Here is a 69,137-nt window from a genome sequence, read left to right as displayed (position 1 = left end):
GAAATCAAATTGCGTTACCAAACGGATTTATGTTCCAAACCTATTCCAGGGAACAGAGAAACAGAGAAATCGAAAAACAAAAATTTTGTCATGCGCGCCCTAAGTATCTCACAAAGTATCTCCTTGTGAAGGATTGGTTATGGACCTACATGAATTTATTTGTGGATTGTTGCGAATGATATAAAGCATTAATTCCTGGACTGACTTGGGGGAAAATTTAGCTATAAATTGACCAAGTCGTCAATATGGATTGGGGCGGATTAGAATACAAGTTATTATGAAACACATGAGTTATTATTGACAACCATAAATAAATATATATATATATATATATATATCAATATTGATGCATCAATGATCATTAATCAATTATCGATATACATCGATGTATGGTTGGTGATTGTCAACAAAGATATCAATTAAAAGGGACAATGGATTACTGATTGAAACACTAGGAGAAGGTTGGATACTTAGAAGGCGCCGGGATGCAATTATGAAATTTGGAATTTAAAATCATTGGTGAGCAAAGCTACAAAGGCTAGTAAATCGTGAAGCAAGAATGGACGAGGCAACATATATGGACACAAAGGATCAAAATGCAACTTTAAAAGGGCAACTGCTAGAAAATATGATCATGGCATCATGAGAGCATGGACACAAGATTCTCGGAGATGTGATGATATGGTTATAATTTTGTAGGAGAATTTTTCCTAGATGATTATGGTGTGAACACTATAAATACTAACATTTCTATATCGGGGACCTTCTACACACCAACAAACATACATATTAGCTTTCAATGATCTTTACATTCTTGCACGGTGGTTATAGTTTTCAAACTCGCATCTTTGATTAAATTCTAGCATGTTTCTTAATTGTAGTTTTCAAATTCGTGTCATCGCTTAAATTCTGGCATGTTTCTTTTAACATGGGAGCCTCATTGTCGATTATATTTCAGCGTTGCATCTTCATGTTCTCAAGTTTTGTCATTGATTTAATTTCAACAGAGTTAATGTATATTTTGGTTCCGTTTGGAGCACTTATGTTCTCAAACTTTGTCATCAATTAAATTCCAACATAATTTGTGTATGTTTGGTTCTATTTGAAGTAAAGTTATAATTTCTCTCGTCTACCAATGATATTTCCTATCCGGAGTTGCCATAGAACCTATCTCCTCTAGTAAAATTGAAGAGCACCTTTTGATGAAAGATATTTTGTCATAGAGTCAAATTCCAAAGAAATAATCGTCATGATAATTTGCATAAAATTAATGAAGATAAAGTATTGAAGCAATCAGATTTCTTTGAACTGTATAATATTTATTGATCTCTGGGGACAGACTTAACTGCCTTTTCCAACTTATCCCAATATTTCATTTGGTACTTCTATGATGTATAAGGAGTAACATGTTGTCTAGGGCCACTTTTAACTCTCGGTGCACATCAACATCATTTATCATCCACAGGCTGTTTGTGATGGTGTTATTGGCTGAAATATATATGGAGGCGTTGAGAAGGTTAATGCCACTCAATTGATACTGCTTGGTGGCAAATCTATCTATAGTGTGTTGGCACCAAGGAATATCCATCATTGGCCGATCTCGTGCATGTGAGCTGAGTTCATGTATGCTCTAAGATTAGCCATTTCAAAGAAATGCATTACCGCAATAGGTGTGTGATCATCCACATCATTCCAATCGTACCAGTATGCTTGAATCAACTTGTGTATGGAGTATCACAACAATCGTTACGATGAGTCCATGCCCTCTTCACTTTGTTCAGGTTGTATGTGAAACTTGACTTAACTATCGAGGATGACAAAAGAGCACGGTGGATTTGAATAACTTAGTTTCTCCTAGATTGAGAGAAGGGTAGTTTCTCCTAGATTGAGAGAAGGGATGTAAAATGTCTCATAAATAGAGAGAGTTTTCTTTCGAACCTTTGTGCTTTCACATTGATTGTAAATTGCATTCATCACAAGTTCAAATCAGTGTAGTGAGGTTGTTCTATCTAGTCGTTTTCTTAAATTTGCCCGTAACATGACTAGGAATTATAATAGTGAATCAAGGACGTATCAAGTAAACGTCCACCTCTGTACTCTTATTTTATCGCAAAATCATTGATTGGTCGTGCTCGCCAACTTTGTTGAATCGTGCGATACATACGAAGAAGAAAAAGTCAATAGTTTCTGCACATGGATGGTGATCACCACCAACTTCCCTTGGAACAAATCCTAACCTCTCCGGTCAAAGCACAGAACACCGCAACGCCGCGTCCTCGGTCATCAAGCTCGATCCAAACGCCAACTACATCGCTCAAGAGAGGGGTGCTGTCTGTCCGAACCGAGTCGTTGTTACATGAAGATCGTGAGTAGTTCGATGATCGCTCCTTCGCATTGTGACAACTTCAATGAATGGGTATTGCCACAAGGGGGATAACATGGAATGCAAGCCAAGTCAACGAAGGGAGAAAAACAAAAGATTAACGAGTCGATTAGATCTCCAAATCTGGTGAACAACCTGTCACGAGCCAAGAAGCTCTTAAGATGTCAAAACCAACCCCGATTAACAACTCATGAAAAATAATATTACTTACTCTCTGTATCCACTTGCTCTGCTTCCCCCTATCTCTATATATACAAGCGCCCTCGCGAAGACAGAGCTGCCAATTCAAGACCTCCCATTGAGCCTCTCTTCTGCAATCCTGTGACAAAAATCAGAAATGGCAACTCTCAGATCGTTGACTTGCTTCGTCATAGCAGCGTTGCTGATCGAACTAGCCGCGGCAGCTAGCTACACGGTTGGAGGCCCGAACGGCGGGTGGGACATGGCTACCAATGTCCAGACCTGGGCATCATCTCAGAAGTTCTTAGCAGGAGATACTCTGGGTAAGTAAATATCCCAATGCTCCAGTTGGGATGATCTGCATTCTTGATTGTATCTCAAGGGTTTTACTTGTGACTTGTCATTCAACTTGTGGTAGCATTTGCAGATACTTTATTCTTTCTAGAAGTGTGAAGTACTTGAAAAGCAATGACATTCAAAATTGGGATATTACGGACGTCCATGACTTGATTCTCTATAGAAAAAAACAAACATATATGATAACCCATCATGCTATTTTTAGGGGGAACCCAAAATATTTTGTATTCACTTCTACGAATAGACCTTTTATTTGAGTTTCAATGTCATCACGGGTAGATCATAAATCCTCAATCGGAATGAAAGCCTCCTAAATGAATCTAGTCATTGTGTGGTCCTAAATCACACGCTTTCTATACAAAGGGGTTCTTGCAAAAATTTCTGTCAAAATGGCTCTATTTACGCACTTGATGCTTCACTTCCATGCCAAAATCTTTGAGCAAGAGCAATACAATCGATACTAAGCGGTGCACTCTATTCTTTATAGTCTTTCAGTACGCGCCAAGCCATGATGTAACCGAAGTCAACAAGGCAGAGTACGACTCTTGCCAAGCAACCAGCCCAATCAAAACAAGCACTGGCGGATCCACCACTGTTTCCCTCACATCTCCGGGCAAGAGATACTTCATTTGCTCTACCCGGGACACTGCACCGCAGGAATGAAGCTCGAAGTAGACACCCTCGCAGCCACTTCATCCCCACCACCAGCCGTTCCTGCCACCCCCCAAGCACATCTCCTGCCACCCCCCACCCACATCTCCAGCCACCCCACCGCAGAGATCCCCAGCTGCTTCCCCGCCGTTGAGATCTCCAGCAGCCTCTCCTCCAGCAGAATCTCCGGCCAGTCCTCCACGTTCTGCTCTGGCTCCTAAAACACCCGAATCCTCACCAGCAGCGACCCCAGGATTGGCTCCACCAAGCGACACTTCCGTAGGATCAGTTGCCCCGAGCGGAACTGTTGCGGAATCACCCAAGTCATCGGCCAACGGAGGAAGTTCGACTTTTACTTGGGCAATAGGAGTATGCTTTGGAGTTGTGAGCCTTCTGGCTGTGTGAGGAGCTAAACATTCTTGTGCGATTCTTTTAGATGTCTGCATTTGATTAAAAAAAAAAAAAATTATCTTCCGTCACATTTTTTCTGGTGTGTTTGAGAAGTAATTTATACTTTTCAAAGCAGAGAGGTGATCATCATTCATGACCCTCTAGTAAAATAGTCAGGCAGCTTTTACATAAGCATGAGCGCTGTGGTATCTTATAACTAGATTACTTCGGCGACAATCCAACAAGGTAATCTAATTCTAATAAGAATTACGAAAAAGGGCAGTCTCGACAAGGACAGTCCAACCAGAGATAGAAATTTTGCGCACATTGGCCACTTCCTCAGGACTGAAGCATTGCCATTAGTTGAGTGAGTCATGCAATGACTTTCAGATGAGATGAGCCCCACACCCTAAATCGCCACCAAGGCCATCCATCTAGCTAGAGCTCTATCGCTGCCGTCGTGAAGTAAAATCCCATCATGAACTTTACAGCTGGAACATCTACAACGTGGGCACGGAGGCCTTTCCTAAGAATTGGTGGTAATTGCTAGCTGCCTGAAGTCAAACGATTCTGTCCCCCATCTACGCTCCTGGCCTTAATTTCTGACTGCCGAAATTAGGATGGCCTTCGGACTACATACCAAATCTCCGTATATTGAAAGTTGACTCTATCCAATTCTGAGTGGCAATGTCAAAGGAAAAGATGCAAGATGACCCTTACATACATTCCATTCGCCAATTCTACTTTGGGATAATTTTAGAGTCAACTATAGAGTATGCATCAGACCTTGGTTGCAATGATAATAACTCGTCCAGCATGAGGAGAGTATATCCACGGTATCACCTCATATATATCTCCATCCCATCTAAAATATCTGTCACATGGCAACGTATGGACATCACATGGATAACTGGCTCAGTTATGGAAGAAAGATCCAACTCAACTCCCATTTCTTCTTGGTAGGATGGGATAAAGAACGTGACTCCATCTGCCACTGGATGCTTGAGATCGCCTCACAATAACCAAGGGAGAAGCCCCATTCCAAGTCCAACCACCACATGCGGCTCCTCGAGTTACATTAATTTATGAAGGCCTCCTTTTCGGGTTGGTTCTTCATTGAGCCCAGAAGAGGGAAAGCCGAAAAGGAAAGATGCAGAGCATGTTCCAGCAGAAATTTTGTTCTGGCCAAAAGAAAGAGTTGATTCCAGCACGATTTGGTTTACTGTTGAGACGTGCGGAGGAAGAACGATACAGTGTAAAAGATGCCAAGAATCATCCCATCGAAAGAGATCAACGTAGTCAAGACGAAGTGACCCAATTGACAATCTTGGCATGGAAAAAGCAACGACATCGTGAATTCCACAGGAATGCTTTACTCGAGCACATAGTAATAAGACCTTCAACCAAATAATGAAGAGATTCGAAAGAGAATCCTATGTTGCAAAGGACAAAAGCGAAAAAGGAGTGATTTTTGGCTAATTTCCAGGAAAAAGAAACAGCGCCACCAACCATCCAAATTACACCTCCGTCATCTGTACACAGCCCATCCCAGATCAAGCTAAATCCCTCACTCTAAAAACCCACAAATCTGTCTTCGCCTCTTAAAATGAGAAAAAAGAAAATTCGATGCACTGTGTCTCGACTAATTCTTAAGATGAAGAAAGAACAGCTAAGCCAAGCTAAGCTAAGCATGCACAGGACCTGGAGTCACCACCACCGGGCTCGGCGGGCTTGTGTAGGGCGGCGCCGCACCTGTCGTAGCTGGCGGAGGCGGCGGCGGAGGCGGCAACTCCGCTGGCGGCGGAGGCGGCAATTCCGCTGGCGGCGCAGGCGGGGGAGAGAGTGGCAATGAGGGCGACGCCGGCGGGGGGGCGGCGGGGTTCGCGATGGGCGGGCTCAGGATCGGGACGGGCGGTGGCGGGTACGATGAGGTAGCGGTGGAGGCGGTCGGGCTGGGAGGAGGGTTGGAGCTAGCTGGGGCAGGCTGGGTGGACGAGGACCCGGAATCGGGGGAGAAGGGTAGACCGGGGTGGTGGTCGGGTCGGTGGGGGTGGCGGGGGTGACGATGGGGAGGAGAAGGTGCAGGAGGAGGAGTCGCCGGAGCACTGGTGGGCGTGGGAGTGGTGGTGGAGGGAGTGACGCAAGGGACCGAAGCCGATGACGAGGCCGAGGACGACGAGCGCCGTGACGATGAAGATGAAGATCTTGGTCGCTTTCCCGACATAACACATTCTGCCCCGGTCTGTCCTCGGATTCTGCTATGGGATAAAGCAGGAACCTTTGATCGGTTTCTCTGACGCGGAGACGGGTCAGGAGTCCTGGCGTAGCTCTTCTTCCGTTGCTTTCAAGAGAGGAGGAGACGGGATGGGGTCCGGATGCGCTGCGCTGGTCTCTTTGGAGGTGCTGGGGGGTCCTCTTTTCCTCTTGTTTTTTGCGTCTTTGGGTGTTGCTTTCGTCGTTTTCTCATGGCGATCCCGGAGAGGAGGAGGAGGAGGAGGAGGGGGAGGAGGGAGGAGATGGAGGGTGAGTTTGCATTTGGTGGTCTGGTCTGGTGTTCTGGTCTGGTCCGTGGGTATGTGTGCTGTGCTGTGCTTTTTGGAGGGTGGCACGTGAACCCCATTACGGGACAAACGCTCCCGTTAAAAAACCGACCTTTGTTTACCATGCGACGACCACCATCATGGGTTTCGTGGCATCAAGCGACTAAAACAAATGAGGAATCGCGACCCCTTTTCGATCCTTTTCATGTCCTTAAAAGTCGAGTTTTTTTTTCTGCTGACAAGCGGCGGGGAGAGGCGTCCCTGCTGCCGTTCTGATTCGGCGAGCTCGGGCGTGTCAGGAGGTTTTTGCTGCTCGAGATGCCCCCCCGATACGAAGAAGACGGGGCTCGGCGAGAGTCCAGTAGGTAGGCCGCTCGCTCGCTGGGAGTGCGAAACGGCCGACCAATGGAAGTACGCCGCGCGTTCAGACAAGAGGCGTCGGATCTTTAATTCGCGAGAATTTTCTTACACAATGAGCGGGTCCCGTGCCGTACCGGAGTGGTTGCCAAACTAGTACACCTTTGAAAAGTTGTTAATACTTCACCTCACCTTTGTCCAAAAAAAGAAAAATACTTCACCTCACCCGGACGAGTTGGCTTTCCGTAGCGTTCACCGACGCAAGTGATTCGTTTTGTCTGGATTTAGTGAGCTACTTCGTCGACGGCACGGTCGCACCTGACAGATTAGTTGTCGATCCTAGTGGTGCGAGCGCTCGCCATGAGCGGTCGGAGCGATTGGCCTCGCCCAGAGAGCAAGAAAACGTGCCAAATGACAGCTCTAGCCTCCCCGGACTGGAGCCTCATCGGCGGCACCGACAAAAAAGTAAAAATAAAAAGAAAGGTGAAAAATAAAATAAAAATGTTTAAAAATTAAAAGAAACAAAAAAATTTACAAACTGTTTCGTTCATTTTTTAACCAATGTTTGTTCAAGAATTGTTCCCAATGTTAAACACTTTTTTTGTTTCTCGTTCCTAGGAACAAAAAGAACAATGTAAACGTTACCATTCGCACCCTTAGTTGTCGATCCTAGTGGTGCGAAAATGAGTGGTCGAAGCAATCGGAGAGAGCAAGAAAACGTGCCAAATGACAGCTCTAGCCGCCCAGACTGGAGCCTCATTGCGACACCGATGGCTAGAGGTGTTAAAATGGGTAACAACTCATTTATGAACTCATGTTTACTTAAATGGGTCGTTATGATGGATTTTAAAATAAAAGGACTAAAATATATGAGTCTTAAATGGGTCTACTTTGTACCTATTTAAGACCCATTTACCAACCCATTAAATATGAACCCACAATCTAGTCTACCCTAACTCTTTTCACTTTCACGAATCTAATTCACCGCAACTTCTATCGCTCGTCGCAGCTTGCAACCAACGGTGTTGGCCGTGAGGGCTAGGAGGAGGAGGAGGGCCACCACGGGGAGGCGGCGAAGGAGGGCTTGTGGAGAAGAGGAGGAAGCCATTAAAGAGAGAGAGAAGGGGGAGGGGGAAGGGGTATGGTCTAGTATGGGTCGAAAAATTTATATTAAACATAAATTGGTTATAAATTGATTAATGAGTCAATTTGGATCGGACCATTAATGATTTGACCAAACCCAACCCGACCCACTCGTTTAATAGCTCTACCAATGGCCACTCTACTGTAGCTTATACCCATTCTCTTGCTGAAAGAACCTTTTTTGAGTTGCAGATGCATTTCTTAGCTAGGATGGTTGTTCTTGTGTTTTGCCAAAAATGGTCGTCGACTAAAGACCTTTCACCAAACGTTGGATCTTTGGTTTTTAAAGTGAATTGGGCTATATGATGATTTAAACAGGAAACAATAGGTGGGGAACATATTGCTAATGCTAACTAAATAGAAAGAATAAATAATTACGAATAAAGATTGATAAGTCGTAAACTAAATTGAATTATTGCAAAAATTTGATAAATGTCATTGATTGTGGATCATCTACAATCAATTATACTCTGCCTTATATAGCCTTGTACAAAGTGTAACCATCTAATAAGCGATTATCTTCTAAATCACAAACTACAATTGCCTCCAAAATTCTTGGCTCCCACTCACAATCTTTAATTGCATACTCTTATTCATAAGCAATTATAATATTGACTATTTCTCTCAATTTGATTTTCTTCATACATGATGGAACAATTGTACGTCGACAACCATTGACTACTCGATACCATTCTTACAGTGCATTGGTTTTTTTTGTCAATACGTTGCAATTATTAGAATTGGCATTTCTCATAAGCCTTTTTTATACATTATCCTAATTTAATATGCAAATTTTCATTTTTGCTTATGTGTTTTTTAAACACTAAATTTAGAATTCGGACAGCAATATCTCACTCTCGAAAAGTAATAAGAATATTTACTGAAGAAATAAATAAAAGCTATCCAATAATCTGAGGTAAATAGTTATTGAATATTGACTGAATATTCTAGAAGCTATCATGACCCTCTTGACATAGGCATGTCAGGAAAATAGCGGGACTAGAGCTATCGTCGAGTTGGAGACCAACGGTCCTCAATCAGGTGCGAGGTCTCCTGAAACCTTACTAATCAATGATCAACCTCTAGCATCCCTGCTTAACTTTTCTTCTTGGAGGGAAAAGGATAAAGCTGCTGATTTCCCCACGCACAAGTTAAGGACAATGGCTGGAAGAAAGAGCAAAAGCGTGGACAGTGACTGGAAAAGCCATTGCCGACGCACATATATAACCAGAAGATGAACATTCATGATTGAGAGATGTTCATGACATTGGCCTCTTCATACCATGAGAGAGTCTCGACCACCCGTTGCATTCCTTGCTGGAGGTGTCCTTCATATCATGGAAAAAAGCCTATATGCGACCACAAGCGTATGAGAAAAATCTCCACAAGAAACAAAATAGACTAGATTTTTCTTTGCGAATGAGGGTCTTCATTACATCCTTCGTATGGAAACATACAAGCCCGGATAGACACAAGGAGTTGCCATTCAAAAGCATTGACAGGCCGAAGGCAACGAAGGAGAGAAGTCGCGGCCAACATGATGAGCATCTTAAATTCTGCATCACCTGCCGAAATGGGGTTGAAATGTAAGTTCTTCCGCGGAGAACTCGGTTGGGATTTGACAGTGGTCAATCACAGGGTACAAGAAGCCAGGCAAGTGGAGAGGCTTAGTTATGGGAAAGCTCTCTCATTCAGCTCTGGCAGCGCATTCAAAAATCCCAAAGCAGTGGCGTCCGCGGTGCCCACGGAATCAGAGGCAAGTGATCCCTTTGCTCAGCCTTGATTCAATTAAATGTTATGTCTGGTTTCAAAAGTTGAAGCATCCCATTAAGATTAGCAATTTAGCGTGGACTTTCATGTAGCATTGTCAGAATGCGGAAATAACACTAGATAGTCCGTCTGTCCAAAACTCCAGACCCAAATGACTGCAGCCACGTTGTATCATTTGTACCTGTTTTCTCCAATTTCCAGGGGCGGTAATTGCACCATAATTGTTTCCGAAAAGTTTATCTTCCATTCCAACATCTCTCTATACGACTTCTTGTCGTGATTATTTCCTCCATATATCCCATCTCTCACATTCTGGATATTCCGAAAGCAATGCGGAGAGAAACTTTAATCAAAAGAGACGCTCTAAACCTAATTGTCATTACAATGTGCAGGCTAAAACATCTCCCCGTGCATATGATGAGAAGATGTTAGCAAACTATGTACCAATCTATGTAATGCTCCCTGTAAGTACCAATAAATCTTTTCCAATGAAAAACGCAAAATGCAACTAAAGATGGCAAATAATTAACTCTACTACCAATGCTTACTTTCAGCTGGATGTCGTCACAGTTGATAACACTCTCAAGGACGAAGATGGGATAGAGCAGCAGCTCAAGAAGCTGAGCGCAGCAGGCATTGATGGAATAATGGTTGATGTCTGGTGGGGAATCGTGGAATCCAAAGGTCCTAAACAGTATGACTGGACTGCATATAGGAGCCTGTTTCAGATTGTTCAACGATGCAATCTGAAGATACAAGCTATAATGTCGTTCCACCAATGTGGTGGGAATGTCGGAGATGCGGTAAACATCCCAATTCCTCAATGGGTACTTGGCATTGGAGAAAAAGACCCTGATATATTCTACACAAATAAAAATGGCAACAGGAACAGAGAATGTCTCACAATCGGTGTGAGTAACCAACCTCTCTTTTATGGAAGAACTGCTGTGCAGGTGATTATGAGCTTCATTTTTATCATATTTGAGTCTTGCATAGCTACAGCTAGCCACTGAAATAGTTGAGTTGGCTGTAAGATAAGAATCATGATATCATATACTAAGGAAAATCTCAAAATCCAACTTGAGTTTCCTCACCCATATCAATATGCATCCCCACTTTTCAAAACCTGCAATTTGCACCTCAAGACAAAATCTAAAGCTTAAAAGACTCATTTGCTCCTCTTTCAAACAGAAAACCACACAAAAACTACCCACCACCACCTAACCAATCCAAGGTCCACCATACCCAAGCACATTTGGCGCTGCACACCACCAACTGATGCCCTGCTCGACAATGCCGCACCAACCAACCACACACTGACCACCATGATCCTCCCCTTCCCTTTTTCACAGAGCTCTAAAAGAGCTCAGCCATGGAGCTTACACTTAAGCTTTGTCCAGAGCTTGGCTGCCATGGCTATGGAGCTCTGGCTCAAGCTCTGTTCAAAGCCCGCCATGGCTGTGATGCTGAGCTCCGTGCCTAGAGCGACTTCAGGCCCAACTGATCTGGACTGTCACAGAGATCAGAACATCCACAACCTCCAATTTGATGTTGACGTCGGTTTCAATGGCCTCAAAGCTAGGAAGCCAAGTGTGAGGAGGGATAGAGGGGTTGGAACATAGATTAATTCCCTAAACAAACCCCAACTTTAGATTCAATCCCAATTCTATCCCGAATCTTTTTTTCTTTTTCTTTTTCTTTTTTTAAAGTCAGGGCCAATCAGAGATTCATTATCAGAATCTGCATCTTTATCAACACCCTCACCTTCGTATAGAACAACATCTTCATGATGTTGATAATTTTGAAGAAACTAGGGAGATTTTTGGACAGGAGCAGATTTGGGATAAGAGTGAAATTTAATAATTATTTTTGGCAAAAAAGAGTTGGGGGCAGAGATTGAACCTAAAGTTGGGTGGTTTTTAGGGAATTAGCCGTTGGGACACGATGAACAACTGAGGAGGAGGAAAGAGGAATGGATTTAGGGTTAAGGTTTCTTTTGGAAGAAGGTTATAAAAGAGTGATAACGCCAACATGGAAAGAAAATGGCAGTTCGGTAAATAAGTGGACAAGGATCATGAGTGGGAGGTCCAATTTGAAGTATGGTAACAAAACACATGATGCAACATGTAGGTTTTCAAAAGTGAGATACAAATTGATATACAGGTATTAAAGCGAGGAAGATAATTGATACTCTCACCATATGTTTATCCGAGCAATAATGAATTTGTCCTAGAATGAACACAACAAACTCTAGACAAAAATACATAGGGTTTACCTCATATTAAGCACCATTAGAATGAAATAGAGGTTTGAAGCACACGCTACTAATAGAGGCAATAAATGTTTTGAGTGGAAAAGTCATCTTTAGAATATACATAGCATGCACACTCATGATCATGAATTTTTAACTCATGCTATCAAATTATTTAGACTTGATTATTACAGACAAATGATATCAGCTAGACTGCTGCAATTTTGCATAGTGATCATCTTTTGATACTAAGTCAGTTGTAAGTACATTAAAACCAAATTAGACAATTCTTTCAGTTGTTCTATCCATTTATGCGATAAATTTTCTGCTTCACATTTTAAATATGATGTCCTGTTGTGTATTCAGATGTATAGTGACTACATGAAGAGCTTCAGGGAAAGCATGTCAGATTTCCTGGAATCAGAACTGATAATAGACATTGAAGTAGGTTTAGGACCTGCAGGGGAGCTGAGGTACCCCTCTTATCCCGAAAGTCAAGGATGGGTTTTTCCTGGTATCGGGGAATTTCAGGTAACAGTCACCCTTAGACAATGTCTGCATAACTGCATGACATTCCCTTGGACGTTAACCAGGGTAATAACAGAAATGACAAACTTTAATTTCAGTGCTACGACAAGTATCTCAAAGCAGATTTCAAGGAGGCTGCAATAAATGTGGGTCATCCCGAATGGGAACTCCCAGATAATGCAGGAAGTTACAATGCCACACCTGAATCAACAGAATTCTTCGGTCCAAACAGGACATACCTCACCAACAGAGGAAAGTTCTTCTTGACTTGGTACTCTAACAAGTTAATAACCCATGGTGATCAGATAATGGATGAAGCCAACAAAGTATTCCTTGGCTGTAGAGTCAAGCTAGCGGCCAAGGTGACTCCCTATATTGCAAGCAACTAAAGCATGTATCTTGTTATGTGTTTTCAGAATCATAACTTTATCAATCAAATGTCATCACGAATCAGGTAGCTGGCATACATTGGTGGTATAAAGATGATAGTCACGCTACAGAGCTCACTTCAGGATACTACAATCTTAATGACAGAGATGGCTACAGACCTATTGCGAGGATGCTGTCAAGGCATCATGCAATTTTTAATTTCACATGTCTTGAGATGCGAGACTCTGAACAGACTGCTGCTGCCAAATGCGGGCCTGAGGAACTTGTACAGCAGGTACAACTTTCAATTCTTCAAAACAATAGAATCAAAATTAGTGAATGAATAGCAACAATCATGACTGAAAAAAATTGAAGGGAAAAATTTATCTCCAGTTGAAATATCTGGATAGAAGATCTGTGATCTCTACCAGAATTGAACTTTTACTATAAGAAAATCATGATTGCTAGGGCAAGATAATCAAATAGAATGACTCCACTTGGGGTTCATATTTTGCAGGTTCTGAGTGGAGGTTGGAGAGAGAAAATTGAGGTAGCAGGAGAGAATGCACTTTCAAGATATGATCGAGCCGGCTACAATCAGATACTTCTAAATGCTAGGCCCAATGGGGTCAATAGAGATGGCCCACCAAAGCTGAAAATGTATGGAATAACATACCTTCGTTTATCAGACAATTTACTCAACGGAAACAACTTCAAGATATTCAAGACATTTGTGAAAAAAATGCATGCCGATCAGGTAAAGAAAACCCTCACGAAATCTCTGTACAAATCTTTATTGAGATGTCCAAACACTCTTTTTTTGGTCCAGGACCACTGTGCGGACTCAAGAAAGTATGGCCAATGTTTAGATCCACTAGAGCGTTCAAATCCAAAGCTTTCAATTGAAGATTTGCTAGAAGCAACTGAACCAATGAAGCCATTCCCATGGGATAAAGAGACAGACATGAGCGTTGGTGGTGCACTTGCTGATTTCTTCGACAAATTCATAGAAAAAATCACCTCTATTTTGAAGTGAGGAGACCCGAGAATGACAGAGTGAATAGCAGTACAATAATGCCCACTGAGGCACAGAAATCTCCAAAGATCACAGAACGTCCTTTCATGGCAAATCAGATCCTGTAGGAGTAACGCTGCTGCTCTCCACTTTTTGCTCCTATACAAATAAATGCGTCTAAACTTATTTCTCACCATTAATTGCCACAAGAAAAATTTCCTTCTTTAAAATGGTGAACTACAAATATCCTACGTAATGATCTCATGAACTATGAGTTCTGAAATAAATTTTGATAGTGTGGCAATCCCCACAAACACGAAAATTCTTGGTTATCCTAATAATGGTCCCTGGATCTGTGTTTATAAGAGCAAAAGCAATGGCCAACTTTTCATTGTGATACCAGAACATTTTCTCCCTGACTTCTTCCTCCACATCATAAAACACTGAACCTGTATGAGGTTTATATTAAGCCTTCTTCAATTCACCATTCAATTCCTTCAACTTGGCATATATATGTTCTGACTGTTCATTTGACCTATCTCCAACCAAGAAGTGATGGACCATCTTATCCACTTCAGTAAAACTGTATCCTGTCCGTTTTCTCAAACCATGACCTCTCATCATGAGTTACTCTTTCAACATCATGCCATCTACTCTCAGTGGCATATATGTTTGAAAGACATATATCCACCCACATCACCAGGATCAATAGAAAACAATTTCTGAGCAGGAGATTTCAGCCAGCTCAATATTTCTATTCCACCTGCAGGCTTCCAATTCCAGAGTCTCGATCAGTTTGTATGCTTCCTCTAATTTCCCTACCCGGCCAAGAAGATCCACCAGACGTGTAAAGTGTGTAACTCTAGGCTTGACTTTGTATTGCTTTTCCATTTCCTAAAATATTTCTTTGCCATCATCAACTAAAACTGCATGGCTCCATGCAGACAAAACCAAAGAAAATAGACCCCCATCTGGAGTAATACCTTCTTCCATCATTGCAGAAATCATTGCAGAAAAGAAATTGTCCATCTTGGAAAACCAACAAAACCTCTTCCGCTTTGCCAGTCATTGCATAACCCAAAAATCACCGTACTCCAAGAAGTCAAGACTCTTTCACGCATTCTGTCAAACACCACCCTCGCAGCATCCTCAATATCCCCAAACCTTAGATGCATGGCGAGCAAAGAAATACCCACATAAATATCGGACTCCAACCAGCTAAGCACTATCTGGCCACGAACTCTTTTCCCGATTTCGACAAACGACAGATCACCGCACGCCCTCAGGACAAAAGGGTAAGCGAACTTACCCGCCTTTCGACCGAACCTCAAAGACATTTCACGGTACAAGCGTAGCCCCTGATCATGGAATTCCACAAGAACGGATTTTTCCAACTCCATGTGGTCAAGCATTACTCAAAGCTTTCCTGCAACTAATTTGCATGCAAGATCAGAGAGCTAAAGATCCAAAAATATAAAAACTGAAAAGCAGGAAAGATGAATATGGAGATGCGGGGTATCGATCCCCGTACCTCTCGCATGCTAAGCGAGCGCTCTACCATCTGAGCTACATCCCCTTCCTTGATGCGTTGGGTTTAATTTTATATAACAACGATTATTCTTGGCAATTCTTTTCATAATAAATGGGATTAATTAGCGCATCTTGCCCGTTAGGAAGGGGGAGCGGAATTAATTACTATTTATTAGTGTACCCAAAAGGGCCAACTTGTGATGTGTGTTGTGAAGGAGCAAATGTGTTGATAATTGGTAATTGTCAAAAAAAAAAAAAAAAAACAAAACAAAAGTATTAGGACTTAGAAAAAATCTCGAAATGGTAATTTCCGAGTTTGTACGAATACGGGTAAAAATGATCAGAATCTCTTCAAACTTCCTCCAAATGCGATCCTTCTATTTTTATTAACCCATTTAACACACGTGACCTTGGGATACTTATCTGGAGTTATCATGTTTGATCCGATGGGATTTAAATAACAATTTAGACCCTCAAAACGATGGATGCCTAGATTAGCTCGAGCTCACTTGTGTTTTGTTGAGATTATCTTGGCCAATGTGTTGAAATGGATCGAAACCAAAAGATATTTTTTTTTTTTTTTTTTGGGTTTTCGGTCAAAGGAATCAGAAGATGAGACGGGGTTAGGTTCATAAGACCGGACGTTCCGGAGAGATAAGAAAAGCCTTGAACAAATTTCTGGAGAATCCGAAATTCCATCTGGGCTTGGTCCAAGCGTAATTAAACGCCAAGGCGAGGGGCGGATGGCGAGTACGACCCCCAAAGATTATGGGCGTTCCCCAGCTTCGTTCTCGCCACGTCGTATCCCTCCTCGTGCGGGAGGCGTCGTTCCTTCTCTTTCCTCTTGCATTCGAGAGAGAGAAAAAACAAAAGAAGAAAGACATGCAAAAAACGGTGGAGGAAAAAGCTCGTCGTCGATAGAGAGAAGGCTCGAGATCGTCTTGCGAACGCGCTTCTGTGATCGGCACGCCAGCAACCCATCTTTCTTTCGCCCTCGAGTTTCTTGAATTTCCGGCAAAGGTCGAGTTTTGACACGTCCCCCCCGTCGGCGGATCCCTTCTTTTGTGAGGCTCGTTGGATCCACATTTCCCGTGTTCATCCAAGATTTCGTGTGTTCTTGGTTCTTTTTTGCGTCGTTGGGACGGTCCCAATCTTGATCCTGAGTGAATCGACGTAAAGGGGACGCGCCGCAACCCGTTGTGGGTCGATGAACGGCAGGAGGAGGAGAGGAGGAGGAGGAGGAAGGAGGAGGAGATAAGAGGCCAGTTGGGTTTTGCGTGGCTAGGGTGATTCTTTTTTTACCTCCCGCCTTCTTGAATGGCCATCGAGACAACGTTGTGGGAAAATTCAAATTGGATGAGATGAGAAAAGGAGCGAGAGAATGGAAACGTGAGAAGGAATAGATATGAGACTCAAAAGCGGGTCGGTCGTTTTGGTGATTTTGCTCTGTGCGCTGGCCACTGGGAGCTCGGAAGGCAAGAGAAAAGCTGCGCACGAACTTCTCGGAAATGGAGGAGTCTCGCCGCCGCTGCCGACGAGCTTCCCCGAGGTACGAGGATTTCTCACGTGTGTTCTTTTCTTTTCGAAATTTAACAAGTTCTTTTGCCTCCTCTGGAGCTTATGTATGTGTTTCCCGGTTGGAGTCCGTTTAGCTGGTTTCTCTTTCGTTGAAAAAGCTCCTGGAAAAAGAAAAGCTCTTTCTAAAGAATCTGTACTTGCCAAGATAGATGATCGGATGGCCTATCCATTGCGTAGTATTCTTTGATAATAAGACAAATTTGAGGGCCCCGCAAAAGAAAAACATGAAAACAAAGACATATAAGAGGAAAATAATTGATTCACCGGGTGCTTCGTAATGCATAAATTTTCAGGATGTGAATTAACTGAGATGTTCCTGGGGAAAAAATGAAATGGTAACTTTAGAGAGAAAAATCTGAGAATTCATTTCAACTGAGACCAATTTGCCTCTGATGTTTTCCTTCTGTAAGACTCTTCAATTTCCTGCGCGTTTGATGGTGCTCCATTTTGATGTTTTAAGTCTCTCATGGCTTGAGGTAGACATTGCAATCAGCCTGTGCTGCATATTCTTGAAAGGAAATATCACTTTGATTAGATGATTGAACCCTTTTTGGAAACTTAGTAGCTGGATATCTAAGGAACAATGATGGTCCTTACACACATTTGACTTGACAGCCCCACTCATTTGCTTTTTGAGATCAAGAACCCCCCTAAAATTCGAATGCATTATATGATAACAGACAGAGCAAGCATGGATTTACTGCGAGAATGAACTGACGGCCAGGGCAGAGGTGATTCAAGATTTTGACATAAACGTACTTCAGGAGGCGATCAAGGGCCTTAGATCAATCAAAGGAAACATGGACAAAGCCTCAGGAATTCTGCCGCCCAATGTGAAACGCATGCTCCTGGATTGCTTAAGAGAGAAGAATCTCAGAGCACGCACTTCCAATGGGGAGCCGAACTCGAGGAACTGGTCCAAGGAGTGCATGGAGTTTCTTTTCTATTGGCCAAATATTCCTCGGAGAAATCTGGTAAGCAGGTCACATCACCGGATAACATCGCCGGATATACTAGCATCAGCTCCATCAACATCTCAACATAAAAATATTGTGCCAAGTCCTGCTCCGGCTCCATCTCCGAACCAAAATGTAGGAATAAGCCCTTCTCCATATTCTGCAACAGAATCTCCAAGTCCCAGTCCAGCTCCATCTGATCTTGCTCCAACCATTTCTCCATCCCCAAAACCACAGGCGCCCGTGGAGCCACCAGAGGAGCCATCTTCACCACCAGATACGAGTGAGTCACCGGAGCAACCGCCAAGTAATGAAATTATACCCATCAGGGCACATATTGCTCCAAGCCATTCACCTAACAAAACGATCACCAGTGGATGAAAAGCGCAATAGCTGCTGGGTGTACAGCAGCTGCGACATTTTTGGTTGTTGCGCTAATCTTATTATTATGCTGTTCCAAGGGCAGGAACAAGAAAGTTGATCCCAGAGCAGGACAAAAAGATGATAGACCTCTTCTAAACTTGAGCTTGAGTGATTACTCCACTGGTATTTGTTTATTAGATGTCACTTCTATCATTGGCATGTGATCATTCTAAATTTCTGATGTCTGATCTGACAATATGTGAACTTTATCAGGTTCTTCCCAAAAATCCTATAGCATTGGAAATTCAAGCGGTAAACAACCGAGTTCTAATAGTGGAAAGACCCCATCATTTGTGAGTCATCTTTCCATAGTATCCGAACATCATGATTCATCGCAGCCTGAAGTATCCTCCCTGGAATCAAATGGAGTAGTACCGCTTGCTCCATTGAAGCCACCTCCTGGAAAATCAGCGCCACCACCTCCTGGACCCCCACCGCCACCTCTTCTCCATCCTCGGCCTCCACCACCTCCAAAGGGTGCTCGCCCTCCACCACTACCTTCTAAAGGAGCTTCACCTCTTAGACCAAACCAGCGGGATGACCCCAATGCAGAATCTGAAGCCCCCAAAACCAAGTTGAAGCCATTTTTTTGGGATAAGGTCCTAGCAAATTCTGATCAGACAATGGTCTGGCATGATATCAAATCTGGGTCCTTCCAGTAAGTCTAGGATCTATCTTAGGTTGACTTAGTCAACTGAGTATGATTTGAAATTGACTTTGTCAATTAAGAACTAACTATTTTAATGGTCATTGTCATGATATTTTTCACAGGTTCAATGAGGAGATGATGGAGTCATTATTTGGATATAGCACCGTGGATAAGAACAAAACTGACCGTAAAAAAGAACCATTATCCCTGGAAACTCCTCAGTATATTCAAATTATTGATACGAAAAAAGCGCAGAACCTCTCAATTCTACTACGAGCACTTAATGTGACAACAGAGGAAGTCTGCGATGCCCTTCGAGAAGGTAACCTCGATATCTGGATGAGCATCCATGTCGTTGAACCTGTGCATTTTAGTCGTGCTTTTCTCAGGCAGTGTGTCAAATAACCTATTTTATTATGATAGCCTAAAAGAATATTCTTTTCACACCATGCTAAATAACGCAGAATTTCCCATGCTTTTCTCATGTCCTAAACTACTGCTTAATGTATTGAAATTGGAACTGGAAATTAGATCATAATAGTGACAAGTATTGATCATTTGCCTCTTCATGTAGAGCCTCCTCTCTTTTATGTTGATCTTCTTCAAGTAACCACTTGATAGATCCTAGTACGTACTTTGTAGAATCTGATAACTAAGCAACATGACATCCCTGTGTGTAATTGAGACCATGACATGGAGACCAACTTTGTGAAGCCTATGCTTCAATAGCTCACGGCCTGGGTTTCATGATCTGGAGGTTGGTGGCCTATTAAAAACTATTAATTTTCTTTGTGCCCTGAGACTATTGGCTGTTGTCTGCAAGACAACAAGTGTGAGGTACAATCCAGATGTTGAATCCTGTATATGCCTTGGGAGTCATTAACCAAACAATGACTAGAAAGGATGAGTTGCCATCCTCAAGTTGTTATGTAGACCAATTCACTGCTTTTATATTAAGGTCAGAGACATTGAGTTCTCAACTTTTCATGGATATTGCATTCTTAATTACTTGTAAAGGTGGCGTCTGACTCTTATGCTTGTTATGATACAGGTACCCAGCTTCCAGTGGAGCTTCTCCAGACTATTCTAAAAATGGCTCCAACAACAGAAGAGGAACTGAAACTTCGATTGTTTAGTGGCGAAATGTCTCAACTTGGCCCTGCAGAGAGGTTTTTGAAGGTCTTGGTTGACATACCATATGCTCTCCAGCGAGTGGAAACACTACTTTTTATGAACTCTGCTCAGGAAGAAGTATCCAGTATCAAAGAATCCTTGGCAACTCTAGAGGTAAATAATTACTACTTTGTTCAGACTGGGTGTTTGTTGCACTTCGGTTTCTTTGATTTACACATGATTCTCTGCTTAACTCGAGTTGGCAAGGTGCAATATGGGAAATTGAGGGCAAACCTAATTCTAGTTCGTATACAGTTCTGCACAGAGATTTATAGATTGATCATTGCCATTCCATAACCAAAATTCACCTCTCTTAATGGCAGGTCGCCTGTGGTAAACTCAGAGATAGCAGACTGTTTCTTAAACTCTTAGAAGCAGTCCTCAAAACCGGTAACCGCATGAATGATGGGACGTATAGAGGTGGTGCGCAGGCATTTAGGCTTGACACACTTTTGAAATTGTCTGATGTCAGAGGAAAGGATGGGAAAACCACCCTTTTGCATTTTGTCGTTCAGGAGATCATCCGTTCTGAAGGAATTCGGGCTGCTCGTTCTGCAAGCACGAGCCAAAGCATATCTAGTGTTAAGTCGGAAGATCTCGTGGATGATTCAAACCATGATTCAGCAGAACATTATCGTGCTCTTGGGCTGCAGGTGGTTTCTGGAGTCAGCAACGAACTCGAAGACGTGAAAAAAGCTGCCGTAATTGATGCTGATGGTTTATCGGCTTCGGTAGCGAAGCTGGAGCGCTCACTTGCAAAGACTAAACAGTTCCTCAACACTGAGATGAATAGCATGCAGGAAGAAAGCAAATTCTGTGACTCACTCACCAGTTTTGTCGAGTGTATAGAAGGTGATGTCGCACGGATATTGGGGGAAGAAAAGAGGATAATGGCTTTGGTGGAAAGCACGGCAGCTTACTTCCATGGAAGCGCAGGGAAATCAGAAGGATTACGGCTCTTTGTGATTGTACGTGATTTCTTGATAATGTTGGATAAGGCCTGCAAAGAAGTGAGAGGCTCGGCGACGAAGACAGTTAAGACTTCCAGAACAGAGACGCCAACCGCATCACCGTCCCGAGAAAACCATCAGCCATCACCTGATATCCGGCAGCGACTATTTCCAGCAATTTTAGACCGACAGATGTATGATTCTAGTTCAGATGATGAGAGTCCATTTCCGTAGTTTTATATTGGTTTGCTGGTCTTTATTCAATGAAAAGTTGGTGGAATTCTAAGTATAGTCGTCTTTTGCTTGTAAAAGAAAGCGAGTTGAACAGACAATGCATACTAATGCTCTCAAACTCACCAAAACTGATTCTAATAGAGGCAGCTTTTCAGCTTTAATTATGTTTCATTAACATAAAAACTTTGTCATTTGGGGCTTTGTCCAGTCATTGCCGCTTGAGAAAAAAGAAATGCTAAGCGGCCCTTTCATCCAGGAATATCCACATGATATCAATGATTTAAAACAACACATAAGCTCGCATGAGTCATGCTGCTCGTGGAAGACCAAGTACACATGGTACTGCAGATTATTTAGACCAAATATTTTGCAACTGATTAATGTACTCCAACAATATTGAGTAAATGCAAGAAACACTTTTGTCACCTTACTTGTTCGGCCTCCTCTGTTATTCATAGATGAAAACCTTCACATACTAAATCATCAATCGTTTGGGACAGTAAAACGAAACTTTGAAGCAAAGACAGATCTGCGTCAGGCTCACTACGGTGCAACTGGGGATCAACAAGGTTTTATATGGCAACAAGCCCCACGTAAATAGTAATGATCTCTCAGCTAACTAGCCTCTGCAGGCCCCTATCCAACAAAAAAGCGGTCTTTGAGTCAGAAGAGATAATGACATCCATTGAGGCACCACCATCTCATTATTCACTACCGGATTCAGCATCTACACCAGGCCAATTAGCATATGCTGAGGCCAAACCTACTGATGAGAAAAGAAGACTTCACAGCAACTGCTAAAAGCTTTCTCTTGATGCAGAAAGATAAACTTCGCCGACATCATGTTGATCTGCATCTAGTGATAGTTCAACGCTCTCATCACACAAACTACTGAGAGAAACAAGAGTTTTAGACCTATATATACACGCATTAATCTTTGAATTGCCTTTAGTGATCATGGGCTAGCACCATATTACTCTGCCTTAAAAGAAGTGCCACGCAAGTTATCTCCATGCCAGCTTCTTTAACTCACCCACAAGAACATTTCTGATTTATGAAAAATCTTTCAATTGCGTTGCTATCCTGAGAGGACAGCCAAAAAAAAAAAAAAGAGGAAGAAGAAGAAGAGCTCAGCCTGTGGCTTCCCGAGTCTATCCCTCATGCAAATGCAATCTGGATAGGCTCCGTACGATCCATCCCAATGCATCTGCTACTACAGAGGACTTCTCTCCACTCACAAACTCTTTTATAACGCCATTTACTTCTACCGAACTCTTCCCTGTTTCCTTATCCATAATTCTGTTCTTCATAAGTTTCCATACCCTCAATGATTCCTCCTGCAAACCCATATTGGCATAAATATTGGATAAAAGAATATAAGTCCCACAATCATCAGCTTTTAGCTCCACAAGCTTCTTGACTGCAACTTCTGCAAGCATTATATCTTGATGAGTTCGACATGCTAAGAGCAGAGATCCCCAGAGAGCAGCACAGTTGGGTTTCATAGGCATGGATTTTATGACTTCTCGGGCACTGTCTAATTGACCGGACCGACTAAGGAGATCAACCAAACAGCTGTAGTGCTCGAGCTTGGGTTCTATACCATAAACTCCTTTCATCTGCCCAAAGATACTGAGACCTTCAGAGACAAAACCTGCATGACTGCATGCTGTAAGAATTGCCAGGAAAAGCATATCATCGATCCGAACATTTCTTTCCAAAACCATCTGCCTGAATAATTCCAAGGCTTTCTTTCCGTAGCCATTAGTACCATATCCATAAATCATCACACCATAGCAAATGGCATTTTTCTCAGACATGCTATCAAAAGTTCTCCTAGCCTCATTGACACTCCCACATTTCATGTACATATCGAGAAGCGCAGCTTGAACAACTATGTCAACGTCAATTCCATTCCTCTCCATATAGATATGTATCCATCTCCCTTGATCTAGCGCCCCCAGCTGGGCACATGCTGATAGTACTCCAACCACTGCAACCTTATCAACCTTCACATGTTCCAAAAGCATCTGCTTAAAAAGTTTCAATGCTTCCAGGGGATTTCCATGCGAAACATATCCATCTAGCAGAATGCTCCAAGATATCACATTTTTCCCTGGCATCATATCAAATAGTTCACGAGCAGCCATCACATCTCCCACCTTGACATATCCAGCAATCATAGAATTCCATGTAACAGTATCTCTGATGGGCATGTTATCAAAGAAAAGTCGAGCCCTCACAACATCACCACTTCTCTGACAAAATCAAGAAGGCCTGTAAGCACAAATTCTCTAAGAGATAAACAATCACATGTATGCATCCACATTTTTAAGAGGAGAAATTACTTCATGGAAAATGCAACTTTCTTCCAGTTTCATCGCTTCAAATTTTATAGAAGTTGCAATCTTTATCTTATATACTCTGAAGCCAATTCCTTTCCTTCTTCTTGCACGTAAAATGTAATTAAGTTCCCAACAAACTCAGGAAAATAACTTCGTATATAACCAAACCAGCATTCCAAGGCATCTATTAACAGTTGAAAAGAGCAGAAGATAAACAAGATCTGAAGTATCATTATTTACTCTCAAGTGGTGGTAGAAAAGAAGATAAAAGTCATAAGCAACTATGATATCCATTGACATTAGGTAGCCAAATGCCTTAAGTCACATTCAGGTGGAAAAAACCGCAGAAAGGCAAAGCCTCATGTAAACAAACTTCTCCGCAACCGCAGATTTACTACTTAACTAAAGAAATCATGTGGAACAGACCTTACCATAAGCATCTATCATCATAGACCAAGAAATCACATCCTTTTCTGGCATTTCATCGAACACCTTCTGGGCCTCTTCTGTATTCCCGCGCCCTACATACGCACTCAATAATAGATTCCAAGACACCGAATCTTTTTCCTCGACCCCATCGAAAGCCATCCGGGCACAACCTATTTCTCCACACTTCCCGTACATACCAATCAACCCATTCACTGCGAACACATGACAACATCTTCCCCTCTTCATTAACTCCCCATGAACCACCCTTCCCTCGCCCAAGCCCATCATCATCCCGCACGCTTTTAACACAAACGGGTACGTGTAATCATCCCCCACAAAGCCTTTCCTTCTCATACCCGCGTAAAAGCTCCAAGCTTTGTCCGGGTTTGAGCTGCTGACGTAGCCCCTGATCATGGTGTTGCACATGAAAACGCTCCGCATGTGAATTCGTTCGAACACCAACCGCGCGTAGTCCATGTTGGGCGGGTTCAACGATGTCAGGGAAGTGAGTAGCTTGCTCGACGCGAAAGAATCGGAGACGAAGCCGGTCGTGATGAGCTGGGCATGGATTTGAAGGATTTGCGACGTGTTCTTGGATCTCTGAAGAAATGCGAGCAGTGGGTTTCCGAGGTGGGTTGGGGTTGGGGATGGGGAGTGAACCATAATGGGCGCAACAAGAAACCCACATCACACTCTGCCGAACTTGCATCCAAGACGAAGAGCTCAGATTGAGTACTGAACGAGCGGGAAAGTATGCCAAGACATGCTTCTTTTCACTGACACCGAGGGTGCTGAGTTCTACAATGGTCTTGCTCATCGCCTTTAATTCTACTGTTAATGCAAGATGCATGTCGTAAATGGAAGCTACTGAGTAGAAGTGACAAAATGGCCATATATGACCCATTTAAATGATAAATTGATTATATATGAGTTATTTATTTTTTAATAAAAAATAGTTAAATGGATTTAACAATGAAATACTTAAGATAATATTTAAGATAAATGGGTTTTAAATTAATCTTAAATGGGTTGGATTTAGAATTCACTTTTAACCAAAATCTCACCATCTTTATCTTTCATCTTTAACTTTACAAAAATATTTTTATATAAAAATCGAAATCATTATTTTTTTATTTTAATTTTCTTTTCTTTTTTACCTTTTTTTCTTTCTTCCTCTTCCTTCCAATGGCCGACACGGCGATGGCCAGCGACCGACCAGACGAGCCTCAAGCTCAACGAGGTCATATGAGCTCAAGCTCGCTGGATCTAGCGAGGCTCAAGCCTCACCGATCTAGCGAGACTCGAACTCACCGAGGTTGGGCGAGCTCAAGCTCACCGGATTTGGTGAGGCGAAGGCCTCGCCGACGTCCAACGAGGGGCTCGAGCTCGAACTCGCCGGTCGGGCGAGCTTGAGCTCGCCGATCTTTGGTGAGCCCGGAGCTTGTCAACGAGCCGAGCAAGCTTGAGGCTCGCCCGTGGTTGGTTGCCGGCTATTGTCGTGGCTAGTGGCCAACCAAAGCAGAAGAAAAAAAAAAGAAAAAAAATTATATTCTTAAAAATTAAAATAATTTAAAATTTAATTTTTAAAATAATTAAAATTTTTTTTAAAATATTTATTTTAAAAATTATAAAAAGTCCATTATAAAACTATTTTAGCAATTTCATTTTTAAAAAATAATATATATATGTGTGTGTGTAAGAAATAAGCTTTCTTAAGTTTAGTTAAATGGGTCGGATATGGATCGAGTATAGATCACGTTAGGTATGAGTTAAAAATTTTGCATTGCGAAAAACAGGTCATAAACAGATTAAATGAGTCGATTTGAAGCGGACCATTTTATGACCCAACTAACCTGTTTAATGGGTCTACTACTAAGGAAGCTACTGTTGGAGACAGACAGACAGACAGACAAGCTGAAGGACTGCACGTGAATTTCGGCGACCGTGTCAAGATCTTCCTCTAAAGTGATTTGCTTTGGAAGCAATGCCTTTTCAAATTTGATTCCGGTCTTTCGAGTTAAGCTTGTGACTTTTGTATTATTCCTCTAATTTTTTATTTTATTTCCGACCCTTGCAATTTAGTTTTCAAGCAATTTATCTTTCTTGTCTTTTCTAGATCGATCTAATGAGTTCCATTTTGACACTTTGCTCTGAGGAGCTGGCAAGTCTTTTCAGCATGCCTATTACTCGATGCTGCTGCTTTGAAAAAACTTGTCTCTGGGGAGAAGTGACGACTTTTTAGTCAAGGTAGAACCTGAGGTAAAGCGTTACTTTACAGTTCATCGGGGTGACCGTTGGGCTTGGTTCAACTCAAGAACCGAGATTGAATTGATCTAAGACCCATCGGTTCAGGGCTAGTTTCAAAGAACTGAAGTCCTTTCAAAAGAACAAAAATGCCTTTGCAATCATCAAAAATTAAATCATGATTCTTAACATGAACAAATAACAACATAACCACTTGATTAATAACTGTTTTTAAGTAAAATGGTACTATTTTTATATCTCATTATGAAAATTTTCTTTTTTACTAAAAACATATAATGTTAGTTATTGGATAAAACCAAGAACTAAATCAAAATCGATCGATTCCAAAAGCGACTAGTTAGGTTCAGTTCCAATCTTTTGGAATATAGGGTAACAAAGTCAATCCTAAATTTAGAGCTAAGAATTGGCTAAGAAGCAACCTATTTTGAAACCGATTTTCCCTATTATTTGTTACTACAAAGTCAAAAAAAAAAAAACAACCTCGACGTGCAATATCCATGTTGAATGTAACATACCATGTTGAATGTAACAACTTTATCTGCCCAAAAAAAAATGCCATGTGTGCCTTTTGTAATGCACTAAATTATCATCTAAATTTTTATAAACTTATTATATAACAGTTAATTTAGTCTTAAACTTTTCAATTTGATCATTTAGTCATAAAATTTTGTGCAAAATTCCAATTTAGTCCATTTAATTGATTTAGGCTGAAAATTGCCAATATCAAAACAAAATCGTTTTGAGAAATTTCATATTTTTTCTTAATTTTCTTTTCATTTCCTTTCCCCTATTTATCTTCTGAAAAGGTTGGAGGGATTATCAATGTCTCGAGCAAGGGCATCGTAGCCCTCACTGCCCACGAGCCACCTCTGCCCTCATCAAGCAAATTATGCGGTCTTTATCAAAAGAATAGCTCACGTAAATGATATTGTACCAACAGGTTAGGCAATCGACCTTGATTTTGATCTTGTGCAAGTGTCGCAACTTGCACGACGATACGATGCTCGACAACAAGATGATTTCTTGACTTAGAGGATTGAGAAGATAGGCCACGCAGTGAAGGTCATCAAAGCAGAGCAACCCGCGACATGAAGCTCTGAGTCATGACCTCTGGCTCCTTAGAGTCATGACCTCACGCTTGATTTGGGAAGCAAAGTTACTAAAACTTATCGTCTCTCACATACAACAATCAATGTTAACTAGTTTGTTATGTCAGTAATTTTCCATCAAAATTAACCAATGGATTATATCAGAAAATTATCAAAAATTTAGGACTAAATCGACCAAATTAAAAATATTAAAATTGAATTGGCAATCATATAAATTTAGGATTTGTAGGACAATTTTTCTTCGAATTAATTAAGAATGAACGGTTGCCGATTCATTGATACACACCTCTTACCTTGAGCATGTCAAAAAGCTTTTGCCTCGCTCCAAATTTATTATCGACCTGTAAAAAGATCAATCGGAGAGTCTCAAATCGACTTCACGATCTGGAAGACCGTCTTGGACAGCAACTGGAAGTGGTTGCCATCATCATTTTCTCCGTTGTTGAAGCGATCATCATGCAGAACCATGCGGATTCCATGTACTTTTCGCAGCGGCCTTTGATCGTTTTTTGCTTAAGTTCTCTCAATGTATCAAAGCCATAGATTGAAGCGGCCCATCCGTTGATTTCTATAAGATGGCGTAATTGGTTGATTGATAGTCGAGCGCCTCGTCTTCTGTCGACCAATCGAGTTCTGAAACATTCTCATCATGCTTAAGCGTCCTCCTCGGACTCAAAAAGGAGACGATCATAAAGTGACTTCATTTCATTTTATACAGAAGAACCTAAAAGTATGGATTCACCCCACTAGTGGAATGGAGGTCGATTTCTACTTTCTTTATTCAGAAAGACCGAGTGACGAAGAAACATTGATGATTTGCTAAAAAAAAGAAAAAGGAACATTGATGAAAGCAATACATCTGATAGTAAAGATTGCATAAAAAGAAAAAAAAAAACCAACTTCGAAAATTTGGCTTCGTCGTTAAGAAATGAATAGTTTAGACGAACGATTCGAGTTCGATTCTTGTGAACACCTTCCCTATGAGCTTCATATCCAAATTTCGAGAATAACAGAGTCCATGATACAATCCATTCAAACGAATCATCCGCCCCTTTATGGTACGGTAAGTCGTGGGATGGATAGTATTTTTTGCGCGAAAGAGGAAGTGAGTTAAGTCGGTCTGTCCACATAAAGATTCTACCAGTACATTGGTCACTCATCTACATCCATAAGCATAGCTCAAAACAAGAACCGGAAAAAAGGAGGAAGAAGAAGAAGAGGAAAATTGCACACACCAAAGAACCTAAAACGGCAAGAAGAACGAAGGGGAGAACATGGATTACATAGGAAGTGAAGCATTGGGGAACAGAACAACGTCAGTGAACCATCTGCAGACCTAAGTTATCTGGACTCACGACCCAGCTACGCATTAGCCTTAGGTGGCGGTGGCGGAGACGTAGTAAGCGACGGAGAAGAGGCCGTGTACGAAGCAGACGATGCCCCCGATGGAGAGGAAGTGGTGGTGCGAGATACCGCAGGAGCCTCTGGACTTGCGGTTCGCCAGTGTACCGATGACCAACAGGGATAGGCCGATCGCCAGTATGATCCTGACCCATTAATCCACGGTCAATCCGCAATTGAAATCGATGGATAGTTGTTGAAAAGGAGGAAAGAGAGAGTATACCAGGTGAAGACAAGGCAGGCTATGGTGAGCTGGCGATTGGGGGAGGCCTTCTGGAGCTCGTCTTGGGTGCAGATACAGTTGTAGCAGCCGCCGAGCAGATTGGCGATGACATGGGCTAAGGCGAGGAATACCGCCGCGCCAAAACCGAGCTTGAACGCCTCCGGGCTCGGCTCTTTGCACTCGAATATCCACAGCCTCATGTGCCTCTCCTGAACACCACGAAGACTCCCTGGTTATTGCATCTTCAAGAAACGTTAAAGATGCCATCTCTTTTTCTTCATTCTTCTCTATTTCAAGTTTACCTTGTTTTGCTCGACCTCAGCTTCCAGGCCAAGAATCCCGGCTGCAATATCCAGGCCTATGATCAGGATGCACACAAGAATGCCCCCTCCTTTCACCATTTCTGAGAAACTCTGCTGCTGCTGCTGCTGCTGCTGCTGCTGCTGTTGCTGTGTATGTGGGTGTCTGGGAGAAAGGAAAGGAAGAATTAGGTTGTGCTTTTTAAAGAGGGACAAAGTGGGACAAAAGTCATCAAGATGTGTGCATGGGGTTTAGTAAAGAAATCAAGAATGCATTTGTGCCTAAGGAAAAACTGAAAAAGAGATGGGGAGGAGCATGTGATGAGCTGTTTGAAAAGAGGGGCAAAAAAAGCTTCTTTTCTTCGTCCACCATGCGGTGCAAAAAAACACTTTTTTTTTTTCACTTTGCTTTCTTTCTCTTTCCCTTCTGTAAGATCCCTTTGATGGAGGAGCAAGGAAAGCAGAGAATAAACCAACTCACACGGATAGGAAGAGTGACCCGGCGATTGAAATCACACCGTCGCTGTCTAACCTATATAACATGACAATATTCGAGGCAGTGTGTCATCTGTAGCGCAGTGACCGCAGCGGCAGCATCTTCTTTAATGGTTCCATCAGCCTGGACCAAATCAGGGGGGAACACCTTACTAATCAGGGGAAGCTTTCTACATGGGCAACGTGCCCAGCCTAGATCTCGTTAATCCTGCTTATTACAGAACCCTTCTCCTGTTTTTGATTTTCGGTCGGTGCGATCGAATTGTGTCTTAGACCAGCTTGTGGTATACAACTTTAGATAAAAGGATTCTGGACATTATGGCAGAATGGTACAAGCTCTCCAGAGAGTGGGAAAACAAAAGAGCAGAGTTGACAGATGGAAAAAAGAGCAAACCGCGTTAACGGGGCAAATGTGGGCCCTCGCGGGCGACGATTGATTCGGAAGCCGTAAGCCTCGGGTCAAAGAATCAGTGGATCCGTGACGCCAAGGGTCAAAGCTCTTGGGTCAGGTCCCATCATCTATCTGCTCGAGCCTCGAGCTTTGTGAAGGTTTGGAGGAATGCAGCCGGACCGGTTCTATTCGGAAATCGCATCGGATCATCTGAAAAATAAATCCGGTTTCCGCTAGAGTCAGTCTGATTTCGGGTTTCGAGTGAAGAACCACTCACGACTCACGAGTCGTCAGACCGATTTTAGGAACTACCTTGGAATCGGTGTCACGGAATAATTTCTCATTTTCTCTCTCACACATAAGTTGCAGCCCTTCTGAGACACCGTTTGGTTTGACTTTGGGAATCAACTTCGATAATCTAAAGTCTCTTCGCCAAATATAAATGAATTTGGTTCAATTTTTTGAGTGACTTTAACAAGATGCGATTATATTTCCAAAAAGACTCTAAGGGCCATTAGTCCAAAGTAAATTTAGAGATCCTTTGAAAACTTGCATTTTCAAAATGCAAATTTCAGTCACTATTCATTTTCTCCAAAATCACTGCATGGAAAAGCTGATCGGAGGCGAACGACCGCCAGCCAAGGGATCGTGCACGCTGGTGACCGCCACCTGAGGGTCGCCCAACCCTAGCAGCCGTCCCTCAAGCGACGCTTGGGTCGTGCAGCCTCGGTAACCGTCTAGGGGCCAAATTTGGCCATCCAGCCGCCACATCCGACGGTCCGACCGCTAGATCCGGTGATCCGGTGGCCAAACTTAAAAAAAAAAAAATGCAATTTTTAAATTTTTTTAATTTAATAAAAGTTATTTACAAATACAAATTTTACCGAACGCATATTTTGGTTAAAGTTGTTTTTCAATATAAATTTCACTAAACGGTATTTATATTTCAGAAAACTGTCTTCACCCAAAAGCCAAACCAAACGAGTCCTTACTTCTTTCGTCTTCTCTCACGATCACACTTTTCTCTTCGCCTTTTGAGCCCTCCCTCTTGCGGCGGTGGCTCCGACATCATCTCTCGCTCCCTCGCCCTCAAGTCGGACCCCGATCACTTCTAAAGAAAGTGCGGGTCAAGATAAAAATTTAAAAAGATGGGGTCTTTGGTGGATCGCTGGCTTGAGAGAATACAGACACGGAGTCATCATTAGTAAAGTAGATTTACCATATTGCCATCTGGTTATTTGCCGTACATTCCTCTGTTAATGATGCACATTTTTTTTTACCAAAATGAAATAAGAAATTCTTCATAGTCCCTTCCGACTCTCTTTTTTTGTTTTCTTGAATGGAAATATGAAAATGAGATAAGAAAAAAAGCTAAGTAGACTTGTCGATATCAATCGAATCTATCTACATTTTGAGATAATTTCGACCTCCCTTTATTAATAGTTTAGGTCAGGAATAAATGAGATTAGCTATTTGATTGATATGGCTTCCGATATACATGCGGTCTAATTGGCCAACCACCAAAAGACAAAAGAAAGATTAGGTCCAACCGTAATCCATATGATGAAACGAGATGCTACTTACGTTTTCCTTTCTTTTATATTACTAGCACAAACGAACATGCGCTTCAATGTATGCAAAAAAAGATTAGCATATAACAAATTTTGCAAAGTCATCTCATTGCGAAATATTTTAATCAAGATTCAATTAAAAAAAACTTCAATGGCGCATGAAATCGCATTTATATTATTTAGGAAAAGATAAAAGAAAGCCTTGAGATCCCTCAAAAGTGGAGTACAGCGTCGTAGCTGCTGCCACAACCAACTCAAGGACAAGAAGAGCAGGGCAGAAGGAACAGAGCTGGGCTTAAGCATTTGGGCTACAGTCACAGATCTTCCGCACCTTCTCCTCGTAATTCCTCGTGTTTTGGAGGGTAGCTCGAGCCCATTTCAATGGTGGGTCCGTTCACACCCTTTCTCACGCACAGGAGATCTCCGTTCTGAGATGACCGCACCACCCGACAAGGAAAAAAGGGTGAAATTTTTATTTGTCTTTTTAACTTCTTCTGTTTCTTTTCTTTTTGTCCTTTCACGCGGCGTACCGGATTCAAAACGGCATGGATGATGATGCAAAATGAGAGAGAACCAGGCATTGTCGTACCGGACGAACTCGAATGTGCAGCTTTTATCACAGGGAAATGTGCGTGGCTTCTCTGTGAATCTGCTGTAAAGAACATTCCTCCGGCGATTTAACGGGTAATGTGCAAAAAAAAAAAAGTCGAGAAAGGATCGGAGTCGATCACCATATTCACCATCACTTTGGCAGCGAAGCATGACGCCTCTTGATTACAAAATGGCATGCTCATCTCTTCATCTCTTAACTATACCGACTCTAAAAGACAAACAGCAAATAACCAAAAAGAAGTTTAGACCAAGAACGAGACAGAAGAAGAAGAAGCCATGTCCGATTTCTTTTCTTCTTTTTTTTTTCCTTTTTTTCTCAAGATTTTTTTGGGATCGTAGCCATATCAGAAGATGGTTGTATTAGTTCTACCTGTTTAACATATACGCGAGAGACTCGACACGTACCCGGATAGCCATACCCACCCGGAGACGTCCTCCGTGGCACTCGTTCTCTTCCTTCAAACGGGGGACTGATTTGGAGGAGGAGCTTCAAGATTCAACCACATCTGCTGCTGCTGCATCAACATCTGCATCGTCATACTCATCTCGGACGCCTCCTCCTCCTGCTCCTGCTGCTTCAACAGAAACTGCTATTGCTGGTTCGTTGCTGCAGCTGCCGCCGTACTCCTAATCGCACCACACTGCGTGAGCCGGAGGCGAGTTCACCATGCTCTCCAGCAGATGCTGCATATTCAACCCGTAATATATGGGCTTTAAAAAAAAAGGGAAAAGAAAGAGTTTGAAAAGTCAAAAAAGGAAGCTAAAGGAGAATTGTGGAACCTTATGTTGTTTTAAAGAGAGGAGAGAAGGAGGCCTTCGGTAGAAACGAAAAGAAAAATAGGGGAACGGAGAAACAGGGAAGAGGAAAGAAAGAAGAGAGAATAAAAAGGGAGAAAGAGAAAAATTTTGGTGTGCTCGTGATCCGAACGCTTCATCAAGCCGATTCAAGTGTGTTTTACAACGCCGATAAGAAATCAGAGCCTTTAATCACTTATTTAAAGCAATTGCCGCAATTAGGGCTCGAAATTCAGATTTCTTGGATATTTGTATAGTGAAGCTCAATTTTGAGTCGTTGAGCTATATAATTTTATAGAATGGTACTTTGGGATCTTATGAAGCTATAACATCTTACGGATCGTTATTTGAGCTTGCAGTTTGTCCAGAACGGAATTTTGAAGTTGGGGGCGCATTCTGGTACTGTAGCGAACAGTAGCTTCGAGCCTCTTTTTTTTGTTGTTTTCGGTATTGTTTTGGGGCAGCTGAGTAGGAGTTATTGTTGTACGTTAAGAGAGCTTTCTAAAGACTGTAAGACGGCTTGAAACGGAATTTTGTGGAGGAAGTTATAGCGTGACGAAGTTGGTGCATGGGCCGCGCCTAGCGGAAAATGATGGTTTCTGCTAAATGAGAGCTTTTGTGACGCATATGTGTCATTTTATTGACAAATAGGCCTAGTATAGACGAGTCGTTATACGAATATCATTTTTACTCAGCCTTTTGATATTGTTTTTCGTTAATTGTTAGGGATCCGAGTGCGTTGGTTCAAGTGAGTGTCGTAATTGATTTTTGGCTTTTCCCAAGTGAGTGACACTATTTCTTCTTTATATTTTAAACTCATGTTTTGAGAAAGATGGTGAATTATATACTTTATGAGTTGATAAAATGCATCTTTTGTTGCATAAAACAAAATCGAGCTATTACTATTATTTTGTTATTTGAAAGACTAAGTTATATTTCGAATTCGATTCGAATGGTTGTTTGAAAAGGATTTGTGAAATCCTTTATGAAAGAATCTTGAAATGTTTTGGAGAATGCTTTGATATTTATTTATCAAATTTTGAGTTGTAATATGACTTTCTTTCTGATGTTGGATTACTGGATATTGTGATTGGTGGTTAGTGCTCGATGTCTCCGTGGACCCTGAGGGGTATGTGGGTATACGCATACTAGTCTAAAATATCCTTGTGGACCAAGCCACCAACTAATAATAGGTGGAGACATTGCCAATGGAGGAATCTTGGTCGTCTCGTCACACGCGTTACGCGTGACCATGATTAGACATTTGAGCATGAATTGGTCAATAGAGTGGACCATTGACATGTGATTTGAGTTTGGTCAATGGAATAGACCATCGATGTGATTTGATGGGACTAATTGATGGAATAGACCATTGATACATGTTTTATGAGATTGACTAATAGACTGAACCGTTGGTGTCTTCGGTATTTGAGTTATGATTATATATTATGTTAAAGCGAGTTACGATTGCGTTTCAAATATACATAGTGATTTCTCAATCTGCTTAGAAAAAATGTGTTACTTACTGAGCCGTGATAACTCACTCTTCTCATCTACTTATTTTTCAAGTTCTTCAGCGAGTCGCGAATAGGCGTGAGCATTCGTTCGAGGAGGAGTTTTATGGTGGAAACTTTTTGGTATGACTTGTGCATAGTTAATAGGTTTGTAAGTTAGTCTTTGTAGAAGGTTTATGTTTTGGTTCGATGGATTGTAGAAATAATCTGATATTGTAACCAAATACCCTTTTTGTCATATATATATGTTAATATCGGGTTGAATTTTGGTTATGTTGTGTGACACCCCCGAACGGCCCCCGATCCGCTAAGATCACCACAGTCCACTTGTCTTTCTCTTGACCTGATAATATATTACTCTGATTGTTAGGGAAATCCCTTATGATGTTTTGAAGATGACAAAATAAATCAAAGGCTACTAACATATTTAATGGTTAAGTAATAAACCATGCAGATGATAGAACATGTAAATGATATTGTCAAAGTGTGAAGACGACCAGAAGACTGAACGTAACACATGTCCAAAGTATATTCTGAAGATTTCCAGACTTCTGTGTCAAAGTCTGAAGACTGTCAGACTTTAGTATCAAAGTCTGTTCTATATCAGAAGTCTGCTTATTCTGACAAATTCCAGACCGAACATGAATGATGAACCAAAAGACAGACTCTATGCTGAAGCTAAACCAGAAGACAGACTCTATATTGGAGCTGAACTTATTCAGACGGTGTTCAGACCTTAAAGCTAAATCTATTCAGAAGCAGAATATGTTCAGACCCAAATTGTAAAGTCTATTGCACTCGGACTCAAATTATAAAGTCTATTGCACTTAAACTCAGATTGTAAAGTCTATTGCTCTCAGACTTTACATCGAGACTCAACATAACGTAACTCAAGCACAATCATATAACGGCTAGTGATATGGTTTGGATTCCACATCAATATTGATTTGATTGATTCAATCTAATTGATTGACGATTGGATCTTGAAGACAAGATCTTTCTATACGAAGAAACTTTACTTATGGAAACCAAGATTTCGTTTGTATGAGCGATCGGAATCAATTTGGAATTCTACCTTTATCACTCAACGGCTACCAAATCTTCTAGATACAGAGCTGTCCAATGGTTATATTGGAAGACGATTCTCCGGGATACTGTCCAACAGGTAGTTTGGAAGTGGAGGAGTATTTAAGGAGATGAAGGACCGATGAGCAAGTAAGAGATAGAGCGTAGAATTTATAATTCCAAAGTCCGAGCGATCTTTGTTAATACACTTGTCTCTTGAGAGCTTAAACGTTTGTGATCGTGAGAGAAATAGCAAAAGAGTGACTTAGTGAGATAGTGTGATCTACTAAGTGTTTGCACTCAAAGTTGTAATCTCTTGTTGATTACATAGTGGAATCCAGCCAAGAAGGCTGTTAGCGTGGGAGAGTGGACGTAGGCTTGGATTAAGCCGAACCACTATAAATCTTGTATTCTTATTCTCTTCCCTAACTCATTTATTTTACTCGAAGTTTATTTTATTTCGCATATATTTGCCAAGGTTTATTTTATACACCTATTCACCCCCCTCTAAGTGTTCATACTAGCACTCTCACTAATATCAAAGAGTTATAATAAGTCTATAAGTCTTGGGAGTTTATATCTTTTAGATCAGTCCATATGCAGTTTACATAGCAGAAGCACATCCATCAACTATTCCCCGTTCTGAATTATAAAGCGATGCACACCAACTAAAACTTTTATAAGATAAAGTCGAACACTTTTATTTACATAACTTGATAGACATCATTAGTCGGTACATCATGCCAAGGTTTTCTATACTCAGCTATACTTCAAAAGATGACCGACATCTTTTCCAATAGCCATATATTTAAAGTCCATCGATCAGTGTCGACGCCCAAAAATTCCTTCATTTTCTGTCCTCCTCTTTGCGGTCATATCTAACCACTCGGTCCATCTGCTGGTGGTAGTGGCAGTAGAGGTATATTGTCTAGTCTGAAATGTTAGTCCCTAAAAAGGGTGAGGACAACCACTCAGCTGTAAAAGATCCACTAAATTATATCGTGCGTAGCCATCAAAATCGAATTTCATGCAAGATAGACAAAACATGTGTAATCAAAGGAAATGAGTGATGTGCATTCTTTTCATAAAACCTCTCAATGCAATGACAAGTGCAATTTCAAAGCTAAGATGCACAATTTCAGTCACACGGGTCCTGATTATAAAACCAAACTGTTATAACATGTTCCATTCCATGCCACGCAATTTAATCCTATAACCAGACCACACACACACTTAGTAGAGCCATCGATTTTAATATTCAAAAGGTTTAACCCCCCAGAGGACCAGTGTTTGCGTCCTTCTGGGCATTCGCACCCAATCCTGGCGTCGCAAAGTCCTCTGGAATTACACCATTGGGCCACCGGGCATCCAAAGTGTGTTTACATCACACCTCTAGGCACCTCGCACCCTACCTAGCATCACGAGGAAGCTTTGGGGTTTGCCATGAAAATGGTTACCCTTGCCATCCGGAATTACGTACCGACATACCACCGGGCATCCCAACACTCTTAGGGAACCTCTGCGACTCTGCGGACCTCAAACATCCAAAGGGCATTGATCATTCGAACCTTTGGCATCCTGACTCCCGGGGCATCGTTGACCCGAGGGTCCAACGGCAGCATTAACATCTTAATTTATTTTAACACCAAAAATATTTTCAATCCAATGCCATTAGAAGTCCCATGAGTTTTCATCAAAATTTCAATATTGAACAACATGTCGGATGCCACAAAAACAATCATGTCGGATAACAACTCAAGATGCATTCACCTTTGAGATAAATTGTACAAATTCGGATTAAAATAGCTCAAAAATCAGAATGCACAGTTTTGATAAAAATTTTGGAAAAACCCCCAAATGAACTCGGAAAATTCTAAAATTTTGATATGTTGTAACAAGACCTAAAGGAAGGAATTTCATGAAGAGTACTAAGTCAAATTAGTCATGTATAGAGAGTAATAAATCACATAACTCAGTCCCAATTTCTCCGTAAAATTCGACAAGGTTGCTGGGTTAGACTCGACCTATTTTGGGTAGTCCGGTTTCAATAGAATCCTACACCTAGACCACGGCTGTTTTCACTTCCAAGAATTCACCACAAATTGGTCCTTTGGACTATAGCTCAACAGCACCGAAAATGCATAGAGAAAATCAAAACATTTCCTCGATTTCATGATTCCGTTCTATCTCAATCATCCGAAATTCAGCTTTCAACATTCAAAATCCAAATACTTCCAAGTCTATTGCACTACATTAGATAATAACAGCATCACATTACATAAGTTAGTAGATTTTCACTTGCCTTAAGTTCTACGACGTTGATGGCAAGAAATCAGGGAGCTCGTAATCACGGACACGGCTCACTAACAGCAATTGTGAGCGGCGTCGGCATTGGCAGCGCGTGCACGGCGAAGGGAACAGTCCCTTTCTTTTCCTCGCTGCTCACTCTCTCTCGCTCACTATTCTCTCTCTCGCTCGGTTTGCTATTTCCGTCACTGGTTTGGTTGACAAAAACCAGTCAACAAAAAGGAAAGCTTCGGCGGCAGAAGGAGAACGGGTGGATGGGACGTGGCTGTCTTTGTTCACGTCTTCTTTGTGCTGGCTGAAGGAGAGAAGGAGGCGATGACTGGTGGAGACTTCGTGGCCTTCATTCGGCCTTCCTTTGCCAGCGCACGATGAGCTGTCGTGGGCTCTCTCTCTCAGTCAATTTTTCTCTCTTCCGTTGACTAGCAAAAGAGGGACGTGGCTTCCACCGAACTCTGGCCATCGATTTCCCTTCCCCATGCACAAACGTGTCCTTATTTGTTGCATGGAAGGAAACAAAATTCTCGAGACAGCGTACCAAGTCTGTTGATGATGAGGAACCAAACAAAGAAGTAGTTTGCTTCAATGTAAAAGAAGGGACACATCGGGACCCAACCTGTCCTCTTCGAAAAGAAAAGAGGAAAAGCTGAGAAATTTCGAAAAGCTCTTAAAGCCGAAACACGGAGCGATACAGAGTGTGAAGAGAGTGATGAGGAATATGCCAACTGTGTCTAATGGCGCAATCGTACTCGGACTCGGATCGACTCGGACGGTGAATTTGAGGTAAGTAATTATAAAATCCCTGTCAAAGTCTCTAAATATATTAATGAGTTATGTTTTAGTCTTAAGACTTCTCTTAAAAGGATTTCCGAACTTAAAAAGGAAAACTCATTTTTAAAACAAAAGGAAATCATTTTAGAAGAAAAGGTAAAAAATTTAGACTTGAATGTTTCTACTCTTAAAGAGAGTGAAGACAATCTTTCAAAAGAAAATGCTTTCTTAAAAACTGATTTATCAAATATTTCAAAGAAATTTTCAATAGGGTCCGAAAAACTTGAAAAAGTTCTTTCAATCCAAAGACCTTACTTTAATAAGTCGGGTCTAGGTATGACAGAAGAAACAATCCCTTTGATTGATTTTCCAAAAGTAAAAGAAAGAATTAAGAAAAGACCATCGAGAGAGGCTTATAAAAATCATTTCAAAAAGTCTTTGTAAAGCCCAGTAGGTCGAAATGCTTTAAGGTGTTCTAAGTGTAACAGTCGGGATCATTTTGAAAAAGAGTGTCCTATGGTTTGGAAGCCCGTGAAGAGAGTATGGCCTAATAATGCTTATCCTACTAACACGAAAGGACCCAAGAAAATTTGGGTACCAAAGAAAGCTTGAGACTCTTTTTTGAATGCGGTCTCTCACAAAAGAAGGTAAAGTGGTATCTTGACAAATGGATGTTCAAGACACATGACAGGGAGACTCGAGTGTTTCATAAAGCTTATTAAAGTGAATGGTGGAAAAGTTTCATTCGGAGGAAATAGCAAAGGAAGTATTGTGGGATTCGGAATTAAAAATTGGAAATCTCACAATAAGCAATGTCTCTCTAGTGGAAGGACTCAACTACAATCTACTCAGCATTAGCCAATTGTGTGATACTGGTTACAAGATCTTCTTTCAAGAAGGCATTTGTTCTGAATTAGCAAAGATTCGACTCGATCTTTCATGGGTCGAAGGCATGGAAACATCTACCTCCTTGATGTAAAGCCAAATGAAGAACAATGCTTAATTTCAATTCAAGATGAAGCAATTCTATGGCATAGAAAGCTTGGCCATATCAACAAGAAGCAATTAGCCAAAATCTCTTCAAAGCAAATTGTTAGAGGTCTACCTAAACTGCCATACCAAAAGTCTGACTTATGTACTCCATGCATTCTGGGAAAGCAGTTGCTTCATATGGATCTCTTCGGACCAACAAGAACCCAGAGCATTGGAGATGAAGGCATCTTCCTTGGATATTCTACATCAAGCAAAGCCTACAGAGTCTACAACAAAAAAGCCGGTCAGGAAGAATCAATGAATGTCAAATTCCAAGACTCGTGCAAGATGAATCCAAAGACTCAAGATCTGATGAGACCGAATCCGCTCTAGATCTTCAAATGTCTACATCTCAAGAAGCATCTCGTTTCGAAGTCCATCATCAAGACGATCATGGAGAATCAAATAAAGAAAGAGATCATCAACTTTGTAAAACGGAAACACAAATCCAGTCATCCCAAAGATCTTATTATTGGCGAACTTAATGAAGGAATCCGCACTTTTTCAGATCAAAAAGGCATGAAGAATCTAGTCTTTGTGGCTCTCATCTCCGAAATTGAACCAAAAAGCATAGAAGAAGCTTTATCTGATGAAAGCTGGATCGAAGCTATGCAAGAAGAGCTTAGACAGTTCAACATCAATGATGTCTGGGAATTGACATCTAAACCAAAAGGTAAAAGCATTATTGGAACCAAATGGGTATTCGGGAACAAAATGAACGAAAAGGAAAAGTCGTACGAAACAAAGCAAGGCTCGTGGCCAAAGGGTATACGCAAGAAGAAGGAATAGACTATGACGAGACTTACGCACCCGTTGCAAGGTTAGAAGCTATTCGTCTATTACTTGCGTTTGCTTGTTACAAAAATTTCAGGTTATTCCAAATGGACGTCAAAAGTGCTTTCCTAAATGGATTTATCCATGAGGAAGTTTATGTGGAACAACCGCCTGGATTTGAAGACCCAAAGAAGCCGGACTCGCCTTCGCACCGAAAAGGCTCGTATGGTCTAAAGCAAGCACCTCGAGCTTGACAGTTAAGTAAGTTTTTATTACAAAATGGTTTTGTCAAAGGTAAAGTAGATACTACTTTGTTTATCAAAAAGGAAAACAAAAACTTTTTACTTGTTCAAATATATGTTGATGACATTATTTTTGGATCTTCTAATGAAAGTCTTTGCAAGAAATTTTCTAAGTCTATGCGGGATGAATTTGAAATGAGTATGATGGGAGAATTAACATTCTTTCTTGGACTCCAAGTGAAACAAATGAAGGAAGGAACTTTCATCCATCAAGAAAAATATGCGAATGATCTTGTCAAAAGGTTTGGATTGGAAAATGCAAAAAGATCGACATACCAATGTCATGTTCTCAGAAGATAGACAAGGATGAAGAAGGGAAGAAAATAGATCAAAAGCTGTACAGAAGCATGATCGGTTCACTTCTTTATCTTACTGCTTCTAGACCTGATATTTTGTTCAGTGTTTGTATCTGTGCTAGGTTTCAATCGATCCTAGAGAATCACATCTCGGTGCCGTGAAACGAATTATCAAATACGTTGCTTCATCTTCAAGCATCGGTCTTTGGTATCCAAAGAAGGGAGACTTTAATCTTCTAGGATACTCGATGCGATCTCGTCAGTTCTGCGGGAATCGATAGAAAGAGCACTTCTGGAACTTGTCAACTACTTGGAAACAGAACGGTGTCTTGGTTTTCGAGGAAACAAAGCACATGTAGCTCTTTCAACAACGAAGCAGTATGTAGCTCTTGGAAGTCATTGTTCGCAAATTCTATGGATAAAACAACAGCTACAAGACTTTGGCATTGAAGACTCATGCAATCGAAATCAGATGTGACAACACCCCGGTGCTATAAATCTCACCAAAAATCCAATCCTTCATTCAAGAGCAAAGCATATTGAGATTCGACATCACTTTATTAGAGATCATATTCAAAATGGAGAAATCTCGATTCAATTTGTTGATTCAAAAAGTCAACTAGCAGACATATTCACAAAGCCTTTGGAGAAGAATCGCTTTGACTTTATCCGCTCAAGACTCAACATTTTGAAGCTTGAAGAAGTTAAAGTCTAGAGACTCACCAACTCTAAAGACTCGATCTCTTAGACTCTAAGTCCCGAGACTCCGGACATTCGTGGATAAAGACTGTAAGTTGTATTTCTTCTAAAAGGTACTAATTGTCATTTAGTCGAAAAGGTACGATCTTTTGTTTAATAATTTTGGCAGTTATAGATTTTGAAAAGAAGTAATCGTTCACTTTCCATTGCACCGATTGAACTTCCCTTTTCAAAACTAAGTTATATATACTGATTTTCCCCAAATCTTCAAAACCCTAAAAGCACTCTTCTCTCTATACTTTGTTTCTACTCTTTGTTCATCGTCGAGAAAGTGGTCATTTTTCTTGGGAAAGCAAGTGAAGGAATCCTCCAATAGACAAAGAAAGATGTCGTCTTCAAGGAAATCATCAAGAATCGCGAACAAAGGACCACAAAGAATGAAGAAGGGACCGACTCATTTCGATCTCACCGAGGAAGAAGACTTATCCGTCAGCGACAAAGTCCGATTCGCTCTCCTCCACGTCATTCAGCATCTCCCGCCCCACAAAGTGAAAGTCATAATCTGGAAGAAGAGATAATCGAGGATGCCGACCCAAAAGAGTTCAAAAGCCTTCCTTTTTGTATAAAACTTTATTGTGCATTGAAAAGCACAGTACTCCATTGAACTACATAGATGACTTCCTTAAGGACAAAAATTATGGGAATGAGTATCTTTTCTCAAGAAAATGGAGGAATGGGGAATTGCCCCAAAAGGAAAAGAGAGGAAGCTCTTGCGAACATTCCAAGAGATCCTCGTATGCCGGACAAAATCGATTGACGCGAATGATGATGACAAAATGTTCCTTGAATTTGAACCTAGAATGGGTGTGGCGGCAAAGGCGAAAGGAAATCGGATGGATTTGTTTAAATCCAAGGATCAAGAAAAAGTGTATTATTAAATCGTTGAAAAGAGGGGTAATCAACCCTAGAAGTGTCGATTTTGACTTCCGGATTCCATCAACTTGAACCTAAGAGAGAAGTTGAATTTGCTTCAACTTGAGACTTTCGCCCGACTCTACAGACGGGTATGATCATCCGACTGCTTATTTCTATTCAAATCTTAGCTTTTTGGATGCGAATAGAATTTCATTCAAAGATGTTCGAGACAAAGTCTATGTGGTAGATGTGAATATGTTGCGACATAGTTGGAGTTGAACGGGGACGCTATCTCCCAATTAAAGTCTCACCTGCTCGAACTACTCGGATCTTGTCAAAGATAGGGATGTAGATAAGAAAATTATCTATTCCAAATGAACGCTATCAACATTGTGCTTCACAAGATTGTGATCAATTGTCTAAGACCTAAGTCTACTTCAAAGACTTCGTGTCTCTTTCTCAAGCAAAGTTGATGTATGCGATCAACTCGGGACGGAAGTTCTCTCTCCCGCACACTATTCTTTTCCATATGTACAGAAGCGTGTCAAAAGACAAAGGACAATTGCCTTATCCCGGTGCAGTGACCAAGATCTTCGGACATCTCGAATATTGAACTGCCACATACTTTTTGTGTTCGACCGTGTGATAAGATGGTGGTAGGGTTGAAAATGTTAATGAAGATGCGTCTGCAAGAACTTTCTAAGGCAATGGAGAAATTCAAAGTGAAATCTCCGGTCAGTCTCTTCAAAAGGAAAAGGAAAGAAGGCATTTAGTGCTTCTTCGAAAAGAGGAAAAGAATTCTTATCCCGGAGGATGAGGATGAAGATGAAGATGATGAAGATCCCACTATTCCAAAGACCGACAAGAACAAGACGTTCGTGTCTTATTCGACGAACTTCAGCGAGAGAAAGAAGAAGAACGAGAGAGAGAAGGAGAAAGAAGTTGAGGAAGAAAAAGAAGAAGTAAAAGATCGCTCTGAGCATAACTGAGAGAAGGGAAATCAAGAGATTGATCATCACTCTTCCCCTTTCGATGTCCTAGAGACGGGGAGTTAGCGAGCAAGAGAGGTCTCCACCTCATGCGAAGATCAAAGAAAATCTCCAGGAAGACCCGAAAGAAGCTCGGGTCTCTCAATTGCTCAAGAAGATGATACGACAATTCCAAATCTGCAAGACCGTTCGAAGCGCCATCGTCGCACACACACCATCTGAGAAAGCCAATGCCAAGACAGACGGATGATTCTCAGATCTTCGTAGTATCATGAATATTCTTCCGGAAATGCGTAACCATATATATTCTGGATTGTGAAATCCAAGTCTTGAAGCATGCTGGACAAGCATCTTCGCCCTCTCTGAAGAAAAATACAAAGACCTCTCTCTACAACTTCAAGCCAATGCCAAGAGAGAAGAGGTAGCTCATCTGCGAGAAGATCCGAAGAAGCTCGAAGGAGTAGTCCAAATCCATTGGGGATTTCGGATCGTGCGCATTCCCAAGCAGACATGACTCCTTTCTCACCCTCTTTTTAATGATGACAAAAAGGGGGAGAACCAATTTGAACAAACATTATTTATTTGACTTTTTGTGGTTATGTTTATTTTTGAGTATGACTTGAGAACTTGAACTTGAGTGTTAGACTCGAATTGGTTGTGGATTTTGATGCTTGACTGGGTTGCATTTATATCAAGTATTGTTACATGGTATTACTCATGAAAGACTAACCAAGTCAACCATCCTTTCCATCGTTTGACCGGCCAAATGGACGTGAATATGGCCATGCAAATCAATAGTTTTCAAGTCTCCATTTGTTGCATGGGCAAGGGCGTTCGACAAGGCTGCATGGCCGTTCGTGTGGCCGTCTAAGGGGAGGGTGGTGGTGACATCGCGTATAAAATCGAGGTCTTCAACTTAGTAAATTGGTGAGACGGCCTGGGGTTCACACTTGTCGATGATACGACGGGATCCAAAATCGGTGCCGATGACGAAATCCAATAATAATTTCGTCAATTCGCGACGTATCGTTATTTTTTCGAGGTCGGCAAAATACGGATGCCACATGTTGAGGCTACGTCTTTTGGTAAAAGGACAGCCGTGTCATGCCATTTTTCTTGTGAATCAGGATGTGACATTTGTTGGTATCAGAGCTTAGGTTTTGATTTGTTTGGGTAGATATGAGACGATGTGAGATTGTGTGATAGATTTTTAACACGTTAGCCTTTTAGATACTGAGTTGTAGCTCCGTTCTTGGATTCAGGTGATCATGCAGGACTCGGAGACACTTGTTTCGCTTTGTAGAAATAGTAAAGGCAAGCAAGTTGTCACCCCTAATGCTAGAGACACGCCTCAAGCTTCTCGAGGTGCATCTTTAAGGAGGAGATGGGAGGATCGGCGTGATGGAAGTCCTAATTCACATGAAGTCAGGGAAGTTAACCCATGATCGTTTGCCCCGACTGACTTTGAGCAAGCGATGATTCATTGGTATCGTCAGGCAAAGGAATTAAGTGGAGATGGAGCAACTAGCTCATACACCTTTGCCCAATTTAGAGAGGCGAAACCACTCACTTATGATGGGAAAGCTGATCCTCTTGCAGCGAAGCAGTGGACTAAAAAGATCAAGGGGATCTTTGAAGCATAAGGTGTTCCTGAAGACAAGAAGGTTAACTTTGCTTCTCGATATTTAGAAGGCAAGGCAGAGCATTGGTGGGAGGGAATGAGGCCAACTCTTGGAGATAAGAGTGGTGCTATAGCTTGGGAGGACTTTAAGCAGGCTTTCAACACCCAATTCTTCCCAGTGTCATTTCAGGAAAAAATGAAGAGTGATTTTATACCCATTTCTCAAGGTGACTCCACGGTTTTGGAGTATGCAGCCCACTTTAATCAGATAAGTAGATTTGCTGAGCAATATGTGTCTAATGAGCAAGATAAGGCTGATCACTTTCAAAGGAGGCTCCGATATGAAATTGGTTCTACACTCACACCTCTAGCATTGACATCTTACAAAGACGTGCTGGAACGAGCTATCAAAGTGGAACAAAAGATTTTGGAGCGTGAGGTACAAAGTGTACCTCAACATAAGAAGTTGAGATCCATTGACTATCAGGATAGCAGCATTGGTGGCAGTGGAAGAGGAAAGCTTTTAACTAGCTAGGAAAGCCCATAATTCAAAATAATCTAAGCCCTTGTCCTACTTGTGGGAGACGACATAGCGGTCCTTGTTACTGCAAAAGAGGAGAATGTTTCACTTATGGAAAAATGGGACATATGGCATGTGATTGTTCAACACAGAAGAATGCCCCCGGAGATAGTAGAGTATATTTTGTATGTGGGCAACCTGGACATCAAGCTTATGCTTGTTCTATGAGGAAGACCTCTCCTCCAGTTGATAAATCACAAGAAGACCAGCAAAGGCAAAGGATGACTGGGAAATTTTTTACGATGACAGGAGAGGATGTGGCGACTTCTAATATAATTGTTGCAAGTAATATTTCTATTGCCTCACAACCTGCTTATGCATTGTTTGATCCTAGTGCCACGCATTCCTTTACTTCTGTTGACTTTGCAAAGAAACTTGATGTGTTGCTTGAGCTTCTAAAATATGAATTGTGTATTGATACTCCCACTAGTGATTTCTTGATTGCTAATCGTGTTTTCAAGAATTGTTTGTAGCGAATTGATGATGTACCATTGCCTGTGGATTTGGTGGAGTTAAATATACGAGATTTCGATGTTATTTTAGGGATGGATTGGTTATCAAAATATTATGCCACTGTTGATTGTTATACAAAGAATGTTATTTTTCGACCTCCAAATCAACCCGAATTCTCTTTTTCGGGAAGTTATAAAGGCACTTTTCCAAGGTTGATGTCAGCTATGCAAGTAAGAAAGCTTTTGAGAAAGGGTTGTTGCGATTATTTGGCTTGTGTAAAAGATGCAAGTAAGGAGCTGGTAAAGTTAGAAAATGTTCATGTTGTCAAAGAATTTCATGATGTATTTCTTGAAGATTTACCCAGCTTGCCTCCTGATAGAGAGATAGAGTTTTGTATCGATTTAATGCCTGGTACAACATCTATCTCTAAGACCCCATATCAGATGGCACCTTCTGAATTGAGTGAATTGAAGACACAACTGCAAGAGCTTTTGGATAAGGGTTTTATCAGGCCTAGTGTCTCGCCTTGGGGAGCTCCTGTTCTATTTGTGAAGAAGAAAGACGATAATATGCGACTTTGCATAGATTACCGAGAACTTAACAAAGTGAACATTAAAAATAAATATCCTTTGCCTCAGATTGATGATTTATTTGATCAACTTCAATGGGCTCAAGTATTTTCTAAGATCGACCTTCGTTCTGGGTATCGTCATTTGAAGATAAAAGTTGATGATGTGCCAAAGACCGCTTTCAGAACAAGGTATGGGCATTATGAATTTCTTGCCATGCCTTTTGGTTAATGAATGCACCTGCGACTTTCATGGATTTGATGAACAGGGTATTCAGGCAATTTCTTGACAGATATATTGTGGTATTCATCGATGATATTTTGGTGTATTCGAGGAGTTTGGGAGAACATGAACAACACTTGAGAGTTGTTTTACAAACTTTGCGTGAAAAGAAGTTGTATGCTAAATTTAGTAAGTGTGCCGTCTGGCTTGATCATATAGAATTCTTGAGTCATGTAATATCAAAGGATGGTATCTCAGTTGATCTAAATAAAGTTGAAGTAGTTGTTCAATGGAATCGCCCTACTAATGTCACGGTGATAAGAAGTTTTCTTGGGTTAGCAGGTTATTACGGGCGATTTATAGAAGGGTTTTCTAAAATTGTGAGTCCACTTACTCGCCTAACCCATAAGGGAGTTAAATTTGTGTGGTCAGATCAATGTGAGCGCAGTTTCCAAGAGTTGAAGAGGCGATTGGTGTCAAATCCTATATTAACTTTGCCTTCAGGAACCGGTTGCTTTACAATTTATTGCAATGCATCTAAGAAAGGTTTAGGTTGTGTTCTTATGCATGATGGTAAAGTTGTGCATATGCCTCCAGACAGTTGAAGGCTCATGAGAAGAACTATCCTACTCATGATCTGGAGTTGGCGGCGGTTGTGTTTGCCTTAAAAATATGGCGGCACTACTTGTATGGTGAAAAATGTGAAGTCTTTATTGATCACAAGAGTTTGAAATATATTTTTATTCAGAAAGAACTTAACATGAGACAGAGGAGATGGCTAGAACTTTGGAAGAATTATGACTTATCCATCAATTACCATCCAAGTAAAGCTAACGTGGTAGCCAATACCTTGAGTCGCAAATCCTCTGGAAATATGGCAGCATTGCTCACTTCTCAAAAGCCTATTCTTGAGGATATGAAAAAGCTGGACCTTGAAGTTTTGGTCCATCGGCTTGGTGCTCGATTAGCTAATCTTCGAGTACAACCGACATTAATTGACAGAATCAAGGCTAAACAAAATGAAGATCCTCAATTGGAGAAAATCAGAGAAGGTGTCGAAGTTGGGAAACAATATGACTTTAATATCCATGTAGATGGGTCATTGAGGTTTCGTGGTCAGTTATGTGTTCCCGATGATTCAGAATTGAAAAAGCAGATATTACAATAAGCTCATAGCACTAGATTCTCAATTCATCCAGGGAGCACCAAGATGTACAGGGATTTGAGAGGAAATTATTGGTGGATCAATATGAAGAAAGATATTGTGAAGTTTGTCAACCAATGTCTAATTTGCCAGCAAGTGAAAATTGAGCATCAGAAACCAGGTGGCCCGCTACACCCACTTGAAGTATCTAAATGGAAGTGGGAGCATATTGCCATGGATTTCATCGTTGGCCTACCGAGGACGCCTAGTGGTAAGAATGCCATATGGGTGATTGTTGATTGATTGACTAAATCTGCACACTTTTTTGTCTTATCGATTTGGTCTTTCACTTGAAGACATGGCGAAGCGATACGTTAATGAGATAGTGAGACCTCATGGAGTTCCAGTGAGTATTGTTTCCGATAGAGATCCTAGGTTTGTGTCCAACTTTTGGAAGAGTTTACAAGGGGCGTTAGGTAATCAACTCAACTTTAGCACAACTTTTCACCCATAGACAGATGGTCAGTCAGAGAGAACTATTCAGGCATTAAAGGATATGCTACGATCTTGCGTTATTGACTTTGGTGGTTTATGGGACGAACATTTACACTTGGCAGAGTTTTCTTATAATAACAGCTATCATTCTAGCATTAAGATGGCTCCTTTCGAAGCTTTGTATGGGCGTAAATGTAGGACTCCTATTTGCTGGGATGATGTTGGTAAGAAAAGATCGACCGGCTCTGAATACATACAACCAGAAGAGAAACCAATTTAGTTTTCAAGCAATTTATCTTTCTTGTCTTTTCTAGATCGATGTAATGAGTTCCATTTGACACTTTGCTCTGAGGAACTGGCACGTCTTTTTCACATGCCCATTACTCGATGCTGCTTTTAAAAATTTTGTTTTTGGGAAGAGATGACTACTTTTTAGTCAAGGTAGAACCTGAGGGGAAGCGTTACTTTACAGTTCATCGGGGTGAGCATTGGGCTTGGTTCAACTCAAGAACCGAGATTGAATTGATCTAAAGACCCATCGGTTCAGGGGTAGTTTCAATGTACTAAAGTTTCTTTCAGAAGAACAAAAATGCCTTTGCAATCATCAAAAATTAAATCATGATTTTCAATATGAACAAATAACAACATGAACACTTGATCAATAACTGTTTTTAAGTAAAATGGTACTATTTTTATATTCATTATGAAAATTTGCTTTGTTACTAAAACCATATAATGTTAGTTATTGGATAAAACTGAGAACTAAATCAAAACCGATCGATTCCAAAAGCAATTAATCGGGTTCCCATTTTCAATCTTTTGGAATTTAGGGTAACAGAGTCAATTCCCAAATTTAGAGCTAAAAATTGACTAAGAAGCCACCCATTTTGAAATCAATTTCTCCTATTATTTGTTACTACAAATCCAAAAAAAAATGTGCAATATCCATGTTGAATGTAGCATATGTTAATTTGCCAAAAAAAAAAAACCGAGTGATGAAGAAACATTGATGATTTGCTTTTTAAAAAAAAGGAACATTGATGAAAGCAATACATTTGACAGTAAAGATTGCATAAAAAAAAAAAAAAAAAAAAAAAAAACCAACTTAGAAAATTTGGCTTCGTCGTTAAGAAATGAATAGGTTAGACGAACAATTCGAGTTCGATTCTTGTAAACACCTTTCCTATGAAATTCATATTCAAATTTCGACAAAAGCAGAGTCCATGGTACAATCCATTCAAATGAATCATCCGCCCCTTTATGGTACGGTAAGTCGTGGGATGGATAGTTTTTTTGCGCGAAAGAGGAAGTGAGTTAAGTCAGTCCGTCCACGTAAAGATTCTACCAGTACATTGGTCACTCATCTACCTCCATAAGCATCGCTTAAAACAAGAACCGGAAAAAAGGAGGTGTTGCGACCAATTTTTTTTTTTGTGTGAACCACCTAGGGTTTGGCTAATGGATTGTTAAGCCTAGACTTAACTCGGGCTCTCCCAAGCCCATACCAAATCACGACTTAAGTTCAAGTTCTTAACATGCAATTGATTTTTTTTTTATCGGAGTCGCCACTAATCTATTTTTGGTGGGTCGATTAGAAACCCAAGTAAAGTAACGGGAGTTTCACTTTACTCCTACGAACTGCAGACTATGGATACGGGGACTTGGTTACACTAGATTTCTCTAATGTCCTTTCGGTACCACTTCTTTTTAATTTTTAAAAATGTTTTTGCAAGCAATTCGAATTGATTTTAAATTTATTTCCTAACATGTGAAGTGATCATGCGGGTGCGCAAACCACTAATTTAACACCCAATAGAAAGTAATGAATAAATTGCAAAAATAAACTTACCTCAAAGCAACGAAAGCATGTGCAATGTTAAATTAGAAACCGCATCAACAACCCTAGATATGGTTTCTAATTACCACGTGATTTCTTTTTTGTTTTCACTTAATTAATGAAAATCATGCAATATGCAATACAATATTAACTAAATGACCTAATTCTAATGACATGCAATTTCTAATTAAATAGGCCTAGCAAAAATACTAAATGATATGCATCCCGGTGAATCTAGCCCTAATGACGTGCATATGACATTTTTTCTTTTTCCTAAAAGAATGCATTTGATCATAAATAATAAATCTAATTTATCCTATGCCATTTTTTTATTTTTCAGGTAAAATGTGAAAATTACCTAATTAGATTAAGATCCTATTTAATTTATATTAGGAATTAGGTTGAGCCAAATCCTAATTTAAACTAAAACATTATCTTAACCTAAATAATCCTAAAATGCAATATATCTAAAAAATACCTAAACTTATGACAAATTAAGAAAAAATATTATCTAGAATTGAACTAAGTGCAATTTAGTCCAAATATGCAATGACGTGCAAAATATGCTTTAACACTACATGACATGTATATGATGATTTTTTGTCTTTGTTTAATTTCGAAATTAATAATTGCCAAGTATAATCCAAATTAAAAATCTAGCAACCTAAATTGATTGATTTGATTTTTTTATTTTTTTTATTTTAAAATTCGAAATAAGATTCCTATTCTAAATATGTAAACCCTAAAACATGCAATATTATAACCGAAACACATTTCAAGATAAACAAAGCGATCATGACAAGCTAAACCAAGGACATCATTCAGATCAAAGGATAATATTTCGCTGATAAAATCAATAAATTGATCTTAAGCCTTAAAGATCAAAATATCAATTTTATTCCCGCTTAATTAATTATTTCATCTAGGCGCCTTATAGATAAAATAAAAAATCCCTACAGCGCGGTTGCGAATCTGGTAATATGTTGAATTTCCAATCATATACTAAAGACTAATTATACTAAAAAAACAAGATAAAAGTAAAATAAATTAAATTAAATAAACTAAAGAAAACTACCTAATGTGTTTTCTCTTGTTTTTTTTTTTTAATGGGCTTGGCAGCCGTGGGGTCCAGCAAAGGATGGCTGACCGGAGGTCCGGCGAGGCACCGGGAGCGGCACGTCGGTGGCGAGGGGCTTGCGGGTCGCGCGAGGCAAGGCGGAGGCGTCGGGCTCTGGTGGTGCAGCAGCAGGGATGGTGCCGACGTTGCAGGTGCTTGGCGCGGCAACCAGCGGCGTCGAGCGGATCGGCACGGGCTGAGGTGGAGTTGGGGCGCTCGGGTCGCGGAGGTGGCTGGTGTCGCGGTGGCGCGGCTCCGGCTGGGGTGCGTTGGGCTGAGGCGAGCAGCGACGGTGCTGGCTCCGGCGACGTCGGGCAGCGGATCCGGAGTTGCAGGCGTTGGCTGGGCCGTGCTCGGCGCTGGTCGCGGGTTGCAAAGACGCGGCGGCGTCGGGCTCCGAGCAGATGCGCGGGCTGGGCGACGCTTGGCGTCAGGCGGGGCAGCGACGGCGTCTGGCGGAGGCGCGGCGATGCTCAGGGGGAGCGGCGAGACCGGTGGCAGGGCGTCGGTGACAGTGTTGGGCTGTTGGTCGCGGTGGGCTTCAGCCCCAAGCGGCGTCGGGGCGGCGCGAGCTTCGGGTGTCGGGTGAAGCCAGGGGCAAGCGAACCAGTGGCGGTGTGGAGGCGCGGCGGAGCTTTGGAGATCAACGGGCGGCGTCGCGGGCAGAGCAGGGGTGTTGCAGCGGCGCGGCGTCGGCGAGGGCGAGAGCGCGGTCGTCGGGGCGCGGTGCGAGGTCAGGAGCGGCGGTGGTGCAGTGGTGGGTGGCGCTCGGCGATCGTCAGGAGCGGCGGGCTTCGTCGGAGCTCCGGCGTCGGGTCTCCGCGAGTTGCAGCGCGCAGGTGAGGAGTGGATTTGGGGAAGATGATGAACAGTAAAGGTCAAATCAACCTTTACTGTTTTTACTTTTCTCTTTTCTCTCCTACTCTTTCTCTCACGTTCTGACTTTTTCTTTTCATTTTTTTTGCAGTTTTTCTTTTAGCACTTTCTGCAGAAGAAATTTTCTTCTCCTTCTCCCTTTTTTTCTCAATTTTTTTTTAGAGAAGCCTCCTTTCATACGAAAAATGAAACTCCCTTTTATACTAATTCCGAACGGCCGCTTTGTATGGCATTTTTCAAGTTTCCATCTTCCGTCGCATTAAATCAAAGTCAGAATCGAGCGTGATTTTGCAATCACCGATCCCGCCATATTTCTTCCATTTTGCAAAATTCTTGCCCTTTGTTCGCCGATTTTCAATTGTTTCTACATTTGTCAAAATCTGAATATTCATCAATTTCAAACTTCCATGCATAATTAATCAAATCAATATTCTCCATTTTTATTTTTTTCTTCCTTTTATTTGTTCAAAAATGCAATTTTTATTTTTCTTATTTTCCTAGATTTGCTAAAAATAGGTGTCAACGGGAGGAAGAAGAAGAGGACGAAAATTGCACACACCAAAGAACCTGGAACAGCTACAAGAAAGAAGGGGAGAACATGGATTACGTAGGAAGTGAAGCATTGGGGAACAGAAACGTCAGTCAACCATCTGCAGACCTAAGTCATCTGGACTGACGACCCAGGTTAGCCGTCGGTGGCGGTAGCGGTGGCGGGAGGGGTGGCGGAGACGTAGTAAGCGACGGAGAAGAGGCCGTGGATGAAGCAGACGACGCCCCCGATGGAGAGGAAGTGGTGGTGCGAGATACCGCAGGAGCCTCTGGACTTGTGGTTCGCCAGCGTCCCGATGACCAACAGCGATAGGCCGATCGCCAGTAGGATCCTGACCCATTAATCCACGGTCAATCCGCAACTGAAATCGACGGATAGTTGTTGAAAAGGAGGAAGAGAGAGTATATACCATGTTAAGACAAGGCAGGCTATGGTGATCAGGCAATGGGCGAGGGGCTGCTGGAGCCCGTCATGGGTGCAGATACGGTTGTAGCAGCCGCCGAGCAAATTGGCGAGGACATGGGCTAAGGCGAGGAGTACCGCCGCGCCAACACCGAGCTTGAACACCTTCGGGCTCGGCTCTTTGCACTCGAATGTCCCCAGCCTCATGTGCTTCTCCTGAACACCACGAAGACTCCCTGGTTATTGCATCTTCAAGACACGTTAAAGATGCCATCTCCTTTTCTTCATTCTTCTCTATTTCAAGTTTACCTTGTTTTGCTCGACCTCAGCTTCCAGGCCAAGAATCCCGGCTGCAATATCCAGGCCTATGATCAGGATGCACAAAAGAATCCCCACTCCTTTCACTTTCACCATTTCTGAGAAACTCTGCTGCTGCTGCTGCTGCTGCTGCTGCTGCTGTTGCTGTGTATGTGGGCGTCTGGAAGAAAGGAGAGGAAGAATTAGGTTGTGCTTTTTAAAGAGGGACAAAGTGGACAAAAGTCATCAAGATATATGCATGGGGTTTAGTACAGAAATCAAGAATGTTTTTGTGCCTAAGGAAAAACTGAAAAAAAGATGGGGAGGAGAATGTGGTGAGCTGTTTGAAAAGAGGGGCAAAAAAAGCTTATTTTCTTCGTCCACCGCACGGTGCCAAAAACACTTTTTTTCACTTTGCTTTCTTTCGTTTTCCCTCCTGTAAGATCCGTCTGATGGAGGAGCAAGGAAAGCAGAGAATAAACCAACTAACACGGATAGGAAAGAGTGACCAGGCGATTGAAATCACACCATCGCTGTCTAACCTATTCGAGGCAGTGTCATCAGTAGTGCAGTGACCGCAGCTGCAGCATCTTCTTTAACGGTTCCGTTATCTTGGACCAAATCAGGGGGGAAGATCTTACTAATCAGGGGAAGGTTTCTACGTGGGCAACATGCCCAGCCTGGACCTTGTTAATCCTGCTTATCACAGAACCCTTCTCTTGTTTTTGATTTTCGGTCGGTGCGGTCGAATTGTGTCTTGGACCAGCTTGAAGTACGACTTTTTTCGATTTTTCAATTTGCTTAATACATTAGACAAAAGGATTGTGGACACTCTCCAGAGATGGGTAAACATAAGAGCGGACAATTGGAAAAAAAAGAGCAAACCGCGTTAACGGTACAAACGGGGGCCCTCGCGGGCCGCGATTGATTTGGAAGCCGTAAGTCTGGGGTCAGAAAATTGGTGGTTCCGAATCACCAAAGGGTCAAACTTGGGCCACGTCTTCATCATCTATCTGCTCGAGCCTCGAGCTTAGTGAAAGTTTTTTTGGTCGGTGAGCTTAGTGAAAGTTGGAGGAGTACAGCGGGACCGATTCTATTCGAGAATCGGATTGGATCACCCTAAAAACAAATCCAATCCCTGCTGGAATTGGACCGGTTTTGCGTTTCAAGTGAAAATAAACCAAGAGCCGGACCCATTTTTTGAGCCACTTTGGAATCGGTTTCACAAAAAGAAGAAAGCCCCTAATCTTTGTTGGCCTCCTCTCTATCTGACATGTACTCGCGGCCCTTCTTGATTCTTTCCTTTTCGCTCGTGCTCCCTCTGAGGCTGGCTTTTGCGGTGGGGGCTCCGACGTCATCTCGCGCTCCCTCCCTCTTAGTTCTGGAATCAATCGCTCCTAGTGAAAAGTGCCTATCAAAATAAAATTCAAAATTCAAAATTTGAAAAATGGGTCTTTGGTGCATCGCTGGCTTGAGAAAATACAGACTCGCAAGCCAGCAGATAGTAAAGTAAGTTCACCACATTGCCATCTCTTGTTATTTGCCGTACATTCTTCTGTTAATCCACATTTTTCTATTTGAAAATGAAATAAGAGATTTTTCATAGTGCCTTCCAACTCTCTCTTCTTCTTTATTTTGTTGTTTCCTTGAAGAGGAATATGAAAATAAGAATAGAAAAAAGAGTTAAGTAGACTTGCCCATATCTATTCAATTTATCTACGTTACCAGGCGATTTTCGACCTCACTTGTTTAATAGTTCAGGTCCATGGGATACACGAGTTTGGTTAGCGCGATTGATATGGCTTCTGATATTTGCGCGGACCACCAAAAGACAGAGAGACTATGTCTGATTGTATTTATTCATACCAATAGTAATCGCAATCCATATGATAAAATAAGGTACTACTTATGTTGCCTTTTATTTTGTATTGCTAGCATAAACGAACCCGCACTTCATGTCTGCGAAAAAAGAAAATAGCATTTAACAGATTTGGCAAAATCGTCTTATTGCGGAGTATCTGACTATAATGGCGCAATATGAAGAACATGTCTATAATGACGCTGATATTATTTTGGAGACGGAAAAGAAAAAGCCTTCAGATCCCTCAAAATTGCAGTACAGCATTGACGAATTCTCATAGCCGGAGCCACGACCAGCTCGAAGGACAAGAAGAGCAGTGCAGAAGGAACAGGTGGGCTTAAGCATTTGGGCTTGCCGCCACAGATCTTCCGCACCTTCTCCTCGTAATTCCTCTTGGTTTTAGAAGTGGTCGAGCCCATTTCAACAGGAGATCTTCGTTCGTTCTGATGACCCACCCACCACCCGACAAGAAAAAAAAGGGTGATATTTATATTTTATATTATATGGTTTGTCGTTTTTAACTTCTGTTTCGTTTCTTTTTGCCCTTTTACGCGGTGTACCGGATTCAAAACGGCATGGATGATGATGCAAAATGAGAGAAGAAGCCGGGCATTGTCGTACCGGACGAACTCGAATGTGCAGCTCTGTGATAATATGGAAATGCGCGTGGCTTTCTGAGAATCTCTGTTGTAATAAAGGCTCCTCCGGTGATTTAAGGGGCGATAAGCAAAAAGCCCAGAAAGGATCAGCACTCGGTCATCATCATATTCATCATCACTTTCGCAGCGAAGCATGACGCCCCTTGATTACAAAATGGCATGCTCATCTCTTCATCTCTTCACTATACCGACTCTAACAGACAAACAGCAAATAACCAAAAAGAAGTTCAAACCAAGAACGAGACAGAAGAAGAAGAAGAAGAAGCCATGTCCGATTTCTTTTTTTTCTTTTTTCTTTTTCAAGATCTTTTCTGGGGCTGGAGCCATATCAGACGATGGTTGTATTAGTTCTACCCGTTGACATATACGCGAGAGACTCGACACGAACCCGGAGACGTCCTCCGTGGCACTTACTCTCTTCCTTCAAAAGGGAGATTGATTTGGAGGAGGAGCTTCAAGATTCAACCACATCTGCTGCTGCTGCTGCATCAGCATCTGCATCCTCATACTCATCTCGGACGCCTCCTCCTCCTGCTCCTGCTGCTTCAACAGAAACTGCCATTGCTGGTTCGTTGCTGCGGCCGCCGCCGCCGCCGCCGCCGCGCCGTACTCCTGATCGCACCACACTGCGTGAGCCGGAGGTGAGTTCACCATGCTCTCCAGCAGATGCTGCATACTCAACCTCCCCAAAGTCCCGCCGCCGCCAACGTCGTCGTCAGTCGGGCAGTGGGGAAGGAAACATGGGGTCGGCGGCGGTGGCTCGCGGGACACGAGCTGGAGACCGCACTTCACCAGCTGTTGCAGGTACGCCACGTGCTTGCAGGCCTCCTCCAGCGTGGTGAGCATGTCCATCTTCTTCTCTTCGGGCGGCATCACCAGCTCGTGCAACTGCCTCAAGCAGTCGCCTATCTTCCTCCGCTTTTCTCTGGCCCGCTTCGTCTTCTCTGGGTCGGGCGGGGAGCGCTTGCGAGCCGGGCCGGGGCCCGCTTCTGCCGCCGGCTGCGGCGGCGACGGCGGCGGCGGCTGCGTTTGGAGCGCCTCGAGGGAGCGGAGGAGGTCGGACAAGCGGTGGAGGGGAAGCAGAGGGTCGAGTCGTCGGCGGCGGCAAAGGCGAGCGAGGGGGAGTTAAACCTAGACGGACCGGGAGCGAAGTCGGGGAAGCCATGACCGGGTTCTTGCTTGGGCATCTTGAGAGGGGACGGCGAGCAGCGAAACGAGAGCTGCTGCTGTTGCTGCAGCTGCAGCTGCTGCTCGGGACTCGGAGAGTAGGGAGAGAGCGGGGACGGCAGTGGCGACCAGAGAGGGGACGGAGAAGAGGAGGAGGAGAAAGGGGAAGGGGATGAGGAGACGACGGGGTCGTCGAGCAAGAGGGACCGGAGGCTGACGCCGGCGAACATGGCGTCGAAGTTGGACATGTCCTCGGCGGCCGCCGGAGGGGATGACGACAGCAGGAGGCGGCGGCTGCTGCGGCGTCGGCTCGAGGAGGGCTCGCCGCCGTAGAAGGCCGAGAGAGGATCGCCGTTCATGTCGATCGAGAGAGAGAGAGATTGCGAATGGAAAATGGCGAAGCGAGCGTGTGTCGTCCCCCCGTTTATATTACGCAGGCGATACCAGCTCCCTCGCCCCCGGGGGGGACACGTGGCGGGGAGGGATTAGGGACCGCCCCGGGGGGGGTACGTACGGTAAAACAGAATCAGAAAGGGCGGCTACATGCTCGATGACGATTGGGTGCGCGCAGGAGGGATGTTTCTCTCTCTCGCTCGCTCTCTGACATGCATGTCGTTTTGTTTCCTCGTTGCCGTTTGTATTTCCCCTCCCCCAACCCCTCTCTCACCGGGAAAATGCGAGCTCGCCTCGCCGAAAACTAATCCGACTGTTTCTTTTTTTTTAAATCCTTGTTTTACATTGGAATTAGAAGCATTGGGGGCTCTTGGTTTTGCGGTGCCAGGACATATTTACGAGCGCCACGCCCCCCCAGAAAGAAAGAAAGAAACGCTCGGAATTGAAAAAGAGCAAACCCCAGCTGTATCCCTGAGGGATTGATTACCCACTCAAAGCGTTGCCGTTTTAGGCCTACGAGCCACATACTCGTCCGCTCAGAAGACGTAAACAGAAGTGGGGAAAAAAGTGCCAAAAAAGAGAGGCAGACGGGGAGGGCGCGGAACGCACGACCCGGACGTACGGCGTTCGCATTGGCTGGCAATCCGACGCCCTTCTCCCCTTTGTCCCTGCCGATGCTGAGGTCGCTGTCTTCGCCAGTGCCGCTGCCGGTACCAATACTACCCTGCGGGAAGTAAAACAGATGCGAAAGACGCGGCGCCTCTTTTCCTCTTTTCCTCCCAAACTCGTATGCAGGGCAAAAGGAATCTGTCCATTTTTTATTTTCTATTTTCAAGGAGGAAACTCGCCTCCGTTTTCCATTTTTAATGTAAAAAGAGAGAAGATCACCAAAAACTCCAAACTTTTACTGAAGTAACAAATTTATCCAATTTTTTTTTATGACACAAAAATCCACAAACTTTACTAATAGTGATACATTTATCCCAATTTTTTTTGTAAGATTAAAAACCCTAAATTTATATTTACATGGCATATTTACTCGAAACTATAAGGTATTTTCTTCTTTCATTTTTTTTAAATTTTATTTTTCTTTTTTCTTCTTCTTCTCTCCCCTGCGTCTTCCCTTTGTCGGCCATGGTGGAAGGAAGCCAGTGTAGAGAGAGGGCAGCCCTCACCAATTCCGGTGAAGGCCCTCCTAAGGGGCATCCAGCGCGAGGATAGCCCTCGCCCTAGATCTAGCGAGGGTTGTCCTTGCCTGACCCAAGTGAAGGTTGTCCTTGCCTAAGATAGAGATAAGAGAGAAGAAGAAAAAAAAAAGGAAAATAATAAGACGAAAATGCTCTTGACCATAGAATTTAACGTAAATATATGATAATTAACAAAGTTTAGGATTTTTTGTATCGCAAAAATAAGTTTAAGATTTTTGATGGATTTTTCCCATTTATAAACGAGAAGACTGGTTCGACAACTCAATCGTGTGAACTTGTCGCCATTTATCCATACAACTTTTATGTAAAGCCAGACCCCAGAGTGAGCTTTAACAAGCAAAGGGGGAGGAGCCTGAAGAGGAAAAGGGGAGGTAAAACGGACAGGCCAAGCTTGTGTTTTGGCCTGGACATAGTTTCTAGAGCCAAATTCAACGCAAAATGGATAAAACCGCATGGCCGATTTGAAAAAATAAAGAAGAAGAAAAGAAAAGGCAAAACCTCCAATCTGCAAGAGCAGAAAATCGCATCAAGGATTGGCAGATAAAAAGAATGACGATGCACTAGACTACTTCTTTCCTTTTTTGTTTCTATTTTAGATTACAGATATACCCAAGACTAAAACAAAAAATGCACTACCACTAAATGATGAATTACAAGATTACAGAGGAGGTAAAAAATAAAAAAGAGGAGGTAGGGATGAGGGGAGGGAGAAAAACAATAAAACGAGACTGTACACAATAATGACGCAGGGGAAGCAGCACCACCCCCTCCCGCTTTATCAGGAGGTACCGAACTGAGCTGTGTAGTTATCTTGAAGCTACCAGAAACACGAGTAGTTGTCAGGTTAGTTATTTGCTGTGCCGCCTTCTCATCCCCTGGACGCAGAAATTGAAGAGGTCACCGATCCCACATTGCCTGAAACACAGCGGGCCTGTTCTTCAGCCAGTGCACCATCTCTCGGTCCATCACAGTGTTGTTCAAAACCGCATCGAGCATTGGGCTCCCAAACACTTTGGGCGAGCTGCTAAATGACCATATCCGGTCCTTTGGCCACGGTCTCTGGGGCTGTTTCTCCTGGAGAGACAAAGTGAGGGTTTAAATGACACTAAGACTGTTGCAACTTCTAATGGTATTCTCACACTCCATTTAGATTAAAGGTTTACGGGTTTCACTTCATTTTCAACTCATTCAACAGCTATTGCTCCTCGCAGAAATATTCATAACCTCCATCAGATTACCTCATCCCAAAATATGACACAGCTTTGCCTATCTACAAAACTCAGTTCTCTGATTGCATCCCAAATCGTAGTTTTGTGAGCATGTTAAAATGACTTTCTCCCTGAATCAAACTAAATGATCAACCAAAGCAACAGCTTGACATGCTTTCTAAGAAAAAGTTCTATCTCATCAATGTTGCACCACATGAAACATCCCTATAGAGCAATTTCAAAATGAAAGAAATATTCCAGAAAATAGAAAAGGGAACTAGCAAACCAACGAATTAAGCAAAACCAAAGGTAAGAACAGGTTGAATAAGAACACCTCAGCATCTTAAAATTTCATATGCATGCATTACCTGCCTCAGTAGAATGCTTAAAATCACAAGTGTTTGTGCCGTTTCTAATATAAATAAAAAGGAGAAAAACAGTAACAGACTTACCATTCTTCCCAGCATAAATCTAACGGCCTTTGGGCCGTAAACACGCTGCCGTGACGGCTTCTGAACTTTGGCATAAAATGAACCTATATCGGGTAATGACAGGCATCCCCTACTTGCTCTAAACAAGCTACCATCTGGCTCGGTGTTTGTCTGGATCTGCCAAAAAATAAGTTGCCCTAAACAATAATTCTCTCCATAGGTCTTGCGATACTCATGAGAACCTGGGCCCAACTTTTTGCTGAATTTTGGACCCAAATCAAGCGGAGAAATGTAAACTGGTGGTGACGTCACAGATTTATATCCCTGCGTGAGAATGCAAGAAAGATTTTAGAGACCAAAACAAGGAATTTAACTCATGTCAATAAAAGTGACCTTTTAACTGAACACCATTTCGAGATCTACCAAGAACAAAACTACCAGCTTTTGACTCTTTTAGCAGTGCATAAATATTTAACCTGATCATTTCTAGAAGTTGGAGAGTAGTGGTAAAAATTTCTAATATAGATCATTCTGGTCATTTCAAACCATTAAAGCAGAACTTCAATTGATAGCTATCTCCTTGTAGTGAAGGGGCTTCAGGACATTCCCTGACAACAATTCCAAACAATTAGATAGCTTCGGCAGAATCTTACCTGTATTTTAAAGAAGCACTTTGTGTAAGCATAGACATGGATCAAGTCAGCGGCGGCGTCGTGCCGGCATTTGTATGTACATGGAAGATAGCGGATCTCATCCCTCAACCTTGCATATTAAAGAAAAATCAAAAGACCGAAAACATCCACCATGTCATTGACAGAAAGCAGAACATATAATAGCATTTTGAACATAAATGCTTTCATTGCTCACCACAATAAGGATCGTTTTAGCTCTTTCAGGATGTCATCTGAACCAGAAGGATCATGATCAAGAATCTTTGACTTGAGATCATTTAGCACATTATCATCCACTTGAGGAGCCATGCACTGAAGAAGTTCCTCCACCAGCGATCCTTCTCCTTTCCACAGGAAGGAGACTACTTCTTTAGGACTGAGCCTTACCAGCGGAGGTGGGGCCTTCTTTGGATCTCCAAAAATACATCTCATAACATACCGCACCTGCATCATTCAGGGTGATATCAACAACTGAAAAGCCAAATAAGCTTAAGCAGAGTTGCAGAGATCATCACAGAGGAGCAAAAAACCAGACACCAACTTAAGAGCAAACCAAAAAGATTAAAGTGACCTTGTCTAGAGTAACGGCCAAATTTTGAAGCCTCTGGTTATAGACACCCTCAGCCTGTGACATGGGTAAATCCAAATAGAAAGGATAAGCATGCCAGTAAAGATTTTGACACTACTGAAGGTGAATAGTCTCATCAGCTCCCACCCACCCAAGCACCCACGCAAGAGGAGGTAGGGAGGGTGTTGGCAGGGAAAACTGGAAAAGAGAGCACAAGGAACGGTTCAGCCCCAGCCACAGAACCAAAATTTGAAAAATTGATTCACCTGAACTTCAGCATCACTCTTCTCTACTTCAAGGCAAATATCCAGAAAATATTTCCTCTTCTCCTCCAAATTATGCGAAAGAATCTCCTCAGGAAGTTTAGTTCTTTCAGAGTTTATAAACCTCACCTGCCCCAAAAGCAATATATTCAAGAGAAATTAGCAACAGAAAATATAACCAAATAAGTCAACAATGATGAGAGAGCAATGGATGCAAACCAAGCGAGCAGAATATGCAATTAACCAAGCTGGCAGCCCGCCTAGCAAGCAACTGCCCAAACCCGCCCTTCCCAAGTCATAGTAATCTTCTTCAGACACCGAGTTCACCTCACAAGACTCTATCATCAACTGATGCCTATCCAAAATCCCATGCCATTCCAACAAAACCTGAAACAATTCCTCGCGTTAACAGAAAAATAGATTTGTTCGGCCAAATATATATGATATCAAACCAAACAGTGGTAAAGAATATACTAACTAAAGTTCACACACACGCATGCGCGCACACACAAACTTAGGAAAGTGAGCCCTTGTCTGAAACAAATCGCTGATCCAAGAAACCCAGAAATTAGGCAAAACCTTTTCATTTATGCTCTTTCTTTTAGCCTCTGAAATTAAGTCCACATATAACAAGGATTAAGCCAAGGTGGAGGGCAGAAAAAGAAAATATGGCCATGCATTTCTACCTTTTGAAAAGCTTCCTCTCCAGTCAAATTGAGATAGCTCCCTCGACAGACTTGGCTACCACACAAACAAACAGAGGCTTCGTACTCCTCTTTACTCTGCAAGAATTAATGGCAATGATCACTGAACAAAAAAGACACCATATGACAATGGATTGAGTCTACAGAAACATACACATACCTCTGTGACCGAATTGTAGTCAAATGTTATCTCCTCACCATATTGGATTTTGCGTACAGAATATATTCCAATCTGATACTGTCCATCAACTGCAGTCACCCTGTATTTAATATAGCAAAAGTAATCAGTCAGCCAAGATAACTTGCCAAAGCAAATTGGGACCATCTACCATAGGGATAAAAGCATCATAATAACACTGGCCAAATATATCTGCAAGTCAAACATATAGCATAAGAAAAGAAGAGAATCAGTCATGGCATCATTGAGAATTCAGCAAATGAAAAGTTTAACATTTGTATGGGGAAAACAGCCACAGTTTTATTTGCAACATCAAGTTGCCAAAAGTCACCTAGATTTAGACTCTCTAAAACTTTAAAGGAAAGAATGGGCTTCCTTGAAAAGCCCAATACCCATTAAAGGACATTTGGATGGTTGAACTTTTAAGGGACATTAAATAGCTTAATGTCTGGTTACATATCTCTGAGAAATCAAACTAAAGATATAGAGCTGTCACTTACTTTGCTTCACAATTAGGACGGCAAGAGTGACAAATTCGGCTTGCATAGTTTGCCTTATGCATGGCATCAACAACAACTAAATCATAACCATCAGCATCACCCTGGCAAAGGCATAAATTAACAAGCAACAAATCGTCAAAATAAGGAGAGATTTTGATTACATTGGAAAGGTCTTAGCCAGAAGAGTAATACGTTAAAAATATTTTTCTACCTTTGGCCTCTCAAGATAAATATTATAGAACTCTGGAGCAGGATCCTTATTGTTCTTTTGCAATGATCGAATACCATCTTGCTTCTCAAACCATTTCCAAGTAGGATAGACCTGCAATGGCATATTCAGGGGAGGCATAGAGTTGTTTTCAGAAAATTTAAATCTCTTGATTTGGGGGAAAAAAAGGTGAGAGGCTCATGTCATACTAAAATGGATTACTAGAACCACACCAACACAAGCTCACCAGAAGATCAAAAATAGCTTGTGGCATGTGAACGAAATATGCTTGTTTTAATTCCATTTGAAACACCAGGAAAAAAAAAACATTTGAAAAACTATGAAAAAAAAAAGACGGAACCATGAAATATTCGTAGTGTGCCTCAAAGTCAAAACTCATCTTCAAAGAGCTAGTGAATTAATGATCAAAAACAGAATGTGCAAACATAAACTAAGAAAAAATTGCCTTCACCCGATTATTCAGTAACATTACGAGACTCACAATCAATAATGGCCAAACAAAGTAAAAAAAGAGAGAGAATAATATATATATATGTGCGTAGAGTAGAGCTTCGTCCTTATGCCACATCAGCACAGAACCCCCCCCCCAAAAAAAAAATTACTCATTAACTACAAAAGAACCAGAAAATGCTTAATTACCCCACTAATGGTAGGACTAACGTACTTCAACATTAATTTGTATAATTTAATAATAAAATGCACTTTGATGCTTGATAATTTGATCGAGTAGACTGATTTGTTGGATATTTCACTCTTAATTATTCAACTTATGCCATAAGAATGAATTTTTTTCTCCCTTCTAGTTATTTTAGAATATATAACCCCAAAATAAAGTTTTAGATAACAATATTCTTAAAAACATGTATCGCACAGGACTTCTACTTGTTCCAAGGCTAATATGCTATAACCAACAAACATAATAGAATTGTGTAATGACAAACTTCATTTATACCTCTCCCAAGAACTCCACCACAAAATCATCTTCACTAAATCCTTCTTCTTTGTTGCAGACAACGCCAAGCCCCTAGTCAGTTCATATCACAAGATTAAACTCGCAGCACGAATATTTTAACAAATAGGTATCAAGCCCATGAAAAAGAGTGCAAGCAAATACCTTTCTATAAGCAACGTATTTGTCTTCTCGACGGCTATCAATGGCCCTCAAGATAGCCCTACAAACTCTCACAGTCCGGAAATCGTGATCATCCTCAGCTGTCCTTTCAATTTCTTCAATAACAGGCTGTAAAGGATAAATCATAGGAGTGTTTCCGGTGCCTGTAAAGTGCCTGATTTGTTTGTTCAGACTACAAAGAAGTACATCTTCAATGAATAAATGCTTGTCTAAGAGAGACCAATCCGATTCCTCTGGCATTGAATCAAGTAAAAGATTATGCGTATAGGGGTCAATTCCATAAACTTCTTGCTCTATCACTTCATCCCCAAGCTTCTTTCTGGGTTTGTAGTCTTTGACTTCTGGAAGTTCCATATCCACCTCCTCAGCTCCATTCCTCTGAGCAGTGAGCTTCTCAGCATAGTCCTCTAGTAAAGATACCTGCATCTTACGCCTCACATCATCCTCATCGGCTACTATGACATACTGGTCGATAACTTCATATTTTCTTGTAACAGGAGGAACAAGGCTTGCTTTTGTCATGCGGGCACCCCACTCACGGTCGTCATCAAAACTCTCATCTGCCATGGAACTGCCATCTTCTCTTGAGTTCGAGAATACAGATTGATCTTGCTGCGATCCCAAGTCACTTTCCGTGTCAGAAACAGTAGTCTCACTTTCAGACTTGCTACTTTCAGAAGATCCGCCATAGTCATCAGATGTTTCACTATCTGAATCCATTGATTTTTTATTCAATATGGACAAACGCCTTCTAATTTCCAGATCAGAAGCATACTCCCCATCATTTAAAGCGCCATTCACAAATGAGGAACCATTGCTTCTACTTGCATACTTTCTCTCACTATCAGCTCTGCTTACTTTCCATTTATACTTTGAAGAAGCAGAGAACCCTTCCCATGAGTCATCTCTCTCTCCCAAATGAGTGGCGAGTTGGATAAATAATGATATGACATGGTTCATATCCCCAGCCTCACCATGATTCTTTGCTCTACATCAAAAAGTTACCATTAAAGACTTCAAATGGAAGATAAACTAGCTATTGCTATGGTTAATTGGACATACAAACCAAAAGCAGGAACAACAAAAAGCAAGGGTTGTAAAAGAAGATAAAAGTCGGACTAAGAATTCATTTTCAACTCAAATGAATAAAATGTATTCTTCCTTTATGCATAAACATGGTAGAAAGAGATTAATGGGATATAGACACCAACACCCACAAAACCTGTGGGTGCAGACTAGTGCCACTTATGAAACAATGCAATCACTAATTGCTCATTCAAATGAACTATTATGTGATATCAGGCAAAGAGTTAACAGCTTAATTAGTAGAATGAGTCAGGCTTCTGCCATAAAATACGAACAATCTGTAGTTTGGATATTAGACTGCAGAAAATTCTTAAGTAGTTCTAATCATGGCACCGTCAGTGAAAGAAGACAACAATTAGGAAAATATAACAAAAGGGTAACTTTGGAGCTTACTTTATGGCATCCCGACATATTCGACGGATATCCTCCTTGATAGAACTAATCCCATTGCGAATATAATAACCATTCTTCATCCTCTCTTCAATTTTAGCAACCTGAACCCAGAGAAGAAAAGTAAGAAGCAATTAATTAGAGCTCTAATAACCTCCATGTCAAACATTCATAAACAAAAAATCCCAGTGATACCTTCGGCATGAAGAAATCAAAGGTGTTTTGCTTCATGATGTCCTTCAGACTTGAAGCAAGAAACTCCTCTATCCTCTTGTTCCACTTTTCAGATTTCTTAACAGCCCATTGCCTCATGCGCGCATCCCTTGATAGAATGGAGGAGGATTTTCTTGCATCGAACAATTTGGAACGTTTATAGAACCCCCGATGGAAAGATTGACCAGCTGAATCTCTCCTATCCACGCTATCAAAATAATCTTTCAAACCACTAAAATCATCTACATCACCACCTATACCCTTTACTCCAGCATATTCCAAGTTCCTGTCCGTCAACTGGTTTAAACTCCTCATCTTGAAGTGCACATCACCAAATTTCTTTCGGCTCTTGACCCAATTTATGTTGGAATATGTTAGGGTCAAGTCCTCAAGCTGACTGCAACCTCTGATATCTATGTCAGATAAACAAGGACATGAACGCAAAATATCTTCAAGCACGCCTGGAGTTACATTGGTGCATCCAGTCAATATCAGTGACTTTATCTTTTCTCTGTCATAACAATTCTGCAGGCAACAAAAGAGAATTAACTTCCCAGCTAGGAGATACTAGTACATTCCAAAAGAGAATCTTAATTTACCTACCAAGACTTTCCAGATTATTGAATCGGTACAGCTATGACCCAGCGATGACAAATTAACCTGTCGGGAGATATCCCTGTAAAACCTTACTGCAGCCCTCCAGTGCTTACAAGTAGAAGAAGCAACAGCAAGGGATGTCATATCCGACCTCAGAAAATGGAATACTCGAGCGAGCACACGACCATCCAATAAACCCCAAGAACCCAACTCATTTTCAGAAGAAACAATTTCTTCCTGACTGAAAGAATTGCCATTACATAGATCCTCAAATGAGATGTCATCCCTCTGAATTCTCTCAGCGACTTCTTCATTTTCACTATCTTCTTCGGTTTCGTCATTGGAAAGACGTGCTCGTTTGCCGGCATGGTAATCAGCATCTACAATTTGGTCACGGTATCAACCACTTAGAAATAAGCATAAGGTGCACAAGAATTTACCCAATCAAGTAAAAAATGACAGGCAAAGAGGAATCATGAATAATATAGGAGGCGTGAAAATGTCCTCCAATCAAAGATTGAAAAGAAAATTGAAGTGTCATATTCAATATAAAAAGTCCTCTCTAACTATACAAGGTGAAGGAAAAAAAACTGACTATACAAGGTAAAAAATGAAAGTTAAAGTGTAAGCCTAGATCCTCTCATTTATTATCCGATCCTCAAATAAAGCAGAAAATTAAGAGTTATCACTATGTGCAGACCTGATCTTCGATAAATGTGCTTGTCAAGCTCTTTCTTTGGCTGTTTGGCACTGATCCACGGATCTAATACCTCATTAATCACGGCAGCAAACTCCCTGCTTCTATATGATCTCATGACTAGTTCATGTAGCTTTCCCCTCATATAACCAACAAACTGTGGGTGCATGCTGTGGAATGAAGAGGCAGCCTTACTGCTTTCAATCATACCACCTTTCAATTGTGGGACAGCAGGACCAGAAGAACCACCACAGGAACTCTTCTCCTGTTGTATATTGAGAGGAGTTTCAGAATTCTCACCTGCCAATGTCAGCGGAACCCAGAGTTTATCAAATTTCCTGAAAACACTGGTATATTTCTGAATGGTACCTCTATCAACTAGCTCCTGAAGCTCTGAATATGAAGAAGGCCCATGTTCTTGTCCAGCTCCATCAAAATAGTACCAATCACCCAAATGCAATTGCAGGTCATGGACAGTGCATACTCGGTCCTTTGGCGTGTTAATGGTGACAATGCTCTTCCTTAAGCCCCGTGAGCTGTGTTCATCAACAAATCTCGACCGGGAATCAGTTTCTACAGAGGATCTCTTGGCATCAGAACTTGAAGAATGTGACCGAGCAGACCTAGAAGAGTGCCTCTCCTTTGTCCGGGCTTTCATTCGAGGTTCAGAAACAAAAGAGCCCTGATCCCTCACAACACATGCATTTATCCTGACCACAGATAACATTGTACCTTTGACACCTCGCATCATAGCAGGCTTAACTTGCAATCTGCTAGCCAAGTCATTCTCACTCCT

At 41.8% G+C, this 69,137-nt stretch overlaps 8 protein-coding genes, 1 long non-coding RNA gene and 1 other non-coding gene across 12 annotated transcripts in view; 3 read left to right on the top strand and 7 right to left on the bottom strand.

The window, feature by feature from the left end:
* Window positions 1-2,678: 2,678 nt before the first annotated feature.
* LOC104439896 (uclacyanin 1) lies at window positions 2,679-3,976 on the top strand. The gene is given in 4 exon segments (XM_010052902.3): window positions 2,679-2,886; window positions 3,408-3,554; window positions 3,557-3,663; window positions 3,665-3,976. Coding segments are annotated over 4 exon segments (732 nt in total). The 5' UTR covers window positions 2,679-2,720.
* Window positions 3,977-9,230: 5,254 nt separating this feature from the next.
* Window positions 9,231-14,127, top strand: LOC104439904 (beta-amylase). Of its 3 annotated transcripts, XM_018875289.2 has the most exons (8): window positions 9,234-9,757; window positions 10,164-10,235; window positions 10,326-10,724; window positions 12,389-12,553; window positions 12,649-12,912; window positions 13,005-13,214; window positions 13,437-13,676; window positions 13,749-14,127. In XM_018875289.2, exons 1-8 carry the CDS (start codon window positions 9,539-9,541, stop codon window positions 13,953-13,955), a joined length of 1,776 nt encoding a protein of 591 aa, XP_018730834.2. In that variant the 5' UTR covers window positions 9,234-9,538; the 3' UTR covers window positions 13,956-14,127. The 3 variants fall into 3 exon arrangements, with proteins under 3 accessions (XP_039154947.1, XP_010051211.3, XP_018730834.2); XM_039299013.1 differs by having other exon boundaries at window positions 9,231-9,757; window positions 10,326-10,682; window positions 13,437-14,127; XM_010052909.3 differs by having other exon boundaries at window positions 9,231-9,757; window positions 13,437-14,127.
* On the bottom strand, window positions 12,960-15,646 carry LOC120286654. The gene is made up of 2 exons (XR_005545319.1): window positions 15,466-15,646; window positions 12,960-15,360 (listed from the first exon to the last, which is right to left on the bottom strand). It is a non-coding gene; the product is annotated as an uncharacterized LOC120286654 (long non-coding RNA).
* Window positions 15,438-15,510, bottom strand: TRNAA-AGC. Its single transcript has one exon. It is a non-coding gene; the product is annotated as a tRNA-Ala (tRNA).
* Window positions 15,647-16,283: 637 nt separating the features above from the next.
* On the top strand, window positions 16,284-21,575 carry LOC104439914 (formin-like protein 3). The gene is made up of 6 exons (XM_010052919.3): window positions 16,284-17,013; window positions 17,723-18,544; window positions 18,635-19,079; window positions 19,193-19,392; window positions 20,122-20,357; window positions 20,567-21,575. Exons 2-6 carry the CDS (start codon window positions 18,376-18,378, stop codon window positions 21,425-21,427), a joined length of 1,911 nt encoding a protein of 636 aa, XP_010051221.2. The 5' UTR covers window positions 16,284-17,013; window positions 17,723-18,375; the 3' UTR covers window positions 21,428-21,575.
* Window positions 21,576-21,859: 284 nt separating this feature from the next.
* Window positions 21,860-25,044, bottom strand: LOC104439935 (pentatricopeptide repeat-containing protein At3g29230). The gene is made up of 2 exons (XM_010052936.3): window positions 24,199-25,044; window positions 21,860-23,685 (listed from the first exon to the last, which is right to left on the bottom strand). Exons 1-2 carry the CDS (start codon window positions 24,862-24,864, stop codon window positions 22,579-22,581), a joined length of 1,773 nt encoding a protein of 590 aa, XP_010051238.2. The 5' UTR covers window positions 24,865-25,044; the 3' UTR covers window positions 21,860-22,578.
* A 3,637-nt stretch (window positions 25,045-28,681) lies between these two features.
* On the bottom strand, window positions 28,682-30,132 carry LOC104439941. Its single transcript, XM_010052948.3, has 4 exons — window positions 29,980-30,132; window positions 29,502-29,664; window positions 29,200-29,408; window positions 28,682-29,122 (listed from the first exon to the last, which is right to left on the bottom strand). Exons 1-4 carry the CDS (start codon window positions 30,039-30,041, stop codon window positions 28,951-28,953), a joined length of 606 nt encoding a protein of 201 aa, XP_010051250.2. The 5' UTR covers window positions 30,042-30,132; the 3' UTR covers window positions 28,682-28,950.
* A 23,368-nt stretch (window positions 30,133-53,500) lies between these two features.
* LOC104439958 lies at window positions 53,501-54,574 on the bottom strand. The gene is made up of 3 exons (XM_010052959.3): window positions 54,199-54,574; window positions 53,897-54,105; window positions 53,501-53,818 (listed from the first exon to the last, which is right to left on the bottom strand). The coding sequence occupies exons 1-3, from the start codon at window positions 54,301-54,303 to the stop codon at window positions 53,623-53,625; spliced, it is 510 nt and encodes a 169-aa protein (XP_010051261.1). The 5' UTR covers window positions 54,304-54,574; the 3' UTR covers window positions 53,501-53,622.
* Window positions 54,575-57,611: 3,037 nt separating this feature from the next.
* On the bottom strand, window positions 57,612-58,232 carry LOC120287312 (putative protein TPRXL). The gene has a single exon (XM_039300080.1). It carries the CDS (start codon window positions 58,230-58,232, stop codon window positions 57,612-57,614), a length of 621 nt encoding a protein of 206 aa, XP_039156014.1.
* A 1,748-nt stretch (window positions 58,233-59,980) lies between these two features.
* LOC104439969 (histone-lysine N-methyltransferase ATXR3) overlaps window positions 59,981-69,137 on the bottom strand; it is a 13,810-nt gene continuing 4,653 nt past the window's right edge. Inside the window, exons 4-20 of the mRNA XM_010052968.3 lie at window positions 68,345-69,137; window positions 67,651-68,024; window positions 67,030-67,572; window positions 66,838-66,938; window positions 65,341-66,346; window positions 65,179-65,250; window positions 64,209-64,319; window positions 63,998-64,098; window positions 63,480-63,579; window positions 63,302-63,397; window positions 62,835-63,002; window positions 62,619-62,744; window positions 62,356-62,409; window positions 61,981-62,228; window positions 61,767-61,875; window positions 61,135-61,437; window positions 59,981-60,548 (exon numbers count right to left, since the gene is read on the bottom strand). The exon at window positions 68,345-69,137 is cut by the window's right edge and continues 380 nt beyond it. Of these exons, the coding sequence (XP_010051270.1) occupies window positions 60,372-60,548; window positions 61,135-61,437; window positions 61,767-61,875; window positions 61,981-62,228; window positions 62,356-62,409; window positions 62,619-62,744; window positions 62,835-63,002; window positions 63,302-63,397; window positions 63,480-63,579; window positions 63,998-64,098; window positions 64,209-64,319; window positions 65,179-65,250; window positions 65,341-66,346; window positions 66,838-66,938; window positions 67,030-67,572; window positions 67,651-68,024; window positions 68,345-69,137 (4,482 nt within the window). The 3' untranslated portion in view covers window positions 59,981-60,371. The remainder of the gene's footprint in view (window positions 60,549-61,134; window positions 61,438-61,766; window positions 61,876-61,980; window positions 62,229-62,355; window positions 62,410-62,618; window positions 62,745-62,834; window positions 63,003-63,301; window positions 63,398-63,479; window positions 63,580-63,997; window positions 64,099-64,208; window positions 64,320-65,178; window positions 65,251-65,340; window positions 66,347-66,837; window positions 66,939-67,029; window positions 67,573-67,650; window positions 68,025-68,344) is intronic.

The sequence above is a fragment of the Eucalyptus grandis genome, chromosome 8 (assembly GCF_016545825.1).
Source record: "Eucalyptus grandis isolate ANBG69807.140 chromosome 8, ASM1654582v1, whole genome shotgun sequence".
Classification (NCBI taxonomy): Eukaryota; Viridiplantae; Streptophyta; class Magnoliopsida; order Myrtales; family Myrtaceae; genus Eucalyptus; species Eucalyptus grandis.
Note: the sequence above shows the minus strand (reverse complement) of the source record. Positions and strands in the feature narration are given on the sequence as shown.

Coding starts and splice junctions, on each gene's coding strand:
- LOC104439935 (XM_010052936.3), bottom strand. CDS start 24,864: ATGGTTCACTCCCCATCCCCAACCCCAACCCACCTCGGAAACCCACTG. Junction 23,686..24,198: donor TGATAGATGCTTATGGTAAG/GTCTGTTCCACA, acceptor TGATTTTGTCAG/AGAAGTGGTGATGTTGTGAG.
- LOC104439941 (XM_010052948.3), bottom strand. CDS start 30,041: ATGTTATATAGGTTAGACAGCGACGGTGTGATTTCAATCGCCGGGTCA. Junction 29,665..29,979: donor GGGTCACTCTTCCTATCCGT/GTGAGTTGGTTT, acceptor CCTTTCTCCCAG/ACACCCACATACACAGCAAC. Junction 29,409..29,501: donor CTGAGGTCGAGCAAAACAAG/GTAAACTTGAAA, acceptor CGTGGTGTTCAG/GAGAGGCACATGAGGCTGTG.
- LOC120287312 (XM_039300080.1), bottom strand. CDS start 58,232: ATGAACGGCGATCCTCTCTCGGCCTTCTACGGCGGCGAGCCCTCCTCG.
- LOC104439958 (XM_010052959.3), bottom strand. CDS start 54,303: ATGGTGAAAGTGAAAGGAGTGGGGATTCTTTTGTGCATCCTGATCATA. Junction 54,106..54,198: donor CTGAGGTCGAGCAAAACAAG/GTAAACTTGAAA, acceptor CGTGGTGTTCAG/GAGAAGCACATGAGGCTGGG. Junction 53,819..53,896: donor GCCTGCCTTGTCTTAACATG/GTATATACTCTC, acceptor TTAATGGGTCAG/GATCCTACTGGCGATCGGCC.
- LOC104439914 (XM_010052919.3), top strand. CDS start 18,376: ATGAAAAGCGCAATAGCTGCTGGGTGTACAGCAGCTGCGACATTTTTG. Junction 19,080..19,192: donor ATCAAATCTGGGTCCTTCCA/GTAAGTCTAGGA, acceptor TATTTTTCACAG/GTTCAATGAGGAGATGATGG. Junction 19,393..20,121: donor CTGCGATGCCCTTCGAGAAG/GTAACCTCGATA, acceptor GTTATGATACAG/GTACCCAGCTTCCAGTGGAG.
- LOC104439904 (XM_010052909.3), top strand. CDS start 9,539: ATGATGAGCATCTTAAATTCTGCATCACCTGCCGAAATGGGGTTGAAA. Junction 9,758..10,163: donor CGGTGCCCACGGAATCAGAG/GCAAGTGATCCC, acceptor TACAATGTGCAG/GCTAAAACATCTCCCCGTGC. Junction 13,215..13,436: donor CTGAGGAACTTGTACAGCAG/GTACAACTTTCA, acceptor CATATTTTGCAG/GTTCTGAGTGGAGGTTGGAG.